The 72,089-nt window shown below is 39.5% G+C and overlaps 1 protein-coding gene across 2 annotated transcripts; it reads left to right on the top strand.

The window, feature by feature from the left end:
* The first annotated feature begins 16,014 nt into the window (after nucleotides 1-16,014).
* PHF6 (PHD finger protein 6) lies at nucleotides 16,015-63,749 on the top strand. Of its 2 annotated transcripts, XM_044911586.1 has the most exons (11): nucleotides 16,015-16,201; nucleotides 20,148-20,331; nucleotides 20,554-20,655; nucleotides 34,269-34,402; nucleotides 34,677-34,720; nucleotides 47,583-47,749; nucleotides 47,905-48,048; nucleotides 49,911-50,015; nucleotides 52,597-52,730; nucleotides 60,105-60,234; nucleotides 60,567-63,749. In XM_044911586.1, exons 2-10 carry the CDS (start codon nucleotides 20,194-20,196, stop codon nucleotides 60,232-60,234), a joined length of 1,098 nt encoding a protein of 365 aa, XP_044767521.1. In that variant the 5' UTR covers nucleotides 16,015-16,201; nucleotides 20,148-20,193; the 3' UTR covers nucleotides 60,567-63,749. The 2 variants fall into 2 exon arrangements, with proteins under 2 accessions (XP_044767521.1, XP_044767522.1); XM_044911587.1 differs by lacking the exons at nucleotides 16,015-16,201; nucleotides 52,597-52,730; nucleotides 60,105-60,234; nucleotides 60,567-63,749 and having other exon boundaries at nucleotides 20,188-20,331; nucleotides 47,580-47,749; nucleotides 49,911-50,371.
* The last annotated feature ends 8,340 nt before the right edge of the window (nucleotides 63,750-72,089 follow it).

Genomic DNA, 72,089 nt, shown 5'->3' with positions numbered 1-72,089 from the left:
TGTATGTTTGAATTTGTAACATAATAAATGTAACGTGTATAACAATAACAGCACAAAATGGGGAAGAAGGAATAGAGCTATATAGGAGTACTTTTATATGTTGCTAAAACTAAGTTAGTATCCATGTGAAGTGGATTCTGATAAGTTCAGATGTATATGAGAAGCTCTAGAGCAACCATAAAGAAAATCACTAAAAAAAACAGAATAAAAAATCATTATATAAGCATTAAATTGTTATACTTGAAAACAGTCATTTAATGCAAAAGGAAGTAGTAAAGGAGGAATAGAGGAATATAAAAGACATGAGATTTTATAGAAAACAAAAAAGGAAATAGCCATGTAAATCCAACTATACCAATAATAAAATTAAAGAGAATGGATTAGGGGCACCTGACTGGCTCAGTTGGTAGAGCATGCGATTCTTGATCTCGGGGTCATGAGTTTGAGCCCCACATTGGGGGTAGAGTTTACTTAAAAAAAATAAAGTGAATGGATTAAGCAATCTAATCAAGAGGCAGAGACTGTCAGACTGAACAAGAGAAAACAAGACCCAACTATATGTTGTCTATGGGAAGAGTCATACTGTAGATTCAAAGATACAAATAGGTTAGAAGTCAAGGGATGGAAAAGTACATATCATGCAATTAGCAACCATAAGAAAGCTGGAGTAACTCTACTAATATCAGACAAAATAGACGCCAAGACAAAAATTACTACTAGACACTGAGAAGGACATTATATATTGATAAAAAGTCAATACACCAAGAACATATACCAAGTATTAACATACACATACTTAGAGCAGAGCCCCAAATACATGAAGCAAAAACTGACGTAAGTGGGGGCACCTGGGTGGCTCAGTCGGTTAGGCATCTGCCTTCAGCTCAGGTCATGATCTTGGATCCCGGGATCGAGCCCCACATTGGGCTCCCTGCTCAGCAGGGAGTCTGCTTCTCCTCCTGCCCCTCACCCCATTCGGGTTCTCTCTCTCTCACTCTCTCTGTCTCTCTCTCTCAAATAAATAAATAAAATTTTTTTAAAAAACTGACATAAGTGAAAGGAGAAATTAGACAATTCAACAATAATAGTTGAAGACTTCAATACCCTAATTGTAATAATAGAAAGAAGAACTAGGCAGAAGATCAAAAGGAAATAGAAGTCTTGAATAGCACTATAAACCAACTGGAGCTAACAGATTTGTATATATAAAACACTTGCACAAAACAAAAGCAAAATATACATTCTTCTCAAGTGTACACAGAACATTCTCTAGGATAGACCATATATTAGGCAATAAAATAAACCTCAGTACACTTAAAATGATTGAAACCATACAAAGTATGTTCTCTGATCACAATAAAGCGAACTTAGAAATGAATAAAAGAAAAAAATTAGGAAATTCACAAATGTGTGTAAATTAAACAACATATTCTTTTTTATTTTATTTTAATTTTTTAAAAGATTTTACCTATTTATTTGACAGAGAGAGAGAGCACAAGCAGGGGGAGTGGGAGAGGGAGAAGCAGGCTCTCTGCTGAGCAGGGAGCCCGATGCGGGACTCAGATCCCAGGACCCTGGGATCATGACCCAAGCCGAAGGCAGACGCCCAACTGATTGAGCCACCCAGGTGCCCCACAACACATTCCTTTTTTTAAAAAAAATATTTATTTATTTGAAGTTTATTTATTTAAGTAATCTCTACGCCCATTGTGGGGCTCAAACTCATGACCCCAAGATCAAGAGCTACATACTCCTCCAACTGAGCCAGCCAGGTGCCCCTAAACAACGCGTACTTAAACAATGGGCCAAAGAAAATGCCAGAAGAGAAATTACAGAAGATTTCAAGATGAATATGAATGAACATGTCAACACAACATACCACATTAAAAAAGAAGATTAAAACCAATAACCTAACTTTCCACCTTTAGAAACTAGAAAAGCAGAACGAACTAAACCCAAAGCAATTAAAAGGAAATAATAAAGATTAGAGTGAAAGTTAATGAATTAGAGAATAGAAAAGGAATAGAGAAAAAGCAATGAAACCAAAAGTTAGCTCTTTGAAAAGATAAACAAACAAACAAACAAACAAAAACCCCACCAAACTGAAAAACATTTAGCTAGACTGACCAAGAAAAAAGAGAGAAGACTCAATTTCCTGAAAACAGAAATGAAAGAGAGAACATCACTACCAAACTTGCAGAAATAAAAGGGATTCTGAGTGTGTACTATGAACGACTATGTGCTAAAAAGTTAGGTAACTTACACAAAATAGACAAATTATCAGAAAGACACAAACTACCATAACCGGGGTGCTTGGCTGGCTCAGTGCAAGGAACACACAAATCTTGATGAGTTCGAGCTCCACTTTGGGCATGGAGTCCTACTTTTAAAAATATAAATAAATAAATAAATAATTTTAAAAAACCAAACTACCATAACTGACACAAGAGGAAATAGACAAATCTGAACAGACCTGTATTAAGAAGAGTTTGAATCAGTAATTTAAAAATTACTCACGGGGCGCCTGGGTGGCTCAGTCATTAAGCGTCTGCCTTCGGCTCAGGTCATGATCCCAGGGTCCTGGGATCGAGCCCTGCATCGGCTCCCTGCTCTGCAGGAAGCCTGCTTCTCCCTCTCCCACTCCCCCTGCTTGTGTTCCCTCTCTCTGTGTGTCTCTCTCTGTCAAATAAATAAATAAAATCTTAAAAAAAAAAGAAATAAATAAAAATTACTCACAAAGGCTCGGGATCAAAAGGCTTCACTGGTGAGTTCTACAAAAATATTTTTAAAAAATAATAGCAATTTTTCACAAACTTTTCCAAAAAATAGAAGAGGGAACACTTCCTCACTCATGTTATGAGGCCAGTATTACTCTGACACCAAAATCAGACAAAAACATAGCAAGTACAGAAAACTAAAGACCAATAACTCTCATAAAACTAGAAACAAGGGGTGCCTGGGTGGCTCAGTCAGTTGAGTGTCTGACTCTTGGTTTTGACTCAGTCATGATCTCAGGGTTCTGGGATCAAGCCCTGCGTTGGGCTACCTACTCAGCAGGGAGTCAGCTTGAGGATTTCTCTCCCTCGCCCACTGCCCCTCCCCCTAAACTCTTTCTTCTTTCTCTCTCAAATGGCTGAAAAAAAATCTTAAAAAAAACCCACTAGAAACAAAAATCCTCAACAAAATACTGGCAAACCAAATCCAGCAACATATAAAAGGGATTATACACCATGACCAAGTGGGATTCATCCCAGGGTTACAAGGTTGTTTTAACATCCAAAATTCAATTAATGTAACAGACCATATCAATAGAATAAAAAACAAAGCTTGCCTAGTGATCTCAATAGATGCAGAAAAAATACTTGACAAAATTCATTGTCCCTGAATGATAAAAACACTCAACAAACTAAGAATTGAAGGAATCTTTCTCAACCTGATGAAGGACATCTGTGAAAAACCTACAACTAATGTCATATTTAATGGTGAAAGATGGAAAGCTTTCCCCCTAAGATCAGGAATGAAACATGGATGTCTGCTCTTGTCACGCCTAGGCAACATTTTTAAAAATTGAAACATGTTTGACATATAACATTGTATAAATTTAAGATGTATAACATGTTGATTTGATACATTCATATACTGTAATATGAGTAGCCATGGTTGGCTCTTCTGTCACCTCACATTATTATCATTTCTGTTTTGTGCTGGGAATAATTAAGATCTGGTCTCCTAGCAAACTTGACGGTTACAATATAATATTGTTGTCTGTATTGACTATGCTGTGCATTAGATCTCAAAGGACTTATTTAGCTACTAGTTGCAAGTTTTCACCCTCAGACCACATCTCTTTTATTCAACATTGTACGCACGGTTCTAACCACGGCTTTGGCAAGAAAAAAATAAAAGGCTTCTAGACTGGAAATGAAGAAGTAAATAAAACTATCTCTATTTGCAGATAACATGATCTTGTATATATCAAATCTTAAGGAATACACTAAAAATCTACTAGCACTAATAAATGAGTTCAGCGAGGTTGTGGACAGACACAGGATCAATGTACAAAAATCATCTGTATTTCCATACGCTAACAATGAACACATCAAAAAACAAAATTAAGAAAATGATTCCACTTACAATAGCATCAAGAATAACATACTTTGGAATAAACTTAACAATAGAAGTGCTGACTTATACACCAAAAACTACCAAACATTGTTGAAAGAAATTAAAAATCTAAAAGATTAAAAATCATCCCTTATTCATAGATCAGAAGACTTAGGATTTTTAAGATGGCAATACTCCTCAAATCGATGTACAAATTCAGCAAGGATTTGACAATCCTCTATCAAAACTCCAGCTGGCTTTGTTGAAGAATTTTATAAGCTGATCCTAAATTCATCCGTAAATTCAGAGGACCCAGAATAGCCAAAACAACCCTGAAAAAGAGGATCAGAGTTGGAGGATTTATGTTTCCTAATTTCAAGATTTATTCCAAAGCTGTAATAATCAAGAGAATGGGGTGCCAGCATAAGAATAGACACACAGAGCGATGGAAGAGCATCAGAAATAAACTCTCACACTCGTGGTCAATTGATTTGCAACAAGGGTGCCAAGACAATTCAGTGGGGGAAAGAAAGCTGTTTTCAACAAATGGTGCTCGGACAACTGGATACCTACATGCAAAATGATACATTTGGACCCCTACTTCCCACCATATACAAAAATTAATTCAAAATTGATTAAAGACTTAATTGTAAGAGCTAAAATACCCTCTGAACAAAAGTGTTGAGCATGGAATACATAGGTTTTACTAAGTAAAAACATCAGGTTTTTAGATTTGTAGGAATTAGTTTCCAATTCCCCAAAAATGTACATTCACTTTGTATCTTCAAGCTACTTTTGGTAGACCAGCTGTTTGCCAAACAGGTCCTTTGCATCTATGAACTCGTCATATAGGCTATTCATGTCTAAAACGTCCATAATTTTTAAAGTAGGCTCCACACCCACCGTGGGGCTTGAACTTATGACCCTGAGATTGAGAGTCAAATGCTCTACCTGACTGAGCCAGTCAGGTACCCTCAAAATGTCCATAAGTTTTGAACACCATGAAGCATATTGGATGTCATCATAAGTTAACCCTCTTTTTCTCAGGGAAAATGGTTTTAAAGCGCAGCAGTAACTTGAAATTGTGAAATCAAAATTGGATTCCAAATAAGTTAGAGTTTTCGTAAGAAATTGAGAAAGTCCTGTTTAATTTGACTGCCCTTTTCTGGTGACATTTTATTTTGAGTTCTAAAGCCTTCTGATTTCTAAAATTTACATTGGCACTGTCGGCTGAATATGTAGATAGATGAGCAAAATTATACAAGATATCAACAATCTTTTGTTTTATGTTTTCTGCAGTTTCATTATGATCTTCATAGAAATCAAGAAAATGATTTAAAATTGCTTTTCAAATCAAAGTATCTAAAAGCTAGGAGGAACATTTTTAGTTGCTGTGATTTCCACATCAGTTGATACACTGTAGAAAGCATAATCCTTGGTAAGGTCTGACAGAATCAGCTCCACACTGTTAGAGACCAACGCATCTCGGAGCAAAATTTCCTCTTTTGTTCATCTACAGGACATTTTAGCTGTGACCTCCGAATCAGGAAATCTAACTTTATTCAAAGAGCAATCAAGACAGTGGCGCAATAATGGGTGTTTGTTGCTGAGGTATGCCAAGCAAAATCAGTGGCCGCCAACGTTGACTGAACTTTCCTGTCTTTTTGGAAGACTAAAAACTTTGGATTGATGTGTAAGGCTTGTCTGTCTCATCCAGATCTTCTGAGATTCAGTCTCTGTATGGGCTTTCATATCCCCTTCTCTGGCATGCCCAGTCCCAAATTCTTTTCAGCTTATTTTTCAGAAAGCTGTGTTTTGGTTGTTTACCTCCCTAATCTAGTTGTATGTGTTCTTCCATCTGTCATCAAAATAACATAGTCGATTAGCTTTCTCTTTTGAAGCTTTCTGGGTCAAGCTGGGGTTGGTATTGTGATTGTTTTCAGTTTCTTTATCTGAACACTTAGAATACAGGTACAATATTCATAATATTAAAAGTTAAAGTAGCACTGTCTCCATACAGATCACAAGAGCTAATCCACAGGCAGTCCAAGACAGAATGTCACAACTCATGCTTGCAATGCTCTTAAGTTGCAAACTTAGGTTGCATCCCTCCAAGTGAGCAACAGTGGATGATCCGCTATTGGGAACCGGAAATCATGGTCGCCAACATCAGTGGTCAGGATTGACGGTGGCTGTGGATAGATAATCTATGCCATATCTATTTGACACTAAAAAGAATGTTGCTTTCAGCTCCTGTTTTTTGGAACCATGGTTTGGGTTTGGTCCCTTTCCCCCCAAACATGAGCAATCATGGCTGAAAATGGATTTTTCACATCCTGGGGTGGAGTTTCCTGGGATGCAGGCTCTCAGTGCTAAAACTAGGACAGTACCAAGGAAATCAGGATGACTGGTCCCTCTGCTATACCTTTGGTCACTTTCCAGAGTATTGAGAGAGTTGTTTTTGATAGTTTTGTTCAGCTTTATAGTTGTTTTGGGGAGAAGATTTGTTGCCTTCCTTCATTCATCCTGCCGGAAGTAAATCGCCCACACTGTGTATTTCACATACTATTTTTAGTTTGTCTTTCTCTTACTAAAATGTAAACTCCATGGCAATAGGGATCTTTGTCTGTTTTGTTTACTGCTATATCCCCTGTGCTTGGCACATTGTGGGTAAATATTTCTACAGTAAACATCTTGATGAACAAACGAATTAATGACACTTGCAGGAGTGTGGAAACTACATTGGAGGAGGGAACATTGAATCAGATAGGCAAGTCAGTAAGTTAGCGGAGTGGTCCCCGGTTAGAGTTGGTAGAGATGGTGGAGGAGATAAGGAAAAGTGGACTGATTTTAGAGATGATTAGGAGACAAAATTGCCATGATTAATGATAGAGTGCAGATGAGAGGGGGTGGTGGGGTAGGGAGCAGAATGGAGGGTGGTATCAAGGATGACTCCTTCATCTCTGGCCTGCAGAACTGGGTGAATAGAGGTGCCGTGCAGTGAGTTGGCTAGCCAACAGTGGACCAGTACCAGGTTTATGGGGAGAAGGTCATGAGTTCTCTTTAGGACATACCAAGTTTGAGATGCCTTTGAGATGACCAAGCAATTTCAAATAGGCAATTGGTTATACGGTCCTAGAATTCAGAGGAGTGATGTTGGCTAGAGACATAAATGAGTGTGTTACCACGTCAGTGGGTGGTAAATAAAGTGATGAGTGTGGGTGATTACAAGGGAGCATGAGGATAGGGCCTAAGATCAAGCTGCAGTTGTATTCCCATTGCATTCAAGTTTTCATTGGAATTAAGGAAATTCCTTGATTGGCAACTGGCACCTAAGTTAGGATTTCAAATCATACATGTTTTGAAGATTTTGAAATGCAACAAAGAGAAGAGATTTCCAGGCTTTCTCCTACTTTTCCTTTAGGTCCTATTTTTAGAGATGATGTATGTTTCATGGCAGTGTTTGGTGTCCATTGGTCATGCTTTTTTTTTTTTTTTAAATTCTGGGTAAGGGTGACTATGGAGAATTCCAGTTCTAACTTTAAAAGTATTTATTAAGCCCTGTGTGCTTAGCCCCATGCTAGGTGCTATGGAGAAGATAAAGGATATCAACTGTGCCTACTCTTGAGGGATTTTCAAACTATTGGTGGGAAGAATTGCATATTAAAATTGGAAGAGAGCTTAAAGGTCATCTAGTCTGATTCCGTCATGTTTTTCAGAATGTAAAAGCATGTCCCAGAAAGATGAAGTGACTGTTCAAGTTAAAAATGAAGTGACAGAGGTCTGACTACAAGCCAGGCCTCCTGATTTCTCACCTAACCAAGCACGCTACTCTTTTTCAATAAAGCATTCATTTAGATAACAAATATTAATTGAGTGCCTACTACGTGAAGGTACTGCTCTAGGCCCTTATGGTAAATCATGCTCCCTTTTCATGTGCATTTGCCTCTGGTGATGAACAGTGGGATTCACAGCGCCCCGGGCATTCAATAAGGAGAGTTGACTGATAACTGGGGGTGGCTTACAGCTGTATCACCCAGTTTCTTTTTTTTTTTTTTTTAAAGATTTTATTTACTTATTTGACAGAGAGAGAGAGAGAGAGCGAGAGAGGGAACACAAGCGGGGTGAGGGGCAGAAGGAGAAGCAGACTCCCCGCTGAGCAGGGAGCCCGACGAGGGGCTCGATCCCAGGACCCCGGGATCATGACCTGAGCCGAAGGCAGATGCCTAACGATTGAGCCACCCAGGCGCCCCATGTATCATCCACTTTCGATTCATAATCTTTTCTTCTCAATGCTTGAGGGAAGAGGAAAGAAGTGATGCATTAACATATGATGCAATGAGAGAATAATATACGGTATACAGTATATAATTAACTGCTGAAATGCATTGTGTGACTCTCGGTGAAAAGAGGCACAGGAGCCAGTGCCCAGAGCACAAGACAACAGTCTCAAACAGGAAACTGTCCTCCAACAGCATACCATTGGCTCCCCGACAAGTTCCTTTGAGAAAGTTCAGCAAATATTTATTGGACGAGCACTGTGCTAGGTGCCGGGGGTATAAAAAAGAATAAGACACGGTCTCTTCGCCCAAAGAGCTCACTCTCTCATGGGAGAGTCAGAAGTACATATAATTTCAATATGATGTGCTAAGTGATGAGCTAGAGGTCTGGCCGGGGTGCTATGGAAGCGCTGGAGGAGAGCTTTACTCAATCAAAGGGTGAGTGAAACTTCTGGAAAGCTAAGGGCTGATACCTGAATGGCATCCTGAAGGCTTCTACCTAGTCCAAAAGGAGTTGTAAAGGAGTTTTAGGAGGCAAGAACAGCACGAATAAAGAAACAGAGGGTGGGGTGCCTGGGTGGCTCAGTCGTTAAGCGTCTGCCTTCGGGTCAGGTCATGATCCCAGGGTCCTGGGATCGAGCCCCACGTCGGGCTCCCTGCTCTGCGGGAAGCCTGCTTCTCCCTCTCCCACTCCCCCTGCTTGTGTTCCTGCTCTCACTATGTCTCTCTCTGTCAAATAAATAAATAAAATCTTTAAAAAAAAAAAAAAGAAAGAAAGAAACAGAGGGTGGACCTAGATGGTATTATGCTGAGTGATATAAGTCAGACAGAGAAAGACAAATATCATATGATTTCACTTATATATATATCTAAAGAACAGACCAAATAGACAAAGCAAAAACAGACCCATAAATACAGCGAATAAATTGGTGATTGCCAGGGGGAACAGAGGTGGGGATTGGGCAACATGGGTGAAGGGGAGTGGGAGGTACAGGCTTCCAGTTATGAAATGAATAAGTCATGGGGATGGAAGGCACAGCATAGGGAATATAGTTGGTGGTATTGTAATAGCGCTGTTTGGGGACAGATGGCAGCTACATTTGTGGTGAGCACAGCATAATGTATAGACTTGTCAAATCACTATGTCATACACCTGAATCTAATGGAACACTGTGTGTCAACTAGACTTCAAAAAAGAAAGAAAGAAAGAAAAGCTTATTGAAATAATAAAAAAGAAACAAAGGCTTTTGTCTCTCTATTCCACTTCTCAGAAAAACTGGAGGGGCACCTGGGTGGCTCAGTCGGTTAAGCGTCTGCCTTCAGCTCGGGTCATGATCCCAGAGTCCTGGGATCGAGCCCCGCATCGGGCTCCCTGCTCTGTGGGAAGCCTACTTCTCCCTCTCCCACTCCCCCTACTTGTGTTCCCTCTCTCGCTGTGTCTCTCTCTGTCAAATAAATAAAATCTTTAAAAAAAAAGAAAAACTGGAGATCATTATTAGCTCCTCGTAAGTGGTATAAGATAAAAAATACTCCATATTACCTCCTGTAAAGCTAGCTCTTATAGTTAATATTTATTGAGCTCTGTGGGCCAGGAACTGTGCTAAATGCAGTATGTGGATTATCTCATGCAATCCTCAAAAAAAAAAAAAAATCCTTCAGAAAGGTACTTCCATCATTCTCAGTTTACAGATGAAGAAATCAAGGCACTAAGAGGTTAATCTGAAATCAGGATTTGTGCCCAGGCCATTCGGGGTTTTGCCTCCTGATATAGTTACATCTCACTGTGAATATTAGCTCTCTCAAATCTTAGTCATGTATCATCCTTTGAGTTTTTAGACTGATTATTATACTATTTGAAATTAGTGTAGCCCTTTCTGGTTTTGTTATTTAACCAACAGCCAAAGTAGGACCAAAAGGAACAAAGATGCTCAGGATCACCCAGGACCCAGTGGCAAGTGTCTTCACTAAGATACATGCCTAAGAATGATATTGATCAGAAGGAAGTCTCTCAGGCACTCAGATGTAACTGACAAAATGCCCAAGAGGGAAGTGTTTGTTTTCATTTTCCGCCTGAAGGCTGTAGGTTAGTGGTTCTCAAACTTTTGCAGGTACTGCAGTCTTACCTGGGGAGCTCGTGAAAAATAAAGTTGCTGGACTCCAGAATCACTGTAGCTGGGCTTGGGCTGCTGCATTACTAACCAATTCCTGAGATGTTTCCATTCCATTCCAAATGTACTTGTCCCCATTCTTCATGATATTCCCTTCCCCATTCTCCGTTTCTCCTCTTTTCCGTTCCCCATTCTCCATGGTCTTTCCCTCATTAAGTATTTATTGAATATCTACTCAAGGCACAGAGTTCTCCGGGCTGGGGATGGAGCAGTGAACGTGGCAAAACAGAGCCCTGCCCTGTTGGAGACAGATAAAAAAAACACATAAACAAATAAATAAGAGGCAGGGGCGCCTGGGTGGCTCAGTTGGTTGGGCGACTGCCTTCGGCTCAGGTCATGATCCTGGAGTCCAGGGATCGAGTCCCGCATCGGGCTCCCTGCTCGGCGGGGAGTCTGCTTCTCCCTCTGACCCTCCTCCCTCTCATTCTCTCTGTCTCAAATAAATAAATAAATAAAATCTTTAAAAAAAAATAAAAAAATAATAAATAAATAAATAAATAAATAAATAAGAGGCAGTGCTTCATAGTGATTAAGAGTTTGACTTCTGGAGTCAAAACAAATGTAGGCTTGACCCATGGTTCTTCTTCTTCCTAGCTGTATCACCTTGGGCAAGTTACTTAATTGCTCAACAGTCTCTTCCTCTGTAAAATGGACTACTTACTCCCGGCCCCTCAGGGCTGTTGTAAGGATTGAATAAGATAACACGCATAAAGTACTTAGCAGAGTGCCCAGTACACTGTCCTCAGAAGTCGGTTAACTCTTATAATTTCGCAAGCATCAGCACTATAAAGCTTATTACTTCCCCAATATTGCCATCGATATAGTACATTCAGCTTCTGTGTTTATTTAACATCCAATAAACAACGTCTTCGAGATGTCCATGTGCCTCTAAAGCATTTCCCTTTGCCACAGTCGCAAGTTTCCTGGGCAGAGTCTGTACCGTACCCAGCGTCAAACTGCTTAACGAGAGGAAACATCAAAGTCCGCCAAGGTTCCTGGCTCCTCCGTTAGGTACCTGAGTAGCTCCATAGCCTGGACAAAGTAAACCTCACCAATACACTAAGAGGAAGTTAAATAAACAAACAACAAAAACTAAGTAGAATAGCATAGGGGCCAAATTCTGGCAGCCAACATTAGCAGGTTGATCAATCAGATGATATGGCAGTTAAGGAACACTTAAAAAAGAAAAAACAGGGGCGCCTGGGTGGCTCAGTTGGTTAAGCGACTGCCTTCGGCTCAGGTCATGATCCTGGAGTCCCTGGATCGAGTCCCGCATCGGGCTCCCTGCTCGGCGAGGAGCCTGCTTCTCTCTCTGACCCTCCCCCCTCTCATGTACTCTCTCTCATTCTCGCTCTCTCAAATAAATAAATAAAATCTTTAAAAAAAAAAAAAGAAAAAACAAAAAACCTGTCCTTCTTACGTGTTGGGGCGAGAATATTCACATACATCATTATCTGTCTTTGTGCTCCATAACAGCTTTGCGAGTAATATCAATCTCATCTGACTGATGTGTAAACTAAGGCTCAGAGAAATCAAATGAATCGTCCAAGGTCACTCCGCTACTTAGTGGCAGGCCCGCAACTCAAACACAGGTCTTCTGACTCTTATGCAGCATCTCACGCAAATAAACAGCACTTTTTTTCCCCCACAGAAACATGTATCTTTTTTTTTAAGATTTCATTTTAAGTAATCTCTATGCCCAAAGTGGGGCTCGAACTTACATCCCTGAGATCGAGAGTCGCACGCTCCACTGACTGAGCCAGCCAGGTGCCCCTTCACAGAACTATTTAAAATGCAGAGTACTTCCACTTTTAAAAATAAGAAATAAGAAATGTAAAATGTATCCAATATACAAAATGCAAATAGACTTCAGTTCCATATAGGTGATATTTACTTCTTTTTGCACAAGACGAGGTTGTAATTTTACATTTGTTTATATTACTTGATTAAGGTCTGTCTGCCCCTACACCAAAACGGACTGTGTCCACTTTCATCTAACATGTCGTAGGTGATCAATATGAACTTGATGAATGAATGAATGATCCACTGGTGTTGATTATAGCTAGAAGGGAGGTCACAGGCATGTAGTTGAATTTAGCCTTTGTTTTAGGCAGGAGCAGAAATACTAGAGGTATCTTACACAGAAACACTGAAGATGGGAAAAAGGAATTACTTTTTAGTTGCCGGAAAGGATGAATTTGCTTGTACTGGACTTAGTGAGTGAGCTCAAGGACAGGAGCAGATGGAGTTGCTAAGCAGTTGTTTACAGGGTAAAATCTAGAGACTGTTTCAATTCTACAAAAAAGAATGGCAGGCAGTTTCTAATGTGTGGTCCTCAACAGATCTGCATCAGAATATCTGGGCAGTTTAAGAAGGCATTTTCCTGAGCCTACTACAGCATCCCCAGAGTGGGGTGCGGGGTGGGGGGAGCGTGGGGGGTGGCACCAAAAATTTTTGCATTTTTCACAAGCTCCCAGGTAATTAATTCTCACTTCCAAATTTTGAGAATTGCTGGGTTGGAATCACAAGAGACCTGCAGCAGGTCTAAGACTCTGACTAGGGAAAAGTCTGCATTATAAGGTAAGAAGAAGGGAAATCTTCCACGAACAGACAAAGAGAAGCCAGAGAGCCAGAGTCAAGAGTCCCCATTAAGAGCCAAAGAAGGTGAAAGTTTAAGAATAAGTAAACTGCCCAAAGTGTCAAATGTCACAGAGATGTCAAGAATGAAGATGGAGAAAAGTTGTGAAGATGGAATCCAGATTTTTCTGGGCCTGGACTTGTCCTTCAAGATCCAACTCAAAACATTTCCTCCCCAAGGATGTATTTCCTGCTCCGTTGGACAGAGCCCATCAATCTTTGTGGTATGTAATTCCATTAGAATATTTCGTCTCTTGTACTGAAATTGTTTTTCTTCATTAGAAATACCGGGTTTTCGGGGCGCCTGGTTGGCTCAGTCGTTGGGCGTCTGCCTTCGGCTCGGGTCATGATCCCAGGGTCCTGGGATCGAGCCCCACATCGGGCTCCATGCTCCGCGGGAGGCCTGCTTCTCCCTCTCTCACTCCCACTGCTTGTGTTCCCTCTCTCACTGTGTCTCTCTCTGTCAAATAAATAAATAAAATCTTAAAAAAAAAAAAAGAAATACCGGGTTTTCATCCTCATTAGACCGAGAATTCCTTGAAGGCAGGAGCTGTTTCTTACTTCTTTTCAAATCTCCAGGGTCTGCCATAGTACCTGGCATACAGAGAATATGTATGCCTGCTGAATGTGTGATTGGGAAGGAATCGGAGGCTGAGAACACAGTCTGGGAGTGAAGGTAGAAGAATCCTAAGTGTTTGAAGGCAAACGACAGCAGGGAATAAGTAGAGAAGCAGTTCGTCTAGAGCATGGAAGAGACGTGATTAAAACTACAGCCTTAGCTTTAAAAAGCTGGAAGGACAGTTCTTTCTGAGTCTTGAAGGAAGCAAGAAAGGATGGGTGTACAAGATAAAGTCACTTAGCTCAGATGGCCCAACTCTAAATAAGTCAGGAAGTTACGGCCTTTGCTGAAATGAGGTACAGAAAGCGGGATCTAGAGCCTGAAGAAGGACTGGAAGAGTGTTGGTGGGAGTGTGCTCGTGGATCAATAAGAGATTAAGAGATCCTGTGCTATATCCTCAGGCATTGTTAATAGCGTGTTATCGCAATCTGACTCCTTTCTGTAGTCCTTGAAATAACAGGCTGCATGTATCAGTCATGCTAATTGAAACTGGCTAGCAGACCTGGGGCTTGAAACTCACTAGGGTTGCTGAGCTCTTCCTCTCTGGAACATTTCCTGCACTTCCTTTCCACCTCTTAAGGCAAGTGCTGCAGTCCATCTCCTATCATAGCTATTTGTTTTTTCCTTGTTAGACAGTAAATAGTTGAGGGCAAAGGCTGTGTCTTATTCACTGTTGTGTTCTACCTTCGCATAGGGCCTTGTACGTAATAGGTGGAGGATGGCTGTACCGGGCACACTACCTTTCTATAGCATTTATCACACCATACCTTATCTGTTGGCTTCTTTGTCTCCCTTTTTAGACCATGAACTTGAGGTTAGGGATTGAGTTGATCTGTATCTCTTTTGTGTTTTGGAACTTAGTAGTTTCGCTGATGTTTATTGAATCAAATCGTTGAAATGAGTGCATAGATGAGTAAAAGGGCTGAGGGTCCCGTGCGGCTAAATGACTGCTTTGTCCAACCTTTTTTGATACCTGTTTGTATGGGATACAATGTTACAAGAACACGATCACTGTTTTCTCTAGGATTACAATTTAAGGTTGACATTGCAGGGAAAAATTAAAAGGATGAAACAGTGTAGTAACAGCATTGGATCGCAACAATGGAAATCCACCACGCCCCCGCCCCCGCCCCCCCCGTTTACAGGAAAAATAGCTACGTAGCGGGCATCTTTAAATTTTCATTGGTTTGTTAGGGCTTTTATTTATTTTTTTAAACCACTGGCTTTTAGTCTGTGAGCGTAGGAGAAAATAACAAAGGCTGACCCTTACACAGGGCATACTATGTGCCCAAGTGTTATTCTGTGATTTACATGTATTAACTCATTTCTCTTAGCAGCTCTATGAGATGGATACCATTGTGATCTCCATTTTGGACGTGCTGGAACTGAGGGACGGAGAGGTAATGCAACGTGCTCAAGGTCACAGAGCTAGAAGTGGGGGAGCTGGGATTCAAACCCAAGCAGTCAGGCTCCATACATCAAAGAGGAAAGCGCTCGATTAGCTGTCGCGTTTACCTGTGTTGAGTTACAAAGAAAAGCACTTATCTTTTTCTGATTATGATAATCTCCGCATTTATAGAGGGCCTGTTATATGCCAGGGACGCTCATACACGCTTAACTTGCATTATCTCATTTCTTCTTCACAATAAACCCGTGAGATCCTATTTTTAATCCCCATCTTAAAGACAAAAAAATTTTTTCAGGTACGGGGATGAAAATGATTTGCCCGAGGATTGAAATCCAGGCCGACTGACTCCACTACGAGCTTCTCAGTCTTTCCTGGCAGTAAAATGAGAGAACGGAGGACCTCAAAGGGATGCCACGAGAGTACAATGAAATAATGGATGTGAAAAGGCCTCGGTGAACAAGTGCAAGGGATCAGGCCTACCCACTTGAATCACTATTGAAAACTGGCTACCCAGAGCCCCTGTCCAGTGGTTTCTAGTCCCAACCCTGCCCCTTCTCCGCCCGACCCACAGCGATATCTTTGAATCTCTTTCTCTATCTCCTCGGATCCGGCCCCCAAACACTTGGCTGAGCGGCGGACCGGAGAATAGAAGGTACGCGCGCGAGCAGGAGGCGGAGCCTGCCGCCCCGATCCGTACTGGGGGCGGCCTTCGCACATGCGCCATGGCTCTGCGGCTTCAGTTGCCCGGCCGTGCAGCCAATCGGGGCCCGCGGCGCGCTCGAGACGTATTAACGCTGTGTTGAGTCGTTGCGTGCGAGGGGGGCGACGTAAGGGCGCTCCGCGAGCCCGTCTCTCCTCGAATGAAAGGAAACAACCTCCGGCGACAGAGCCCCGCTCCCAGGCGCTGCCGGAGAACCGACACCGACTTCTTTCTCTTTCCCCGCATTGGCGCTTCTCCGCTGCCGTTCGCCTCTGGGCCCCGCCGGTGAGTCCCCACGGTAGCTTGGGGCCCCCCATTCTCTGCCCGGCGGGAGAAGACAAGGAGGATGGCGATGGCCAGGCCGCCGCCCCTGCCCGTTGTTAAGGGGGACTCTTGGTGGTCTCGCTTTATTGTCAAGGACCCCAGAAGCGCCGCTCGTTGAAGGCGCTTGGCAGAGAGGCTGCTGAGAAAAGTGCTTTGGAGGAGCTAAGGGAGAGGCTAGGCTTAAGCCTAGACTTCGGGGGAGGGGGCGCAGCATTTAGGGAGGAAAAAATACTGGGGATTTTTAGTCTTTGCCATCGCTTAGGACATATTTGGGAAGGAGGGAGACTCCCAGTTTGGGAAGCGTAAGAGGAAGAATGGTTAGGATGGCAAGAGGGTTAGCTTTACGGAACTCTGGGGTGGGGGGAATTAGGGGCGAAACTGAGATCTGAAACGAAGACTGTTTGAGGGCGAACTCCTGGGGAAGGAGGGTTAAAGAAAGTGGTGGGATAGCTTCCTGGATTCGGGAGGATTGGAAAAGGACGATTAGGGGACCCTGACTTGCCGACCGAAAGGACCTGCTAAAGTGTTTTAGAGGAAGATAGTTTTGCGAGTTTATCCAGCGCTTGATTAGAGGGAGGTCTTGGAGTCTAGTGTGTATTGAGGAATAAATAACGGGGAGAGGATCCGGTACGTTATGTGTACCATCCTTTATTATATGGACGAACAGCACGGCATTCTTTTGAAATTTGTTCGTTTCGATATCCTGCGTGGAAGTTGAAAAATCCTTTCTTTTTGAAAAACCTTTTGTTTTCATCGGCTTAGTACGTAATATCAGGTCTTATTCATACAGTTCAAATTCTTTCTTACCCTTGGGTTTGAAGCAACTGGAAAATTCCTTCAGTTTCCTTTTGAATAACCGCAAAAAGCAGTGCGAAACATGTAATAATATCGTGCAACCAAATTCAGGTGCCCTTCCGGTTCATCTCTTACTCGTTTATTTCTCTCCGCTGTAACTTTCCTGACAGAAATACTGCTTCTTTGGGGATCACGTTTATATATTCTGAACTGTATATTTCAGCTTGATTGCGTGCGGAATTGTTTGATCTTCCGGAACTGCAGTTTTTGTTTTGTTTTGTTTTGTTTTTCTGTGAAAATGGTCTTTCAGATACCAGACATTGAATGAGCTCTCGACTGGGTTCTTGAATGCTCTCCTTGATGTTTCAGGTTATTTCTACCTTGGTGCTTTACAGCATCTTGTAAAATCAGGAACGCATTGATTGTTTCAGCCTAACTAATCGAGCTTTTATATTTTGCCAGACATTTAAATGATGTTTTTCACACCGATGCCTTTGCTTTTTTATGTCTGCTTTATAACATTATCCATAATGTTCTGTTTCTTTTAAGGAAAAGGTTTCATTGTTGGGCGAAAGCATCAAAGTTTGATCTCTGCATGCGCTGAAAAACCTTTTATACTGAAATTAAAAGGCCATAGAGCTGTGTGGATCATTATGAATCCCTTAATATTGGTCCTTGGAATGCCCTTATTTTCCCTAACTAGAGACCACAAATGAGACAGCATTAGATAAAAATCTGTATTTTTATGATAAAGACATTTTTGTTAGGAGTCATTGTTTCCATGATGTTCCCCACTTCATGTTTTACTAGAAGGCTGTAAAAAATTAGCAAGATATGCACAGATGCATTATTTGAATTTTAGTGGAAAAATCCATTTAGTCATTGTACATTGGGGAAAGTTTTTAATTGGTTTGGTGCACTTTTTTTGTGTTTCTGTTTGCTTTACCAATTTAAACTGATTAAGACACTAGAATATTTCTGAATGCAAAATAAAGCGTACCATTTTTCCTCTCTTAGATTTTTGGGTCTTTGATATCTGGAAAAGGAAATTCTCAAAATTAGGAGGAGAAATGTACCTGTTTATAAATTCAAAGAGGCAGAATTCAATACGGATAGAATTTGAGGGACACCATTTTCAGAATTAATTTCAAGAATAAAAAGTGCTTTTCTACTCTAGGACCTTTTTAAGATCTTAAACCGGTTTTATAGCGTAGGCTAGGATTGTACAGAAATTACACATTAAAGATGTCTGTACAGATAAGATTCGTAATGTGCCATCCTTTGAACTGGCCAAGGATGACCGGGAGAAATGCTGAATACATTACAGTGGTTTCAGAGTGCCTACTATTCATTGCATAGTAGTAAAGAAAGCTAATTTAGAACTCACATAGCAAATTTTGGCGCTATTTGTGAATTTTGGTGTTTTGCATGGTTGATTTTAAAGATTTTGGCAGCTATATTCTTGATAAAGCAACTGAACACATATTTGCCTGTACAAATGCAAACACACTTCCCCTTTTGTTTCTTTTGTTTCTCTGTTATGTCCTTTTTTTCTTTAATCCTAAAAGTATTTGCTGCCTGTTTTCAATCAGTTTCATGGTTTATAGCCAGTGCTATGAATACGGTACTGTTGTAAAGTATCGGATGCCATTTGGAAGACTGAGGTATTTAAAATTGTAGATAGCATTAAGAGTTTGTTAAACCCATCAACGCAGAGACTGCCAAGGCCTTTGAAGTTTTGTTTTTAAAAAACAAGATAAAGCAAAACAAAAACAACCCTAGGTCTAAATTGATAAAAAGACCTGTTTCTTTGTGGCTTCACCTTAAATTTTAATTCCATGTCTGTATTTTTATATTGTAAAACCCTGAATGGTTTGCAGCTACCACCTTGCTGGCATCCAGCTGCTACTGTTCTTGTTGGGGAGCAAGTGCTTCTCAGAAAGCTACGATGTAGTGTTAGTGAGTCCAATTTTCAACACAGTATCATGAAAATATTCAAGTATGTAGAAAAACAGGAAGAATTTCAGTAAATTTTAAGACAAAAATTGGAGATGTTATTGATTGTGATGTGTGTTGTAGCAACCTGGATCCTGAACTGCTTAGTTTGGTTGATTTGGGAAAACCACACAAGACACATCACCGATTTTACACTTGTTCAGATTCTTAAGAATCCATGTTGAGATTGATGATCTAAATCTGAAACCTTCTGTGTTAGAGCTTTTCTTCCCTTTTTTTGTTTGACTCCGCTACCTATAATTTGACTAGATTTAAGGGCCATTCAGAAAAATTTTCCTTCCTTTTATATAATATTGCTAATTTAATGTGGAAGTTACTACATTTAGAACTCCACTGTCCATTTGTAACTTTAATTTGATAAGCAGGCTTCTGGAGTAAGCCTCAGAGTCAGATGATATAGTTTTTTAAAATAAATAATTGGTTCCTAAAGCATGCTTTTTTGAATAGACTGTTATAAGTTTAAGTTTTCTTTACTCTAAAAAGGAATACAATGGCAAAAATTTGTTAAAGAGGTATACATGATTTTTTTTAAAACTTAAAAATAATTCAAATTTAAAAAAAATAAATGTTCCAGAGTCATGGTTAAGTGCATTCATTTGTCTTTTGTTGGTTTATCAATATGTGAACTTTAAGGAATTGTGCAATTTTAGAATTCTGTTCACTCTGGATATTGTGTCCTTCTCTTAGAAGTTTCTGCTCTGCTCTTAGATACATAATTCTTGGTCTCCTTGAAGAGGCATCTAGCTGTACATGAAAAATATTTTATATTAATTATGTCAGCAGATGGTTGTTTTAGTATCACACATTGTACATTTTTTATCGATCCACACAGAAATCGTTTTAATTATTTCACATATCCCCTAATTTGGGAGCAGTTTGATTTTCCTGAATTATTTCATTACCTTGTCTTTATGCATATGTTCATTTTTTTCATTACAGAGGCATCATAGGTTTTAATATTAATTTGTCTATATTAAATAGCCATTTTAAAATGCATACGTTAAAACTTAGGTTAAATATTAAACAACTTACATGACTGTGCAAACGGGTATTAAAGTGAAATTAACCATTTTGTTGCCCTTCTTATTCTCTGTAGCATTTCTTGAGGCTTAAAGTGGCATTCTAAAAGCAATTTAAAAATCATGTCAAGCTCAGTTGAACAGAAAAAGGGGCCTACAAGACAGCGCAAATGTGGCTTTTGTAAGTCAAATAGAGACAAGGAATGTGGACAGTTGCTTATATCTGAAAACCAGAAGGTGGCAGCACACCATAAGTGCATGGTAAGTATAGGCTGGCAACCGAGACACCTGAAACCCTGAGAATCCTGACAATGAATATTCCCAAATACGAAAAAACTCAGTTAAAATTTTAAACAGATGGTTTCTCACTAATGCTATGCCATTTTTACTAGAAAATTTCCTTGTAAAGTTAACATCTTATTCACTGTTTCACTGCAATTTCTTTAAATGTGAACCTTAATTTCTTTTAAATGTAATTTATAGCTCTTTTCATCTGCTTTGGTATCATCACACTCTGATAACGAAAGTCTTGGTGGATTTTCTATTGAAGATGTCCAAAAGGAAATTAAAAGAGGCACGAAGCTGGTAAGTTGGTATTTCTGCCTCTTGAGAATAAAACTTATTTTAAGCTCATTAAGGAGGAAATTGCTTAGTTTACAGTGTTATTGCATTATTAACATTATGATTTTTAAATTGCAGTCTTCCCCCCCCCCCCCCCGCCCCCAAACCAGAAATTCCAAGGTTGGGCTTAACTTATTTACCACTCAACAAAAAAGGAGTGAATCAATATTTATATTATTCACTTTGTTTTCCTTTTCAAAAAGAATCAGAATCTTCTTGGAGGCTGTGTTGACTGAGAAAACAAGCAGTTTGCTTAATTTGAATGTATCATGTGTTGAAGTCTTCATTCAGGTGAATTTTCATAATTCAGATGTCTTTTCATCTTCCATCATAAAGTCATTGTGGTCATCATAAATGAAGATGACCGTACCCTTTCAGCAGGAAAATGTTAGCACTTGCAGTGTATGACTGTGGTTCAGCTATATAACCCAGCATTTATAACTTAGTATCACTTTTGATGGCTTTTACTGTTTGTGTGAAACTCTGCTACATTGAATGATCCTGTAATTGTCTTCTTCTAGCAACCAGGTTGGCAGGATACTATGTTGCTCTTTTGGAAAAGTAACATCATCTCAGTTGGTATTTATGATCCATTATGGTTTACATTGAAACAACGTCTCTTCATTTGGTTATTATTTTTCTCCTTTGAACCCTTTACTGAAATTATATCTGCAAACGTGCCGTCAGTAGCTTCACTATTAAGTGCTCCATTATTTTAAAGATGGGTTGGGCAGAACATAAGTCTATGTTCTTAGGCACTGGATAATCTCATATTTCACAAAGAATCTGAGGAGCAGAACTAGGAACTATCATTTCGATGACCAGGAATAAACGATTTCTTAGAAGTTGTCAGTCTTGTAGCAGTAGGGGGAAAAATGCAATATGAAGAAGTTCAAGGATTTGAGACTTGCTTTAGGATAGTCTAAAACCCTAGGATCAGTATTGGCGCAAATGGGAATTCAGAGGTCAGACAGTTTTTGTGGCAGTGAGACCTTAACTGAAAGTATTTATCTTCCCCCACCCCCAAAACTGTAGTAGTAATAGAATGCTTCATTTTTTTTTTAGTGTGATTTTTTATTTGGTGGTTTCAGATTTCCTCATGTTTTTAAGGCTTGCTGATTTTTGAGAAACAGAGCAGTATGTTTTTATTTCTTAGTCCTTAAAAACAAATTCAGATGTAAAGAAAGAATACTATTTACCTGAAAGTGGTTGTACTGTAAACCTTATTACCCCATTATTTATTCCTTGGCATTATGAATATGCCTGGAAAATGCTTCTACGTCCTGACTTGTTAGCATTTTTGTCACTTGGCATGACAGCTCTGGTCCGAACGGGAGCCGTTTTGGTCTCTAATGTTACTTACTATTAACAAATCCAAGGCCTAGTTTTACATGAAGCAGCAGTGTACATCTGGCAGCATTGCTAAATCCAGTGGAGATTTCATTTATTTGGACTTGTTTGTGAAGAGAGCACCAGAACTTTGTACAGGTTTCACTAATATAAATTGTTTTGATTAATTTTTAATGGTATGGTGCAGGGAGTTAATTTTTTCCCAAGTGTAGTGAGTTATAAAGAATTAAATTTGTCCCTTGATCTAGGGAGTGGAAGAACATTGGAGGTTCAGACCACAAGCTATAGTAAGTAACAGACTTGGATGTGAATCCTAGCTCTGTCACTAACTAGCTGGATGACCCTGGGCAAGTTATCTACTTCTCTGCGCCATGTTTCCCTCACCTGCTAAAAGGAGATAGTGACAGGACTTGTCTCACAGGGATATTGTGAGAATTAAAAGAGAGACTATACAGGACTTAGCATGGTGCCTAGCACGTGGTTAGGACTTGATAAATGATAGCACCCATTGTAGTTAGTGTTTATAAATAATAATATCCTGCTAATGGCATTGTAGGCTAGTGAAAAGCATGCTGGCTGGGAAAGTCATGAGGCTTGTTTTTTGTTTTTTGTTTTTTTCCAATAACTCCACCACTGACACATTATGTAACTTTAGACAGGTTGTTAACTTATTTGTCTTTTCGCCAATGGTAAACAGATAATGCTGTATCACTGCTTACTAAACAGCAATGTTCCCGTGGCTAAACAGTTCTATGAAAGATAGAGTTACCTTAGGAAAGATGTTTAAAAAGCTATTTTGAGGCTGTGGGCATCTAGTAGTAAGGAATAGGGTCACAAGGAGGGAACTCTTGAGCCTAGTACATAGTTTTGCTTCTTCTCCTTCTCCCAACTGTCAGAATTTAAATAAGTTACATAGGGGATAGGGCTAGAGTAGCATTCATATATTTAACTTTGATTTCTAGGTGAAAAATAGGTCATGAATACCTGTTGAAAATAAATAGGAGTGCTGGTTCCTGGGTGCTTCCAAGTCAGGTTCCAGCCTATACCTGGTGTTGGCTTAAGATAGGTGCTCACTTGCCCGACAGAAAAGTAAAGAGAAAAGAGTCTGGGGCTTGCAGTGAAAGTGTTTAGGTGACCAGATGGGTCAGAGTCTTGAGAGAGTGGGAGATCACAGAACAGGAGGTACAGGTATGTGGTTTCTGTGTTCTTACTGCCACCAGCAGTTTTCCAAGGTTTTCATGTCAGTCACAAAGATCAGGGGAGGAAAGCAATTCTGTATGAGCACATTCATCTCTTTTGCATTACTTTTCGGCACCAAGATGGACCAGGAAGAATGTGCCAGAGTACTAAGGATTTTATCATTTGAGTCTTTGTTTTTGCAGTTAAGACAGATATATATTTTTCCAGAATGGTTTCCAGTTCCTTTTGCAGCCATATGGAGACACCACATCTGTACCATCTACTCTTAATTCTCCAGCCATCGAGCCAAGAAATGCAAATTTCCAAGTAAAATTATATGAATCATCGTCCCCGTTTTCATTTTCTTTAAGGAGATACTTGGGAGGAGTACATTTGAAGAACATACTCTTTCTGGTTGAAGCTAGGTGGTGAAATCATTTAGAGTATCTACATCGGATAGTTACCGTTGGAATTGGTAACTGTGTCCGATGTATCACTCTGAGAACAGGAGTTCAGAAGGCCATTTAGTTCACCTTCCTCAACCCCTATGCAAGATTGCCTCCAAGCCATCCAACAAAACATTTTCATCTCTGCTATTCTTAAATATATCCCGAGGTTGTGATTCTACCCAAGCAACTTGAATCATGACCATAATTATATGACACTCTTCAGAATTGAGAAATTCATCCTTCTTTATAACTTAATTATCTCACTTAATTTAAGCTGTTTATTCTAGGTCTCTCTCCTTCCATTAAAGGAAGTATTTGGGTTTTTTCTTTATTAAAACTGGAAAATCTTTCATATACTTGATGAGTATCCACAGGTCACTCCTAAACTTTCCCCTTTTCTTTCTTTCTTTTTTTTTTTTTTTAAGATTTTATTTATTTATTTGAGAGAGAGAGAGAATGAGAGACAGAGAGCATAAGAGGGAGGAGGGTCAGAGGGAGAAGCAGACTCCCTGCCGAGCAGGGAGCCCCATGCGGGACTCGATCCTGCGACTCCAGGATCATGACCTGAGCTGAAGGCAGTCGCTTAACCAACTGAGCCACCCAGGCGCCCCAAACTTTCCCCTTTTCAAACTAAATTTTACACGTTTAAAGAAAGCCTCTGAACATTTTTCCTGTTTTTTTTTTTTTTCCCGATAGTAGAAATAGCTAACATTTATTGCACACTTAATATGTGGGCAAAGTACTTTAAATACATGATTCTTTATAATCCTGACAATCATAATGTGAGATGGGAGGTATTAATTCTCCCTTTATGGACGAGGAAGCTGAGGCCTGGAGAAGTAACCTGCCTAAGGTCCTATTACTACTAAGTGGCAGAGCTGCCATTTGACTTTAGGGCCAGTGAACTCCACAGCTAGAACTCTTGATCACCCCAGCTTATACTAGACTGCCTTTTAAGCTACCCAACCCAAAATCAGATTTTAAAAAATATAATTATTAGAGCTTAGTAGTTTTTTGAAAAATATGGAAATACTACTGGATTTCGGACATAATCAGACTCCTTTTAACATGTATTAATAGCACTGTTAGTTTTTAGGACAAAAATCTTATATACGTACTAGGTGAGAGTATTCTGATTCTTTGTTACCCTCAAGATATTTTTTGTGGCCTCTAAAAATGGAAAGACCAGTTTAACATGGTTCTAATGGAGTGTTTGGCACCCTAGAGAAATGGGGTATCTGATTTTGAGAGTTTATGATCTAAATATTGGGTATGCCATGAATCTGCATATATGACAATTCATAGGTACACCTTTTTCTGTGTGGGAGGAGCCTTGCCTATTTAGGTAAGTAAGACTGCTTCCTAGAAATGGCAACATTTAAAAAAGGGAGGGGGGGAATGAGTCCAGGAAATAGGTTAACTACCAGAATGGGTCATTGAGACCGGCAGTAATGGATTCGAGTTAAGGTGGGATAATGGTAAGGTCTTTAAACCTTAGGCAGGAATTTCATCTTGGATAGGAGGGGATGGGGACAGGCAAAGCAGTTTTCAGGAGAAAAGGGATATACAGTAGTCATTGTGGAGAATGAAATATAATCATGGCAGCATATTTGTCTGCTGTACGTAAATGTCCTGCAAGGGCATCTTAAAACTCAACCTGTCTAAGCCATTATTCATCATCTTCCCTGCCCGGAACCCCGATTCTCTTTCTGAATCCGTTACCTTCAACTCTTCTTACACATCTGTCACATTGGTTCTCCTTTGGGATGTCTCTGCTGACTTTTCTTTCGTAATGTTACCCTGTACGCAGTCTTCCTTTCCCATCCTTCCAACATACTGCTGCTAATTGCTGGATCTCTACTTCCCTGACTTCGAACTTGCACTGACGCCTTCGTGATACAAAATCATACCCAGAGGCCTCAGCCTGTCCTTCAGAAGTCATAACTCCCCTTGTCCATTCTTGATCTCATTCTCTGTCCTCTTGGCTTCCCAAACATCTGTTTGTCCCCACTGCTGTGCACATACTGATATTATTCATCCTAGCTGTTTCCTAGCTGCCTCTCAGTTCTGTTTTTAAGTTCAGCTCAAACTTCACCTCTGTCATAGAGTTTAACATGATATGCATGGTATTTGTTACATGTGTGCAAGCCTTTCTTCCCCACTATATTCTGGTCTCTGGGAGGGTGGAGACTCTTCTCTTGGCCTAGCATAGGATTAAGTGGGGATAATGCATGGAAGACACTTAGCACAGTACTTGATGTCTCATTTGTGCTCAATAGCGTTCTAATCAATAGGTGGGCACTCATTAATTGTTGGATTGTTGGAGAAGAGCTTCAGTTGGATAATAGTGTGAAACCTTAATAATGGGCTAGGTGTAGATTGGCCAGGGAAGTAATGGTAGAGCATAAAATTCCTCTTTTTTGGTTAATCAGTGCTCTAGTGTGGTTTGCAGCTCTAGCGGTTTGAAAAGGAGAGAAATCTAGTGGGAAAAAATCCAGTTGGTTATTTGTTCAGGATGGTGGAGAGCTGTGTATGCCTCACCCAGGAGGGTTTGCATGTTTCTTCAACATTCCCTGGCCCAGTGTGGTGTTATTTTTGTTGTTTCCCTGGGCATGGTATTTGTCAAGCCCTCGCCCTAGAATCTAGAGTTCATCTCTCTGTCCATTTATCGGTTATTTAATTTAGTGCCTACTTTGTCCCAAGCACAAGGCGAGACACCTCGGTGGCAGTGCCACTGTGAATACATACAGTTTAGCCTTAGGAGTATGTAGAGAATGCCACCGGAGAGCTGGGATGGAGGAGCATCAGTAATTCTATTGGGGAAGTCAGAAGGCTTCATAGAAAGTGACGTTTGAAATGTGTTCCAGTGGGAAAGTGATGTCGTAGAAGTCAGAGGGGGGAGAGTTTCAAGGAGGAGGAAGTGGGCAAAAATACTAGGTAAGTATTAAATGCCAGTTCTATTTTAAAGTAGAGTGAATGGCTCATTTAGCATTCAGTAAGGACAAAACGGAGTGCCCACAGTGCATAGAATGCTACGGCTGTTCACTGCATACAGAGAAGCAGAAGATACCAGGTGATCGGTCAGTGGTGCTACTAAATCCTTAGAGCAGTGGTCCTTACCCAACTATGAAATCTGAAGGGGAGTGAGCAGGGGATTGCAGGCGTGTATCTTTTGAAAAAGGTTCCCAAATAATTTTTTTAAAAGATTTTATTTGAGAGAGAGAGAGAGAGAGAGAGCGCGTGCACCAGTGTGGAGGGAGGGGCAGAGGGAGAGGGAGAAGCACATCTCTGCTGCGCAGGGAGCCTGACAACACAGGGGCTCAATCCCAGGACCCTGGGATCATGACCTGAGCTGAAGGCAGATGCTTAACCAAGAGCCACCCAGGTGCCCGTGCTCCCCCCCCCCCCCCCCCCGCCAATTGTTTTTGAATAACACTCTTGGTTATGGACCATTGCCTTAGGAGAGGGGTCGGCAAACTTTGTGTCCAGGGCCAGATTATAAATATTTAAGGATTTGCCAGCTATATTGTCTCAGTTGCAGTCACAGACAATACACAAAGAAATGAGAATGTCTGTGTTCCAATAAAACTTTATTTTCAGAAATGGCTGGTGGGCTGGATTGGACTTGCAGGACCCTGCCTTAGGGTATTTTTGTGGAAAAACAGGTAAATTCTTCCTGCAGATTTGTTCACTGGCCTCATTGTCGTCTGTGTAACTAAGTGTAAATCCATCATGAGTGTATTCATCTATATGTGTATTTTTTTATAAAGCTCAGATTATGGCATGCAGATTAATTTTAATGTGTGCAAATATTTTACCTGTCATTTATATTAAAATGAATTTTGCTTTACTTTGGAGGTGATTAAGGAGAATGAATGTAAGGCGAAAGAGAAACTTCAAGTCCAGTGATGGAGAAAATCAGGTCTTTGACTATTACTGAATAAGTTAATTTTTTTTCCTTTGCCTTCATTAAATACTTCTTTGTAATTGGGAATAATGTAAATTTATGTCATTATATAACTAGTTCTCATTTATTTGTGCTAATGGAGGAGAACCCAAACCAGTAATGTAAAATAATCTATGTCTGGTTTGGGGGTATATCTTGGTACTTACTTGAGCATGGATGTGTATTTGACGTTCTTCACTGATTAAGAATAGCAGGCAGCATGTTTAGAGTTTAGAGTACCCTCAGCCTGAGAGACCTACACCTGAGAACAGCCTGAACCTATCGATCTGAGCTCAGAAAAACTCTGAATGTTTTCAGGTGAAAAAAAAAACCCTTGAAAAGCTACAAGAGAATTTAAATTGCTCATCAGTGATGACTCATAAAGTATGAGTATGGAGTATGTGGTATTCAGAGCAAGGTCAGGGGACTAGGTTAAGGACGGACTTGATAGGCTTACTTAGTTCATGGCCCTCCAGTTCTAAAAAGATTTCTGAACTGATTTGTTCAGTAACTGCTTAGATTTAGTCTGTTACTCTAGTAAAAACAAGTACTTTTCAGTGGCCCTGTTTTTTAGAAACACTTGGAATTTAAGGTCCTAACCTATCAGGTGTGTGCTTTTCTGATGACTTTGATGGCTTTCAGATGTCATTTTTGCTTACTAGCTTTCCATTTAGACCTAATTATTATATAAAGTTTATTATTATTAATAATGTGAAATTTGTGCTTTTATAAGACGCTCTTCAAAATGCTGAACTGTTTTTTTTTAATTGTAGCCCTAGCATAAACCAGAAACAGTCCTGAGTTCATGTTCCACCCTACCATGCAGTGCTATTTTTAGGATTTTTTTTTGAAGATTTTATTTATTTATTTGAGAGAGAGAGAGAGTGTGCGTGCGCACAGAGGGAGAGGGAGAAGCAGACTCCTCCTGGATCAGGGAGCCCGACGTGGGGTTTGATCCCAGGACCCTGAGATCATGACCTGAGCCAAAGGCAGACGCTTAACCACCTGAGCCACCCAGGCACCCCATAGGAGTTTTTTAAAAAGATTTATTTATTTTTAGAGACAGTGAGTGAGAGCAGGAGGAGGGGCAGAAGGAGAGGGAGAGAATCTCAAGCAGACTCTGCACTGAGCATGGAGCCTGATGTGGGGCTCGATCCCAGGACCCTGAGATCATGACCTGGGCTGAAATGAAGGGTTGGTCGCTCAACTATCTGAGCTACCCAGGCACCTCTCTTCTTAGGAATTTTTAACCTGTAAATCAGACAGCTGTCACTTAACCAGATAATTCAGAGGTCACTCTGAGCTTTCTAACCATGTTGGATAGGTGTCACTTATTCCTGTAAGGAAAGCAATGAACCTGGAGTTTAGGAGCATTTTTTTAGGCAGCTCTGAAAACTTACCCCAACTGCCTTGTCCCGCATTCTGGTTTTTACTGGAGGCAGTGTTATCTGTTATTGAAAACAACAGACACCAGTGTAAGGTGGACTGCCCTCACTTTATTTTTGTCTCATGTCTCCTGTGCAGATACCCTAGGTACCCTGTTCCCAACTCAAGTGCTTTTGGCATGTTTTCTTTGCCTACAGACTTAAGAATATGGCCTCATTTTGGAGCCTCTCTTGCATTGTCGTACGTTTATAGCTCTTTTCTTGGAGCAGATGTCTTGAGAGTAGTAACTACTTGGCTGTGAGGATTTATATCTATACAGTGGTGGTCAGTCACTGATACACATGGTCCATACACAGCAGTTAAGCTGTGCAAAGCTAAGTCTTAGCAAGCCCTTTGTCCCTTGGTTCCCTATGACTCTGTCTAGCCATCAGACTCTAGCTTTTCCCCCAAAAGCCATCCCTTTCTGCCTATCCTAGAAGTTGGGAATCTCATTTTAGTTTTACTTTGTGTCTATCTGTGCCCTTGGCTGAGTTTTCCCTGAGCTTTACCCATAGCTACTGAGAAAGCAGTATTTCTCCTTTTATTCCTTAGGACTTCTTCCTTTTACAAACTGAATTTCAGCCCTGGCCTGGTTCAGTTGACTGAGGAGCAGGTACGTGCCAGCCTCTGGCTCCCACAGGACTTTAGCTAAGTCATAGTCCTTTCGGTTCCCTTTGTCGGCTCTTACGTGTGACTTAGTTCCTCTTTAATCTGTGGGTCAGTCCCTTGAGACTCAGTTTGTCAGGTACAGCTTAAAGTTAACATAGGATAGCTTCACAGATTTTAGAATGGTGGTTACCGCAGACAGGCAGGGAGGGTGCGGAGATGTTGGTTAAAGGACACAAAGTTGCATTTCACTAACGTTAAAATATTGTGCCATACATCCTAAATATATATAACTCGTAGCAAAAAAGAAAAAATTTAAAGTTAGTATAGCTTCTAACCATACTATAAAGATGACGTGCAAACATCTGTCCTAGGATGGGGCCTTTTTTTCCCAGTCTCCCCATTTCAGAAGAGGTGATTGAGTTTTGAGGCTTACTAGGTCTACTAGGTAGCAAACTGAAGAGAGGAGGAAAAGTGAAAGAAAAATCAGTATCATCAAATTTTCACCTCTACTTAAAGAACTTGAAATCAGGGTATGAACAGGATAAGCTGACAGTTGACATTTACACTTCTTTTGGGGGCAGGAAATTAGCCCTCAACAGAATATTTGCTGTGTGGGATAGACATTTTTGCAGGGGGAAGAGGTCCGCAGTTAGTTCACCATGTTCCTGTCAGGTTAACTTTCATTTTCCCACATTTGAAAGAGTCACGGGTAGTGCCAACTTGATGTTAAATGACAGCTGACAGTCCTTCTGCTAGGAGCCCAGTAGGGACTGTGACAAATTTGAGGGCAAATGTTTTATGTAAAGAGAAATACAGGACAACATTATTTGGGTCCAACCAACTGCAGCCTTGCTGTGTTGGGGATCCCATTTTCCTAGGACTCTACTTTTTTCAAGAGAGGTCGTCTTTGTTTTATTTCCCATAACTTTTTTTTTTTTAAGGAAAGTGTACAGCCACCTATCTGGTTTTCCAACTTCTCTAATTTTTCTTTTTCTGTCTTGATTCTCAACCTTGTATCTCACAGGGCTAATCTTTTCCTCCCAAATATTCTCACCTCTCTTCATTCTGTGCCCCTTCAGCTGGATTGTTCTTCTCAATTTTACCTTTCCAAATTCTAGATCAGACTCTTCAAATTTGTAGACACGCTTGAAGATTATTATGTTAAATCTGTAGGTATTAGAACATGAATGAGAAAAAATATACCGGAAGATATTAAAATCTTCAATAACAGTAAGCTTAAAGTGAACACATTTATCAAGCACTGCTTTGTAAAGCACAGTGTCAGTCTTCCAAAAAACTCAAGTCTAGAAACAACTGATGGATAAAATCTGTACATTTATGAGCATAATTAGCCATACAAGGAAGTAAAATGGTAAGAACCAAAATGAATACTGTATCTTAAGTCCCACAGGAGTTCAGGGATAAAAGAATTATTTAGGGGTTGGGGTGTATAGTATAGCAGACTTCAAGATAACAGTTACGGGGCGCCTGGGTGGCTCAGTTGGTTAGGCGACTGCCTTCGGCTCAGGTCATGATCCTGGAGTCCCGGGATCGAGTCCCGCATCGGGCTCCCTGCTCGGCAGAGAGCCTGCTTCTCCCTCTGACCCTCCCCCCTCTCATGTGCTCTCTCTCTCTCTCTCTCTCATTCTGTCTCAAATAAATAAAATCTTTAAAAAAAAAAAAAAAGATAACAGTTACGTTTCCATTTTGTGTTCATAGGTACATAAGCATGTTTAAATTGTATATTTAGTTTTATTATGGGTACTTTTTGCTATTAGCGTCTTGCCAGAATTTCATATACAAGTGGGTATTTCGGCTTTTATATGAATGCTGCTTAAAATAGATCCAGTAAATTCTAATTGAGAAAAATTCCTACTGCTAACCTTAAAAAGAATTTTCCACTCTTTGAAACCATTTTTATTGGAATATCTTCTTCCTTTCTTCCTTGAGGAACTGACAAAAGTGAGAATGAGCTTTTTCTCACTTAAAAATTTTTATCTGTCCTAAATTGCTGTGTAGTTAACTCATGGGCAGATTTAAATTAAGAACCAGCAAAGACAAATTTTGATATATTTTGGACATTTGGTTTCCTTCTTATTCTCAATAAACTGATAGATGGATATTAAAAGCATTTGCTAGTGTATTCCCCCCAAAATAATTTTTTGTATGTGAAAGTATTTTTGCCCATTGTAGAAAAATCAGAAAATACAGGAAATTGTAAAGAAAACCAACCACCTAGTGACAGCCCCTCAGCATCTTGCTGTACCTACTTCCTCCCATTTTCAAAGAACTTATAAACATAATTGTGATCATAATTAACATAGTTTTATATCCTGCTTTATTCTTCATTTAGTATTATACATAAACATTTTCCCATGCCATTAAGTTTTCTTTGGAGAGTGGCTATAGAATATTTCTAAATATGGGTGTGCTATAATTCAAAGATTTTTCAGTTGTTTTCCATGAGTGGTTTTACATTTTGGACTATTGTAAACAATTCTGCAATGAAGATGATATGTATATAAATCATTTGAATCTCATTTTTTTAGACTAGATTAATAGTAAAGTTAGCGGATCAGGAAATAAGAACTTTTTAATTTATTTTATTTATTTATTTTAAAGATTTTATTTATTTGACAGAGAGAGACACAGCGAGAGAGGGAACACAAGCAGGGGGAGTGGGAGAGGGAGAAGCAGGCTTCCCACCCAGCAGAGAGCCCGATGTGGGGCTTGATCCCAGGACCCTGGGATCATGACCTGAGCCGAAGGCAGACGCTTAACGACTGAGCCACCCAGGCGCCCCAATAAGAACTTTTTTAAAAGCTCTTTGATAAATAAGGCAAGCTGCTATCCAGAGTACAGTGATTTCCAGCAGGATATGAGAGGACCCATCTCACTGTATTTTTGCCAGTGTTGAGCCAAGTACAGTATTTTTAATAGTCCCTCCCCTCTCATTTTTGCTTGCTAATTGAATTCAAAATTTTTTTTTCAAAATATACCTGTGCAAATCCATTTTTGATGAAATTTCAAGATGAACTACTTGCAGTAGAGTTCTTCAAGAGGTGGGGTAATGTTCAACTTGTTAAGATAAAAAAAACAGGTTGTAAAATAGTATGTACAGAATTACATAGAAAAATACTTGCATGTAAACATTGTGACATACTGTAAGTGCATTTCTGCTTGGTAAGCATGAGTTGTTTTTTTAATTTCCTTTTTGCCCTTGTGTTTTCCAAAATTTCTATAGTAAGTGTGTGTTTTGATGAAAGATATAATTTGCTAAAATGATAAAACTTCATAATTAAGCTGTAGTATGAATGCTCACCTTCTCAAGAATTTACAAGCCACCCAAAGGTATTTAACAGCTTTTCCTGCTTGATAATTTGGCACAATATTTCTTTTTACAGTAATACTTTGAGGTTTCTGTATTTAAGGAAATGGAGTATTTCCCTAGTATTAATAATGGGCACTGGCCCTCATGTTTTCTGGGATGTACCTGTATTGAGAATGTTTCTGACTTAGACAGGAGTATTTCTTAAATGACAGTTTGAATGAGAGGTTGAGTGTTTGACTTGCTTAGAGAAGTGTAAGGAATTTTATTGGAATTTATATTAGCTTCTCAGTATACCCAAATTGCTCAGGGGCCAAGTAATCCAAAAGTTAGGATGGTAAGTGTTCTTTATGTTAAAATTAATAGAGGAATGAGAAGAGTTCCGAATGAGGTATCTAGCAACCAAGAAACAGTTTTTAAGATTTACCTTACAGTGAATTTATTTTGGCATGGCATCTATAGCTTAGGAGGATAGCCTCCTTAAAAGTCCACTCAGTACTGTATACTATGATACGTTAATCAAAACCACTAACAGTCATTGTTATGTGCTTTTTTGTTTGAAGAGCTTTTTCCTACATTGAGAGCATAAGCTAGTTAAACAATAGGAATTATCTAATAAAGTCAGAAGGTAAATTGCATTAAGATCTGTTTAGAGTCCATTCTTCTATTTGCCTGAATTCATAATACAAGAGGTAAGTAACATAGATTAAATTAAAATAGATGAGCATATTTTCACAAATTGACATCACAAAATATTTTTAGAGCTTGAGATATTTAAAAATCTACTCAGTTTTTTATCCTTCTTCCCTCACTTGAAGTTGATTTTACCAAGTTCCCCAATAGTATGTGAGGTTTTGTTTTGTTTTTTTGTTTTGTTTTTTTTCCGATTTTCATTAAGTGGAAGTGTGAAGGAAAAATTTTTTCTGGTATGAGACATTTTCCACAGTTACCCATTTCCAGGAAAATCTGGATTGTGAAAAGGTCTAAGTTATATACAGCTTACATTCCTGATTTGTAACATTTCAGATTTTCTCTTGACCACAGTGAAACAATAGACATTAATAATATTCCATTAATTTTGTCAATGTTTAATCTGGGGGAAAAAAATACCCCCTAGTAGAATTTTATTCACATTATTTCTAGGCGAGAAAACAAAAGTAGCATTATTAGTTACAAAACTTTTCAATAACCAATTTGTTTTCCTTGACAGAGATTGATATGCCTCTAACCTGACATCACGGCCTTAGCAAAATCGCACACTAATAATAATTATTTTATTGTTTTGCTGTAGATGTGTTCTTTGTGCCATTGTCCTGGAGCAACAATTGGTTGTGATGTGAAAACATGTCACAGGACATACCACTACCACTGTGCATTGCATGATAAAGCTCAAATACGAGAGAAACCTTCACAAGGAATTTACATGTAATTATTTAACTTGTCTTTTAAGTTTTTTTTAGCAGTCATATTTTCTTTAGGCTTTTGTAAAAGTTTTTCCCATTTCAGAGCATTTCATCATCATTGTAAAGGGGGTTTTTGGTAAGGAATTTAATGGTTAGAGAAATGGCATAGGACGTTTAATAAGATTTTTGGAATCCAGCTTGTGAATGGGGTGAAGTGTATTGCTCATTTTCTTAATTTGAAAAACGAGTTTAGTTTGTTTACTTGATAATTTTTGATGTCTTCATTTTTTTTATAGGGTTTATTGCCGAAAACACAAGAAAACTGCACATAACTCTGAAGGTACGTCATGTAGCCACTTTTCAACATCAAGAAGAAATTTGAGTGAATTCTACTACACTAATTTTTGCCATAAGGTGTATCTCAATATTGAATACATTTCAAAGAATTAAGAAAAGTGTTAGGATAAACTACATAGTGAAAAAGATCTGGATTTTTGAGAAAATTTTTACCCCTGAAGTTTTTGTAAGGAGTACGTTGAGAATATATTTTATCTTTAGGAAAAAAGGATGCTAGTGATTTTGGATTTCTGTGTTCATGTAAGTGTTAGTAGATTGTAAAATTAATAATTGGGATCTTTTTTACTGTCAGATCAGCTAGAGATACTGGTACCTTTTGTGATCACCAGGCTTCCTGTTAAATTTTCACATTGTACTTTTTTGAAAATATAGACATGTTCATAAGAAGTGATCAATTTTAAAATATATTAACTTTTAAAATTACTTTATAGTTTGTTTCCCCTTAAATTTATATAAAACAAGGTTAGGGGTGTTTATATGTAGTTAGCCAAGTTGTCTTTGCTCTTTAAAAGGGATGGGAAAGTTCTTAAATTGAATTCTGACTTGTTTCACACCTTTGCAAACAGATGGTTTTGATACTTTTACTAGCAATATACAAAGGCTTAGATTTAATCTGAGATTGTTCTATCCTTCCATTTAAATTAGATATCTTTAGTTTTTGTTAGCCTTTGAGAACGTGTTGCTTAGAATTAGAATGGTTTGAGGGGCGCCTGGGTGGCTCAGTCAGTTAAGCGTCTGCCTTCGGCTCAGGTCATGATCCTGGGTCCTGGGATCGAGCCCCACGTCGGGCTCCCTGCTCAGCAGGAAGCCTGCTTCTCCCTTCTCCCACTCCCCCTGCTTGTGTTCCTGCTCTCGCTATCTCTCTTTCTCTCTCTGTCAAATAAATAAATAAAATCTAAAATAAAAAAAAAAGAATTAGAATGGTTTGAACCTGTTGATTTAGGAAGTGGTTTCCTGTGTCAAGATTTACGTAATTATCAGTGTTAGCATATTAAAGTTTGTGACCCTTTTTGATATCTTAGATTGTGGCTATATCCTCTACTTTGGGACTCTACATTAGTTCCAATACTTCAGTGTAGTGCTGGTTTAAATATATAATCTTCAGCAAAAATTTGCCTTTAAATAATAAGAACAAAACATTTTAGAGGTGATAAAGTGCAACTGAGAAACCTGTAGTGTTTTCCTTTTTTTTTCCTCATTTAGTTCTAGAATTCAATTAAAAAACCTTGTTCAAACGTTAAGAGGAAGCTTGCCCACCTTTCGTTACTTCAGATTTTAACAAGTGTGTTTGATTCTCTTTAAGATTGTAGTGACCAGATGTGTATGGTAAACCAAGGGTTAAGAGTTAGGCTTTGTTGAGTACAAGTATAAGGATACACTGGGGCAGGATAGTTGAGCTTGGCAACAGTGATTATTGGAGCCGGCTTCCCTTTCTTTTATTTCCTCCATTTCTGAAGCTCATAGTACCATCTAGTGGTAGAGAAAAGTCACTGCAGACTGCGTAAAGTAAAATAATTTTGACCACCTTTTTGTTTTGAGAACCTTATTGAGAAAGATCTAAATTAACACTTTTATTTTTTTTTAAGATTTTATTTATTTACTTGACAAAGAGAGAGAGAGCGCACAAGTAGGCAGAGCGGTAGGCAGAGGGAGAAGCCGCCCCCCCCACCACTGAGCAGGGAGCCCATGCGGGACTCAGATCCCAGGACCCTGGGATCATGACCTGAGCCAAAGGCAGACGCTTAACCGACTGAGCCTCCCAGGCGCCCTAAGTTAACACTTTTCAAGATGACTGTTTTTTAATGATAACTGGCAGGATTCCTACAATTCAAATTCGTGATACAGTTGTTTCGAATTTTGGGTTCAGTGTATACTTTTGTAGCACTTTGGGACCCCTTGTATTATCGATGTATATGCAGTGTGCTTATACTCATATTGTAGAACTTGAAGCATAATCTTACAATTTAAAGGCATCTCAGAGTTTGTATTTCTTGAATTTTGGCTTTTATCAGTTTTTTTTTTTTTTTAAGATTTTATTTATTTGACAGAGACAGACACAGTGAGAGAGGGAGTATAAGCAGGAGGGGTGGGAGAGGGAGAGGCAGGCCTCCCACCGAGCAGGGAGCCCGATGTGGGACTCGATCCCAGGACTCTGAGATCATGACCTGAGTCGAAGGCAGACGCTTAACGACTGAGCCACCCAGGCGCCCGGCTTTTATCAGTTTTATCTAAGGTTTAATTTACTTGATATTGAGGGCTTTGTCAGAAACAGAACTTGCGGTTATTTCATTGTTCTAATGGGAAAGCTGTGTTCTACTTTACGATTATAATCTGTGGTTGGGGTTTATAGGGTTATATTTCAAGGACTCCCTTTGAGAACTACAGCAAAGAGGAATTGATAGCTGTGGCAGTCTCGATCATCTGCCATGTGGCTCAGTAACCTCGTTTGCTAATACTTAAAATGCTAAATACTCCATAATGCAGTCTGTTCATATTAGTTTGATGTAATATGAACTGTGTTTTGAAACACTAAATTTGAGGATCTCTTTACCATCTCCATAGTTTTGCCTTTTCCAGAATGTCATCTAGTGAGAATCATACCATATGTAGCCTTTTCAGGTTGGCTTCTTTCACCTAGTTGGCCTTTTTTGGGAGGGCAGCGGATTAGTTGATATGTAAATGATTACAAGAAAGGATCTGATAGGCAAGAAGAGATTGAAGGTCCCGGAAAGGAGGGAGATTCAGTGCACAAACAGAAGAATCGCCCTGTGATGGGAGAACATTTCCGTTGTAATAGGAGAGAAGGAAGAGGAGGGGTGGTTCCTAACTGGTCTGTTTTCTCTGTGAGGGAGAATGTAGGGTGAGGCATGAGGGTTGGAAATTGAAGGAGAGAGGAGAAAGTTTGAAAGAATAGTTGTGAAGACTGGGAGAGGAAGTTTGCTTAGAGAAATGTGAGGTTTCCAGACTGGATAGAGGGCTCAGTTAAGGTTGTTAACCGTTAATTTATATATAGTGATACCCTCAGGTTGTGTGACTTCCTCCAGCAATTCAGGATCCTGTGTGTAGCACAGAGAAAGGGGTTAGTTGGTTAGTTCAGAATTGGGATTTTGCCAAGTGGGTTCAACAAAGTAGTAAAGGTAAAAGGGAGTTTAGGATATTTGCAAGGCAAAAATCCAAGATAGGGAAGTGAAGGCAGGAAAAAAAGAAACAGAAGGAATTAGTAGACTGGGGGTCCTGATAAGGTTGAAGATCAATGAGAATGAAAGTACATGGGAAAGCAATCATTTTGTGGTCCCAAAGTGTGTGTGATTTATAGTGATTTCAGAGGTTAGAACCATTTTTAGGTGATTCTAAAGGTGTCTGGGTGTGATTATAGGAATTGGGTAGTTGATGGAGGACACCATTGAAGGTCAAGGAACTTGCTTGGATTGTCCCGTGGGCTGTTGAAATCACCCAGGATGCAGCAGGGACTGGGAAGGAGAAAAGAGCTGTGAGCTGTGTGCTAAAGAAAATCTGATGCATGGGGTAGAATGATTGGGAGTTGGTAATTGTTAGCAACACGGAAGGGAGGAAGCTGGTGTAGTCAGTGTACCAGCAAAACTGGCAACATCTGGGAGTTGGTTAGAAACGCCTAACTCAAGCGCCCCTCCCCCGACCTACTAAATCGGCATCGCCACTTTAACAGATCCCAGGTGGTTTGTTTGCATGTTAAAGTTTGAGAAGCCGTGGTTTAGCTGAATGACGTGGACCTCAGGCGCAGGGCTTTTTACAAGGGGATACAGAACTAACGGTTCAACAAGGCTGTCTAGTAGAACTGACCGTGACAGTGGAGGTGTTCTATATTTGCACCATCCGGTATGGTAGCCACTAGCCACCTGCGGTTGTTGAGCACTTAAAATGGTTTAGTACCGTCCTAGTCTTAATAGGAATTTATACATTAAAAATGGACAGGAAAAGCCAGAATTAAATTCTGCATCTTATGTGTTTCCCCCCCTTTGGCCTATGTGTTTAGATAATAGGTATATTCTTTACCTTTTTTTTTAAGGCAATATTTTTAAAATGTCAAACATTGGCAATAGCATGTAGGTCTAGCTTTGTAACTGCTGCTAGTTTCTGAATTGTAGAAGTACTTGAACATGACAGCTTGTCATCAGTAAACATTTGAGTACCTACAAGGAACTGTGATTACGTCTTGTGGTTCTTCTAAAATCCTTTTCATTAAGGGGTTAAAGCTTTTCTGTTTAATAGTTTACATGGAGCAAAGCATCTGTGATGAGACAGAAAGCAGTAGAATAGCTGCTGAGTGTTAGCTGTTCGTGGCAAGAATGTGTAGATTCTAAAGTTGTGATCACAAACATAACCTCAGCTCAGTTTGGGTTCTTGACATTGTAAGTAGCCCAATTTGTGGCTTATTACTTTTGTGAAACTACCCAATATAGAATGTTGTGCATGGAATGGGCGGGCGCTCAAGAGATGTTTGTAATCTCTTTCCTTTGGCTTAAAACAAAGCATGGTATTTAATGCATCACTTATTTTTGGGTGATCTTTCTGTCTCCTGTGACTTCTCTTGTACCGGGCGTTAGTAGAGCGAGATGAATGAATAAAACAGGGTTTTGGGTTTTGGGGGGTGGGGGAAGACACCATTTAGTGACGGATTTGTGACCAGCTGATTAAAATACAGTGGTGACACATGGAAGTACTTAGAGAGAAAGGGGCATCATGTTTGCATCTTAAACCCTTCAGAAAACAGTATATGAATGAATGAAGGGAGAATGAATGATAAAGCAGATGTGGTAAGTTGTTAACATTTGGGTGAAGGGTGTACAGGAATTGTTTCTGTCAATTTTTAGAAGTCTGAAATTACTTAAAAATAGCTTAGTGATAAGTGCCACAATTACTTGGAGCGACCATAAAAGACCGTGTAAAGGAATCTTTGGTGCTGAACCTCGGAAGAGCTCGCCTTTAACGGACAGTTTGGAAACTTTTATATTGTCAAATCATATAACTCAATTTGTGTTTCAAGAACTAGAGTCATCATGGTTCTATTAGAAGTATGTTGTGTGTTTTCATCTATGTAGATTCAAAGCCTTTGCCTGCTTGGATATTCCCTTAGTATATTCTTCCCCTTTGTTTTCTCTGGAATGTGCTGCACCTTCCAATCTTCATTACGTATATCAAATGGAAGTTTAGGGAGATTTTACTATATCAGTGTCTTTAAAAACCTTTTAGGGGGCGCCTGGGTGGCTCAGTTGTTAAGCGTCTGCCTTCGGCTCAGGTCATGATCCCGGGGTCCTGGGATCGAGCCCCGCATCGGGCTCCCTGCTCGGCGGGGAGCCTGCTTCTCCCTCTCCCACTCCCCCTGCTTGTGTTCCCTCTCTCGCTGTGTCTCTCTCTGTCAGATAAATAAAGAAAATCTTTAAAAAAATAAATTAATTAATTAAATAAAAACCTTTTAGGTTTTGTAGCATTGAATGGATTTATGAAGTCCTGGAGAGGCAGTTTTGTACACTGGTTGAATATGGGCTCTGAAATCAGATCTATATTTGAATCTTAGCTCTGCCACTTACTAGTCACATGGTCTTGGGCAAGTGATTTAGTATCTCTTGGAGCCTTAGACACTGCATTTGTAAAATGGGGATTTAAAAAAAACCCTACCTCATAGAATTATTGTAAGGATTAAATGAAATAATGTATGTAAGGGCCTTAGCAATGTTCCTGGCACATAGTTAAGTGCTCAGTAAATACTACGTGTGCTCTTCCTTGGAAGATAATAGAATTTAAATTGTATTTGGGATTTAACCTGGAAAATTTTAGTAACGTACTCCATTGTGCCCTCTGCTAGGATTGACTCCCTATTTTTTTCTTTGATTCACCAGATTTATTGACTACCCATGTGCAAAGTGCTGTGCTAGGTACTGTTTACGCTCATCTTTTATTTAGCACACTTTACAAACTCATTATCGGAAGTTTCAGACATACACAAAAGTATGTTTGAAAAAAAGCCCCATCTCCTGGCTTTAGCAGTCATCAGCTTGTGGCCAGTCTTGTTTCATCTGCACCCCTCCCCTCCTTCCTCCGTCTAGATTATTGTGAATGAAATTCCAGACCTATTTCATTTTAGCACACTTAATTAAGAATTAATATTTTTGATGTATGTTATGTGTTTATATATGCATCTGTATATGAATATGCATAAAATCATTTATTTCCTACCTTTACCGAAAAAGCAGAAAGCAGAGTTTATGCAGAGCAAAAGCACATCGCGTTTCCATTGGAGAAGGCAGGGCAAGTGACCCCCAGTCCTCCTTTTGTCACAGCCGTAAAGATGTAAAGCAGAGGTGGTGATGCTTACCCCCAACCTTAATGCTCATCATTTTGCTTTTGTTTTCAAAATAACTTCAGCACACATTTATTGAGTGCCTCCTGGGTGTGGGCACATTGGGCGATTTAGAAAATAAGCCCCTTGACGAAGAGCTTACAGTCTATACAAGGTATGACAAGAGTAATAACTAACAGTTGAACAGAATTTTCTAGTTTACAAAGCATTTTTCACATTTTCTTAAGGCATCCTTTTCAGGAAGGTGTTATCATTAGTTCCATTTGATACACCAGGAGACCTTGCCTTGTGAGTGTTAACTAACTTTACCAAGTTTTAAGACCTGGTAGGTGGCAGTCTTCAGACTTTCTGTGCAGGGGTCCTTTCTACTTCATACAGTTAACTGATGTGAGATTGTGGGGAGGAAAGGCAATGGAGCTAAAACCACAAGGTAGAAGATGAGACAAATATTGATTAGGAAGAAGAGAATTGGTAAAGGAACAGATCAGGCTTGACAGTACTAGGAGGAGGAGAGCTGGGGTCCTGGTCGGTTGGTCACTGCTTTGCCTCCTAGTGGCAATCAGAAGGGTAACCAGAGAGGAGCCTGGCCTTTCTGAGGTGACATAGACCTTTAGGCGCTGTGCTCACAAAGGGTGGCAGTGCTTGGTGGCCCAGGAAGGAGCACAGCCTTGTTTTGTCACCTACCTTATCAGCCTGGATTTGTAGGAATTGCAGCTGTGAATACAAGGGTAACGTTTTGGTTTTTTATTGCATTCATTTGTTTGAATAGGTATATGAACATTGTACAAAAAGCAGCAATATGGCAGTTTCTTGAGTATCCTTCCAGAGCATTTCTCTGCAGACATAAGCATGTGTAAAACTATCCTTTTTCTAACGTCCAGGAGCACTTGAAATGGTGTATTTCCGTGATAGTGGGTATTACCACTTTAAAAGCATGTCGGAACTCACGGGCATAGATTTGTCCCAGCTCTGCCACTTCCTAGCTTTGTGACCTTGGCTAAAATTATCTAACCTTTCTGAACTTTTTCTTATCTGTAAAATGAGGGATAGGGATGGTGACAGATGCAACCTCGCAGGGTAGGTCGTGAGGCTCCAGTGAGATTGTGTGTATAAATCACAGAGCACATTTATGGCACAGTCAGAACTCCAAAAGCTCAAATGTGAGCTCTTAGATTTGGACTATTTCCAATTTATAAATTACGCAGAAAAGGGCAAGATGCAGAATAGTATGCTGAGGATGCCATTTGTTTGTGTATCCTTTAAAAAAAAAAAAATCCATTTGCATACCCAGGGAAAATAGTAGCGGACAGATACGGAGAGTGTCTCATGGGCCAGGCGCTGTGCTATAAATTCACTTCTTTACACGAACTAACTCATTCAGTTCATTCATGGACCCTGAGGTGGCTCTGAGGCAAGAGGACACACAGTCTGGCAGTTCCAGGATTCTAAACCAGCCTCTCAACCCTTGAGGTTGAGAAGAAAAGCAGTTAAGGGTGGTTGCTTGAGAGAGGGAGGGAGGGAGAAAGTAGGAGGGGAGGCAAGAAAGCTAGGTAGGGCACCAGCTGGGAGTGCAGAGCAGGTGGAATTAGAAAGTGGAAAGGAAGATTATTACTTCTTTTATGCAGAGTTCTTTTATAATTATTATTGAAGAAGGAAACAAAATTTAATGTTAAAACATTTTCACACTTTTGAACTGGGGGGAAAAACCTATTGTAACCATGAAAAATTTAAACAAAGGCGCTGTGACTAGCCTCATACTCATTTTTTCATGTGCATTTTCAATGATTTTTTAGGGTAAATTCCCCAAAGCCCAATCACTGGATCAAAGGGTTCAGTCTTTTTAAGGTTCCTGATACATGTCGCCATGTTACTTCCTGGAAGGATTGTGCTAGATTGTATTCCCATCGGTGGTGGATGAGTTTACCCTCCTTTCACCACATTGGATGGTATAAGTTCTTCTGATTACAAAAGTAGTGCTGTTTCAAAATTAAAATAGTACAATAATATTAAATTAAAGCAGTTCAGAAAGCCCTCCCCTCACCCCAAAGTCACATTCTCTGGGAGTAGCTGGTAATAAGTTTGGTGGTATCTTCCCAGAGCCTCGTTTACCTCCATACAAACCTATGTAGATAGTGTCTGTGCACACTTACCAGTAAATACAGTGGCATCATTGTCTGTGTACATACTGTTATGCTACTTGCTTTTTTTATGCTGTGATTTATCACAGATCTCCTTCCCTGTCGGTGTTTACAGATTGACCTCATTCTTTTTATTTTCCTCCACTGAAGCAATTTTGTCTTTTTTCCCATCGATTGACCTCATTCTTTTTAACCGTTACATCTCGTAGAACATATAGAACCATAGTTTAAGAGTTTCTCTATCAAATGAAAATCATTTACATCTATTTGTTTCACTAATACAAATAAGATCTCATTGATCTTCTTTGTACATATATGCTTGCTTACTTATACGAGTGATTCTGTAGGATAAATTTTTAAAAAGGGGTTTGCATTTAACATTGGGGAAAGGACGGTTAACACACATGCAGGTTATGCTCCCACCAACAGTGTATTTCCTGCCTCTGCGCTGGACGTTATCAGTCTTTAATTTTTGCAAATCCAATGATCTCATTTAATTTCCCATTTCTCTTATCACTAGTAAGATTGGGCTTCTGTTCATGTTTTTTTCAGTCATTTATATTTTTTCTGTAAGAAATTGCCAGTTTCTATCCTTTGTGCATTTTTCTTTTGATGTTTGTCCTTTTTTTTTTTTTTTTTTTAAAGATTTTATTTATTCATTTGAGACACAGAGATACAGAGAGAGAGCATGAGCAGGGAGAGAGGCAGAGGGAGAAGGAGAAGCAGGCTCCTTGCTGAGCCAGGAGCCCGATGTGGGGCTCGATCCCAGGACCCTGGAAACATGACCTGAGCCGAAGGTGGCAGATGCTTAACCATCTGAGCCACCCAGGCGCCCCGATGTTTGTCCTTTTGAAATAAATTTGTAGTGAGTGATTTCTGTAATGGGGGTATTAATTCTCTGTCACTAAATGTGAATGATTTCCCAGTTTATCATTTGTCTTCTAACTCTGTTTATGGTGACTTGTGTCATGCAAAGGTTTCTCTCTTTTTTTTTTTAAAGATCTATTTGTTTGAGAGAGGGAGGGGGGTAAGGCCCGGGGGGCGCGGGGGGGGGGGGGGGGGGGGGGGGGGGGGGGGAAAGGGAGAGAATCCTCAAGCAGGACTCCCTGCTGAGTGCGGAGCCCCATCCCAGGACCCTGAAATCATGGCTTGACCCGAGATAAGAGTCAGCCACCCAACCAACTGAGCCACCCAGGTGCCCCCATGCAAAGGTTTCTAATGTTTAGTCAGATCTCAGTCCTTTCCTTTATGACTTCTTAGGTGTCTTGATCCAAGATTATAAAAAATCTCCTCCATTTTCTTCTCTGTTACATTTATAGTTTGTTATTTTATGATGAGATTTTTTTTCAGATGGTATGAGGAAAGGAATCTCAGTGTTTAAAAAGTAGATAGCCAGTTATGCCATCGTGTCTTTTCCCCACTCATTTGAAATGCTACCATTATACTCTGAATTTCCATATGCTTATGGGTCTATTTTCAACCTTGCTTTCTCTCCTGCTGATATAGGTCTCTTCCTGTGCCAGGATTTTAACTGCTGTTTCTTTACAGTATATTCTGATATCTTTTTTTAAAAAATATTCTTGTGTATTATATATTTACTCTTTCAGGAAACTGTGGGATCAACCATTTTATCAGCGTTGCATTAATTAGGTTAGTGAGAACTGACATTCTAATGTTGATCCTGTTCATCCAGAAGCATGGTGTAGCTCAGTGTTTTTGTGGGGCTTCTTTTAGATTTTTATTTCTAACTCATTTTTTGTTCGGTTATTCTTTTTATAAGTAAAGTCTGCTATTTTGATAGGTGAAAATGATATATCACTTAATTTACACTTTGATCCCAGAGAAGTCAGATTTTCTATAGAAGTATGTTTAACTACTTATATTCTGTGAATTATTTGATCATATGCTTGGTCCATTTTTCAGTTGGGGTCTTAATCTCTTACGAGCTTATAGCATAAGGATACTGATTCTCTTTCACAAATACAGCAGGTTTTTCTAGTTTATTGTTTGCCTTTTAATTTTAGCACTTTTTTTGCTATGTAAGTTTGAAAATTTAATATAGTTAAATTTGTCAGTCTTTTATGATTTTTACTATTGCTGTTAAAGTCCTCTAAAATTTTACACTGAATGGTTCCATATTTAGAACCCCAAAAAAAGCCACGTGGAAAACTAGTCATGTTGGCCTGATAATGGAATCAGTTAAGTAATTTCTCTAAAGGTGTTTAAGAATGTAGTGTTACAGTGTTAGTGATTGTTTTCATTGTAACAGAATATTATGTATACCACACGTATGGTATAACATGTATCAGAATGATTGAAACATTTGCTTATGATTTTTCATTTTAAAGAATTTTTAATTTGGGGCAAGTAATTCTAACAGCCCTAATGAAATTCTGTATCTTAAAAACTGTCGGGGGGCGCCTGGGTGGCTCAGTTGGTTAAGCGACTGCCTTCGGCTCAGGTCATGATCCTCGAGTCCCAGGATCGAGTCCCGCATCGGGTTCCCTGCTCAGCGGGGAGTCCGCTTCTCCCTCTGACCCTCCCCCCTCTTGTGCTCTCTTCATTCTCTCTCTCAAATAAATAAATAAAATCTTTAAAAAAACAAAAAACAAAAAACTGTCGGTTTGAATGTTTTAAGTCGGTGTTGTGCTCTGATAGGAAATTTGCTATAATGTTAAGATCAGAAGGTATCTTTGACTTCTCTGTCTTCACAGGGAGTTAGCCACATAAATTTGTCTTGTTGCCCATAAAACGCTATCCACTTCTACCTTTTCCCCTTTTTTTCCTCTCTCAAATCCTACTGTAGTTATATGAAGTTGCATTGATATAAATTTTTATTAACTGTTTTGCAAACAGTCTGATGCTTTCAGTTCCTTGAGTTTATGTATTCAGATACACTAATTGAATTACCCTTTTCTTGTCATAATGACTATGCTTTTATTTCTAAAACAAAAAATTAAAAACCGTTGAAGTATTTATTAGGAAACATATTAGCATCTATGATTCAAAGTTGATGTGCTTTCTCATTGAGAAATTAGTCCCTGGAATTGAAAACTTATGTTAAAAGAAAAAAACAATGGAGGTGTTAGAACTGTACCTAAAACTTTCTTTAGTTTGGGGCGCCTGGGTGGCTCAGTCGTTAAGCGTCTGTCTTCGGCTCAGGTCATGGTCTCAGGGTCCTGGGATTGAGCCCCGCATCAGGCTCTCTGCTCCGCGGGAAGCCTGCTTCTCCCTCTCCCGCTCCCCCTGCTTGTGTTTCCTCTCTCGCTGTGTCTCTCTCTCTCTCTGTCAAATAAATAAAATCTTTAAAAACACAAAAAGCAAAAACAAAACTTTCTTTAGTTTGACCCTAAAAGACAAGTGAACATTTGGTTTTTATACCTTTTTACACTAAATACATTTTCTTGTGTACAGTAGGCCCTCAATAAATAAAATATTTGTAGTGAATAACTGAATGAAACACCCTTCCGTTAATGGTAGAAATTCTTTTCAAATTGCTCGGAAATGCAGTTCTAAAATTTCTACACACGTTTTGTTTAAAGTATACAACTAACTTGCAACGTAGCTTTTTTTACCATTTATGTTAGAAATTCCTTTTATACTTAACATTTATTTAATTACTTGATCAGTAGTTAGTTCATTTGTAGATGACTTCTTTGTTGAATATGATCATTTGATTTTCATGATGGTTTAAGGAGCTATCCTAGAACAGTGATGTCTAATGAAGCTTTTTTGTGATGATAGAAACGTTCTGTATCTGTGATATCCAGTACAGATGCAGCTTGCCTCATGTGACCAGTAATAAGCACTTGAAATGTGGTCAGTGTGAGTGAGAAACTGAAGGTTTGATTTTGTTTAATTATAAGTAAAATTGTAAAAAAGCCACCGATTGCTCGTGACTGCTGTACTGGACAGCACAGATACACCTCCTTTATTTTCATTTAGTTTTCCAAGTTATAGTAAGTTTATTTTCTAGCTAAGTGTTCTGATTGCACCAACAGTGTGAGGGAAAACTCTTTGAAACCTATGGTAAAAAAATAATACAAGAGCTAATTCAAAATATTGACTTCTTAGAGTTTGAAAATGTTTACTGACTTATGTGCACAGTCAAGATCCCAAAACTCGTTTTTATAGAATCATAAATTCAAAAGAAATAATTACAGTGATTATAATAAAACTATTTTTTTATATTTGATTTTTGTTACATTTATATAAAACCTTAAGGTTGCTGTGTTGAGCATACCACAGACCATTTCCCCTCATTTCTGGAGGGGATTTCATTCTAAGGAGAAATGCATATTCTAAGGACCCATGAACTAATGCCCATTTTAAGATTGGTCCATGTAAAGCTTTTGTTCATTTTTAAGCAGCTGACTTAGAAGAAAGCTTTAATGAACATGAATTGGAGCCCTCATCACCTAAAAGTAAAAAGAAAAGTCGCAAAGGAAGGCCACGAAAAACGAATTTTAAGGGGCTGTCGGAAGATACCAGGTCCACATCCTCCCATGGAACAGATGAAATGGAAAGTAGTTCCTATGTAAGTAGAAAAATGTGGGATTCTTACTTTTTGTTGTACCACGAATCATTTCAACTGGGTTTGTGGGTAAAGCTCATCATTTGAAATGTTAACTAAGCTTGAGGGTACTGATAACATATGTTTAAATGTCTTTTTTTTTTCTTTCAAATTTGCAGAGAGAGAGGTCTCCCCATAGAAGCAGCCCTAGTGACACCAGGCCTAAATGTGGATTTTGTCACGTAGGGGAGGAAGAAAACGAAGCAAGAGGAAAACTGCATGTATTTAATGCCAAGAAGGCGGCTGCACATTATAAGTGCATGGTAAGCATGGTTCTTGTTATGCGCTTTTAAACCCAAGTTTTGTTGAAAGGCACTTAGCTAGTAACCACACAGGGCACTTTTCTCTTGCAGCATAAGTGGTGTAGAGTTAGGAATAGTATATCCTATAGTCCCAAATCTTCATAGACCTTAGGATTTTAAAATACAGCCTTTGTGATTCAGTAGGAGTTAAAGGGATCCTAATTATAGCTACCGTATTCTAGGTAATTGATAGTTAACTGTTTCATAACTAAAAATTCCAACTTTATAAACTTACCGTGGAAGATACATGTTCAGCCTCCACTCTAACCCAGTGCATGCCTGTGTCACTGTCCTTTACACACTGTACTGCAGTTCCTCATTTATGAGCCTCTCTCCTGATAGACTTTTAATTCCTTGAAGAGAAGAACTATGCTTTATTTTTGCATCCTTAGATCCAGGTCTGACATACAGGATACATAAACATTTTTAAATTTGATTGTATTGAATTATTCATCCCATTTATGGTTAGGTTTTAAAAATTATGTTTTTAATATCCGAGGTTCTTGACTGGAGGGGTGTATCAGATATAACCTGGGGGGCTTTTTCCAAAATACACACCCCTGGAATATATCCCAAACATGTCTAGCTTAAAAAAAAAAATCCCAGGCAATTCTGATCTGCGTCTATGGTTGAAATTTGCCAGTTTAAACTATTTTTTAAAACTTTGTGGAAACATAAAACAATGGAGATGACAGGGTAACACTGTTGAAATCTTCATTGTTGAATGAAACAGTTAAAAGATTTTATTTATTTGAGAGAGCGAGCGAGCACAAGCAGGGGGAGCAGCAGGCAGAGGGAGAAGCAGGCTCCCCGCTGAGCAGGGAACCCGATGTGGGACTAAATCCCAAGACCCTGCGATCATGACCTGAGCCGAAGGCAGACGCTTCACCAACTGAGCCACCCAGGCGCCCTGAATGAAATATTTAATCTTGGCTCCACACTGGAGTGTGGCTCCACACATTAGTTTTGTTTTATTGTCCTTTTTTAATTATTTTTTTAAAAGATTTTATTTATTTATTTGACAGAGAGAGACACAGCGAGAGAGGGACCACAAGCGGGGGGAGTGGGAGAGGGAGAAGCAGGCTTCCCACTGAGCAGGGAGCCCGATGGGGGGCTCGATCCCAGGACCCTGGGATCATGACCTGAGCCGAAGGCAGACGCTTAACGACTGAGCCACCCAGGCGCCCCTTATTGTCCTTTTTTTAAATTAAAGATTATTTATTTGAGAGAGAGAAAGAGAGAACACACGCACGCAGAGGGGCAGAGGGAGAGGGAGAGAAGCAGACTCCCTACCAAGTGCGGAGCCTGACCCATGGCTCGATCCCTCGACCCTGAGATCATGGCCTGAGCCGAAACCAAGAGCCGGAGGCTCAACACACTGAGCCACCCAGGCGCACCTATTGTCCTTATTTTGGGTTATATTTTATTTTATTTATTTATTTATTTATTTATTTTAAAGATTTTATTTATTTATTTGAGACAGAGAATGAGAGAGAGAGAGAGCACATGAGAGGGGGGAGGGTCAGAGGGAGACGCAGGCTCCCCGCCGAGCAGGGAGCCCGATGCGGGACTCGATCCAGGGACTCCAGGATCATGACCCGAGCCGAAAGCAGTCGCTTAACCAACTGAGCCACCCAGGCGCCCTTGGGTTATATTTTAATGAGACATGTGAATATATTAAAACTACTTGAGTCAGGACTTGACTTTTAAGGAAAAGTTCTCTTTCTCAGGATATTGAAGTAATAGAACACATTTGTTATTCTGTTGTTTAATCTCTCACAAGGATTCTGAACATTAAATGTTCCTGCATTTTTCTTTTCTAGTTATTTTCTTCTGGCACAGTCCAGCTCACAACAACATCAAGAGCAGAATTTGGAGATTTTGATATTAAAACTGTACTTCAGGAGATTAAGCGAGGAAAAAGAATGGTCTGTGGTTTTATATTTATGCTATGCAACGTTACTCCTCTGACTTTCTGCTTTAAATTTAGAACACATCTCAAATTTATCCAGTCATTAAAACATTTAATATAAAGTAGTTCATATGTTAAAGCAAGTATATATTTGACTTATTTGTAATATAATAAAGGATGCTGATGTTTCTGGAACTTACTCCTCTTTCTATGTAACTTCATTACTTAAGAGAATTACACTGAGATTTATATTTCAGGGTATCTGAGGGTCTTTTAATAAAATAAATGAAGATGTGAATGTGACACACCTTACTAAGTTCAAAATGTTAATATTATTTAAGCTTGCTTAAAGAATAGTTCCATAATCCTAATAGAGCATCGGGAACTTCCCCATGTTGTTATTCATTCTTTTTCTTCTTTTTTCTTTTTTTTTTTCAAATAAAAGGAAAAGATTTTTTTCAGAGCCTTCTGTTTAAAGTTCACATACACAGTTATGTCTCTTAAAATGTTTATCATAGCTTTAAAGTTTTCTTTATAAAATGTGCCTAAGTCTCATGTTTTTCAACATGCTGAACTACTAATAAATAGCTTTAAGAAATATTGGCATCTTTATTGATCACTTACTCCTTTACAGTTGATGAATATTATAAAATGTCAATGGAATGCAAAATCTTTTAAGACCTCAATTGTCTCTAGAGATGACTTGAATTAAAAAAAATTTTTTATTGTGAAAATTTTCAACCATCTCAAAATTAGAAAGACTAGTAACACACGTCTGTCCATCACCTTGACCCATCAGTTATCAAGAATTTGCGGCACTCGCTTCATCTATGCCTTTTATTCTTGTTGCTTGAAGTGTTTTAAAGCAGAGCTGAGACTTCATATCATTTCACCTCTACATTATTTCAGTATGTATCTCTTAAAAGTTGGACATTTTCTTACCTAACCACAATGTCATTACACCTTATGAATTAACAATGAGTTCTCAGTGTCATTTAATACCCAGTTCGTATTTGTATTTCCCCAGTTGTCTCAAAAGTATCTTTTAAAAGTTGATTTGTGTGAATCAGAATCCAAAGGAGGATCACACATTGCATTTGGTTGTTCTATATCCTTGATGTAACCTAGGGCACTTCCCCCTCTCCTTGTCTTTGTTGTTTCTGTTTTTGTTTTGTCGTATGCCATTGGCTTGTTGAAGAAAATGAATTAATTGTCCTGTAGAATATCCCATATGTTTTATCTGTCTGTTTGCTTATTCATGATGCCATTTAACTTGTCCCTCTATCCGCCAGATTTTCTTTTAAAGTGGAAGTTAGATGTAAAGGCTTGATTAGATTCAGTTTCAAGATTTTTGGGGGTAAGAATACTTCACAGGTGGGACTGTATCATCCATATTTTATCACATCAGACTAGTCATAATGTCTGATCCTTGGATTCAGGTGGTGAGTCTAATCCCTCCCCCCCTCTGTTGTGAAGTTCCCCTTCAGTCTTTCATCTAGTGGTTTCAGACGTTGGTGAGCTTTATCTGAATCCATTAGAGATGACCCTTTCTTTGGAGCTGCATTTTTGAAGGTGTGAAGATTATTGATGTTATCTGTTCCATTTAAATCCAGTTCAGTTTTGATACTTTGATTACTCTTTTAAAAATGAAACTCCTTTAAATCAGAATGTATAGTACTAAAAAAATGTAAGGGAAAAATCTCTTCAACTTACCATACCAAGCAGTGTTGTTGTGTCGTACAGCTGAAGTCCAAATAGGTGACTAGGATAACAATTCAATTCTCCTGGTGAACTTAATTCACCTCTGCGCAGTTGAATGTTCATGTAAACACCAACCTAGCACTTTACCAAGTGTGCTCTAAAGGAAAGTAGTCCGTCAAAATGCTCCCCCACCCCTCCGAAAATACAAGGGCATCTGGAGTTCAATAATTTGGGAACTATTTACCATACCCTCCTTCTTGCAGAAGGCCTGTGAGAAGTTCTGCAATCAAGCAATCTGTTTAAAACTAGCATTCCTCAAACTTATTTGACTATGAAACCCTTTCGTCAACAACCACCTTTTAATCTCAGAACATTCTTGAGGCAAGGCTGATCGAGGCCAAGTTGTGATGTCTTAAAAAGATTTCAAGCCCCTCTAGTCTCCCTCTGCCCTTTTACCTACTTGGTAGCAATCCCTCTTGGTGGGGAATTGCTTTCCTGTCTTCTCATTCTTTAGTCATCGTAGGAAAGCAACTAGTTCCACGGAGGAGAAGAAGCCAACCACTAAAATATAGAATATAATTCTTTTGTGTTTGGCAGTAATGAGGAGTGTCTTATTTATGTTTAGATGTCAGATCTTCGAAGGTTAATATAGGTAAATAATGGAAACATCAGGGAGTGACTTAATATCAGAAAGTCTATCAAAGTATGGTTTAAATTGCAGCATGATTTAACAGATATGCTAAACAGTAAGTTCAGTGTACTCGTTTTCCATAGAAAACTGGCTGTTTTCTTTGTAAACTAGAATGTTTGGCTGAAATATGGCTAAAATAGAATAAATAAGGTTGCAAAAACTTTGAAATACTGCTTATGATTATTCTTTCTCTTCCCTTAAACAGAAATGTACACTTTGCAGTCAGCCCGGTGCTACTATTGGATGTGAAATAAAAGCCTGTGTTAAGACTTACCATTACCACTGTGGAGTACAAGACAAAGCTAAATACATTGAAAATATGTCACGAGGAATTTACAAGTAAGAGAACAACAATTGTCCATTTTCTTAAACTTGTCAGTAAGTAACTGCCCTTGAATAGATGGCATTAGTTTACTTGGTCACTATTCCTAGGTGGTATTTAGCCAAGTGTAGAATACTTAGGACTCTATATAACGCAACAAGTACGACGATTGGCATTTTCCTCTGACAACACATCGCTGGATTCGCATTCATTCAGCCAATATGCATCATGCTTACTAAGTGCGAGGTTTTGTGCTAGGAGCTGGGCATACAAGAGTGATCAGTAGAGGCACAGACTGTGTCCTCGTGAAGCCTGTAGTCTAGTGGGAGAGACATATTAAATGGCCACATAAATAAATCTACAATTACAATCTACTCAAGTGCTAGAAAGGATACGTTACAAAGCACTAAGAGAGCATGTAACAAGGAGGACCTGACTTAGTCTGTACTGGGAGAGTGTTTAGGAATGTCCTTAAGGAAATAGAGCGTGAGCTGAAGAGCTTGATCTTCTTGGGCGAAGATCAAGGTGGGCATTGGGACAGTGTTCTAGGCAGAAGGAGCAGCCTGTGCAAGTCCCTAAGGTGGGACAGAAGAAGCAAGGGTGCAAATGGGAAGGTGAGTTAGGAGGCTCCCGCTCAGGGTCCAGGTGAGGATTCGTGGTAGCTTAGACTAGGATGTATTTGTGAAGATAGAAGGCCAAAGACACTCTTGGAAGGATGATGAAGGCATAAGGTTTGGAGATTTGGGATTTCATGTTACCCTCTGTTTTCTGGGTCTTCCATATCAGTGTGCATCTATAATGGTTCCATTTGTTTGATTGAATGGAGAATAAGTTGGTGGGGATCCGTGGATTTTTCGACTTGCCTTTGTGAGTTGTAAAGCACTTCCTTACATTCCCAGGATGCAATAAACCAATGAGTAAACACCCTACTATTCTGTGTACAAAGCAGTTTATATAAACAGTCACCATGTATTTGGGTGACTGGATGAGGTGCTAGTGCTATATTATAAAATTTGCCAAACTCTGTTTAATAATAAACGCAGAGCTGTTTTTCAAGTGAGTTCTATCAAGCCTTTAATGAACAGAGAATTCCAGTACTATTTAGAGAGGTCCAGCACATAGCGAAAGATGAAAAACTTGGTTCATTCTATAAAACTTTACATAACTGTGAGACCAAACCTGGTAAAGATAGCATTTAAAACAAAAACAAATAAGAAAACTATAGGCCAATCTTACTTTTATAAATAACATACCAAAGTCCTAAATAAAATGTTAGAAAATCAAATCCCGTGCTGTTTCTAAAAATTTAAAGACTGTTCAAAATTAGGAAATATATTGATGTGATCCACTGTCATTCATAGAGAAAGAAAAATCCTATCACCTTCCTGGTGATGGTAAAAAGGCATTTCATAGCATTCAACATCCATTTCTGAATTTTAAAGTGCAGTACCAAGAGTGCCCTTGGGAAGCAAGGAGTCCTAATGGAGCATTTATGAGAAGACAACAGCAAAGAGCTTTATTTAGTGTTAAAGTAAAGGGACAGTGGTTCTTAACCAGGGCTGAGCCTCAGAACCACCCGAGGGTGAATAGGGCCCTCTTTAAAAATATTCATGTCTGGGCCCCACCCTCAGAGATTTTAAATTCAGTGGACTGAGGCCCAAACCATGTTTTTTGATGACTCCCCAGGTTATTCTCATGTTCATCCATAATTGAGAACCACTATACCAATACACTTTCATTCAGATCCAGGAACGAGACAAGGGTACCAACTACCAATGTTACTTTTCAGCGTTCTTCTGGAGGGTTAAGCCGGTGCAACAAGAAAAGGAAGAAAAATGTATAATAAATACCATGAAGGAGCAAAATAAAATTGTCAGTATTTGTTATTGATGTCATTGTCTACCAAGAAAATCCAAAGGGACCAACTCCATTTACTAAAATTAATAAAAGCTCAGGTTGCTGAATATGAGATGAAGTTTTAAAAACTAGTTTTTTCCAGTAACAGAAAATGGAAAGGAAAAACGTCACCCTCCACCCCTTTCCCACACACATATGCACACCAAAGTTGAAACTTTAAAAAAAAAAAAAGTTTTACACAGGACCCAAATGGATAGTAAAATATATTATGTTCCTTGATGAAAAGTTACTCAACACTGGAAGATACCCATTCTCCTCAAATTAATCTATACATCAAATACAATTTTAATGAAATACAAAACGTTGATGGTTTTATCTAGAAGAGTGAATGGGATATTATTTTCTACTGGTAATGATTAAGTTACCTCATGAACAGGGAAGAACTAGAAGCTTAAACAAGACAGAAATTTGTTTTTCCCTGCAAGAGGTCCCATGGAGAGCAGTGCAGATGTGTTAGGCTCTTCTCTGTGTCATCAGAGACCCAGATTACCATCTTTCTGCTCTCTCATCCTTGGGGTGTCCTTCCATAGGCAGTAGGAGAAAGTGGGAGCAAAGGAAAGTGGAAGGACAAAGTGGCAGTTCCTCCAGCTGACGGGTTTTTAATCCTCCTTCCTGGAAGTTCCACACACACTTCTGCTCAGCATCTCATTAGCCAGGATTTAGTCACCTATCCAAAGGGGGCTGGGAAATGCACCCCCGGCAGGCACGTTGCTACCCAAATCTGGTTCAATGCTATGAAGGGAAGGGGGGAAAATAGGTACTGGGGTAGTCAACTAGTCTTTATCACGTGCAGCCAAGAACAATTTTAATGAGATCAAGAGAAGAAATCCCTCATTAGATATCAAACCCCGTCACCTAGTAATTAAAACTGGTACTAGCTCAGTGACAAAGGTCACAGGAAACAGATCCAGGTCTTCGTTGGGTAATTTCGGTGGTACTAGATCTGGATTATTCAGTATCTGATCTCTACACAGTTTATATAGTTGGCTCAATTTAGAAAACAGTTTGAATCCTTACCTCAGACTGTACCCCGGAATATATCCTCGATGGGCTAAAAACCTAACCCTAAGTAAAACAGAAAATGTAGGAGAAATTTTCTAGAATCTGTTGAGTACAGATGACCTTTCTAAGCATGATAGGAAACTTGGAATTTTTGACTACATTAAAACTAGGCTAAAGAGAACTCCAAATCCTTAAGAAAAACAGCCCAGTTTAGGGGGGAAAAATGGGCAAAGAACATGAAAAGGCAGTTAGTTCATAGGAGAACTAGCCATGGGCTATAGGTATGTGAAAAGCCGCTCACCCTTAGTAATGAAAGAAATGCAAATTAAAACAAGATCTTACCAGTTTTTGCCTATCTGATGGGCAAAGATTAGTAGGATTCCCATTACCAGCCAGGTTCCGGAGACCTGGGCATTCGCATTTGATGGTGAGTTGGAATGTACCTCGGTGCGATTTAGGAGAGCAGTTGAGCATTGGAGACCACAACCTTTAGCCCAATAACGTATGTATTTTGCTACTAGTCTGCTTTGTAGGGATTTCTGCGGGGCAAGTGAGCAGAAAACAGCACAAAGATGTATGTGCGAGCAGTTCCATTGGCCCGTTAAATGAGCGCTCACTACCCACTAGGGCATCCTATTTACTCACCTGTGCTTGAGGTTGGTGAGGTTAGCACAGATGGCGTCAGCGGGAGAGAGCACAGGCCCAGTACGTTTGGATTCACACCGGGTGGGTCCACAGGGGACCCACCGACCCCATTGGAGCGAGCACCTGTTACAGGATAGTTACATAGGCATAGGTCATTTTCAGGTTACACCACACAGGGCCAGAGATAGGCTCATCAGAACATCATTCTCCCAGTCCAGCTTCCGTCTACCAGCTGGGCGGGTAGCAGCTTAGTAAAGAAGCGGGCGCACCATGCCAATTTTTGCTCAGTTGCCAAGGGAATATAGCTAGAGTTAACCAAAGGTGAAATGGGAAAAGAATTTTAGCCTTTCACCCACAATAGCAAAAATCAAGCCCCAAACAGAATGTCCATCAAGAGACTCAAGTTTTAGTACGTGCATTTAATGGAATACTATGCAGCAATTAAAGATTGAAGTAGATCCGTGTGGAGAGTCATGCAGAGGTATTCCATGGTCGAGTAAGGTGAAACAACCAAGTTGTGGGATCTATGCTGGCATATAAAAATACATGTGTACAAGTTGCGTCTATATACATAAAATTTTGAGCCACTTAACAGTTGTTACCTCATTCATTGCATGGGGATGGAAGAGTAGCGATTTTATATTCCTTATACAACTTACTGTTTAGCAGTTTTGTATTCTTTATATAGTTCAGTGGTTGAATATTTTTGTAAGCAATCCATTATTTAAAGTAGCATTAATAACTTAAAAATGGCAGGCCCATGCTAAACATCTAAAATCAGATGTGTGGAAAATTACTGTATTTAAATTCCAGCTCTATTAAGATATTATAATAGTTATCCATTTTCACTTTGGGAAAAAAATGAAAAATAAAGATAAGGGGGAAAAAGCTTAATGTGAACTTTAATTCTACCAGCAGAGAGAATTTTAAATCTTTCAGAATATTTTCTAGACATTTATGTGATTGTGTGTGTGCATTTAAGATTTTCTTATATACTTTTATAATCTGTTCTCTACTTGCTGTACCTGAGACATATTTTTCTGTGACATTAAACAGTTTTTGGTTGCATAGTATTCCACTGTATGGGTCTGTCAGTTTAATCAGTTCCTTTTTTAGACATTCAGATGGTTTTTATTCTTTAGCTATTAGAAAACCACATTGCAGTGACCATCTCTAAAGAAAATATTTACACTGGGATCCACAATGATTTGAATTACTCTTTTTATTTTTTCACATTGAAATTTGTTTCTAAAATCTGCTTATGGTGCAGATTCCAGATTTTTTCATAGGCTATTGAGTTCAAATGAGAGTCCACATGCAAGTAGTTTGGGGATAGAAGAATGCACAAATAGGAGGAAATGCAAGGAGAAATACTTCTGAATGAAGCGGCTTCCCTCTCCTACATGTGGCTTTCCTTCTTTACTGGCTCCTTCTGGATCCTGAATATATTCATTAAATTATTACATTAATCTATTCATTAGATTAAATGTATTTGTTCCTTAAAAAGGCGAGGGAAGATTACACAGTGATTCTGCTTATCCTGTTTTATTGTCTCTATTGTATTACTAAACTTTAAAAAATACGTATGTTTCTAAAAAGTCAGTCCCCCACCATAAAAAAGTAAATTACGTGACAGGGATCTTGTTTGGTTGACAGCTGTGGTCTTGGTGTCTAGATTGGTGAAGGATACATAATGGGCCTATGGAAGTGAAAAATGATCCCATAAAAAAGATTAAAATCTGTTTTAACAACAAAGGGCTCTCATCCTTTTAGAAAAACCTCTTATTGAAAGTTTTCAAAAGTATACAAAAATAGGATAGCGTAGCAGCTCCCCATCTCAGCAGCTCCCGAGTTACTGTCACACGTGCTTTCATCTGTTGTTTTTCTTTCTGACATCTGCTAAAGCAGAACCCCACACCTCTTGTCGTTGTATCCCTACGTACATCCGTATCTGTGTGCCATTATCACACTTTGTAAAATTAAGAGGAAGTTCTTAGTGTCATCTCCAAGTCCACGTTCACATTTCCCCAGTTGTCTTGGAAATGCCTTTTCAGACCTGATTTGTTCAAATCTCAGTATGTACAAGATCCCTACATTGCATTTAATGGATATGTCTCATAAGTCTCTCAATATAGAGCAATCCCACTCCACCCCGCCTTTTCCCCCTACTTGTTGCAGAACCCTGATAAGTCGTCCTGTGAAAGTCCCACATTCTAGATTTATCTTTTTGCTTTTTCATGATGCCATTCACCTTGTTTCTCTACCCCGTAATTTAGAAGTTGGCTCAAAGGCTTAATTCGGGTTGTATTTTGGAGGAAGACACTTTATAGGTGTACTAGAAAGGAATTCCACTCTTGATATTTGAACTCAGGTTGTTGGTTTGTTTTTAAGTGATTCCCAATATGTAGCGTTTGAAGAAGAGTACAAATTCTCCATAGTTCTTTGGAAATAATTGAAAATGTTTTAAGAATAAAAAAATAAGCAAAACTAGGTCGGAAGTCAGTTGCTATTGTTGCTCCCTACCCCCCTCCCTGCCTTTTAGTCCACTCACACGTTAGAAACTCTTCATGTTAAACCTAGTTTTAGGTCCTGTGTGTCAGAATTCGTATATGTCTTACCTACTGCTGACCACAAGAGGGCACCCACTGAACATTTTTAAAGCATTGTTCCATCTTGTCATCTTGTATATCGTTGACCTAAAACTGAGCTGAGATCAGCTCACCCATTGATTACGGTGGGGTGGCTAACTATAAAACACATATTGGTACATACACATTAATTGGCCCACCTAAACCCTTGTCCTAATAATGCGCATTGCTTTTTTATTAAAAACAATCAATGTCAAGTAAACAGTGTGCATACCCACATAAAAGGTTGTCAGAACAGCCTGATGTCAAAGTTTCACTGCAGAGGTTATTTGCTGATTTTAAAGGGGAAAACCTACCTGTACAATGGAGAAATCTGGCTATCACCACCACTTTAACCAAATGATCCAACGGCATCACTAATAGTAATAGTAGGGCATTCTGAAATTAACATGCCTCCTGAAGTATGCAGGGTCCCCTATCAAATATCCTGGACTAACAAGGAAAAGTTGAACCTAGAGCTAACCAAGCCCTTAGACCTTATTTCCAGTTTATAGGAAATCCGGGGTAAGAGAGAACCAAATAAAACAGTACCACAGTTAGACAAATTCCAGAATGGTATAGTTGAAAAGGTAGCTGGTCTAACTTTTCCCAAGAAGTGTCATGGGAAGAAAAGAAGTTGGGAGGAGCCAGCCTAGATCAAGAGAGAACAAGCCAAATGCAGGGCCTGGAAAACTGTTAGGGGGCTCATGAAGGGCCAGGACACTAATGATGAAAAGATATTTTGAGGAGTTTGAATAAAAATGTTTCATGAAATGTGAGCAGAAAGCAGCAGTATCTATAGCATTTACATTACTTCCTAAAATGTGCTTTTGAATTCTGTATCTGAAACCTAGAATTTGACTGTTTTGTCTAGATGCCTGCAAGTTTATATTTTCAAGTTGGCTGGAAGCTTTATTTTTAATCTCAAGGGGCAAAATGAGGAATTGCCTCATCTTTGGGCATACGTTAACAACTTTTATCCTAATTTTATGTCAGATGAACTTTTTACGATCTCATTAATAGAGTGCTTTCCTATCATTTAGATAGAAATGGACCTGTAACTAATTGTAGCGTTTTTCAAAAGCATGGATGAGGAAACCCTTATTTTAAATGGGCACCAACCTCATCTACTAATGGCATAAATATATTCCCATCAAGAGCGACAAAACATTTTGAGATTTTTATCTTTCGTCATTGTAGACTATATTGTAAAAATCATAGTGGAAATGATGAGAGAGATGAAGAAGATGAGGAACGAGAGAGTAAAAGCCGGGGAAAAGTAGAAATTGACCAGCAACAACTAACTCAGCAGCAACTTAATGGAAACTAGGTATGAACGTTACTTATGTCGGATCTGTTGTCAGGATACAGTACTCGCTGATAAATACATGTTGGAGTAATGGTATATGCAGTATGATTTTTTAATGCTATTATGTTTAGTTAAGCATGTTACTAGAATGCTAAAGGATTGTGTAGGCTTGCATAGTTTTTTTTCTTTTTTAACTAGCTGATTTTGTAACAGTAAAAACAAGCTATCCACTTTATCAATAAGTGTAGTTGTAATGTCGAACCAGTAAGATGTTCTCGCTCCTCAGTAACATTATATTTATTGTGTTCCCCTCAAGCATCATATTTTACAATTTTTTATCATCTTTTAAACAGGTTCATGGGACAGAGTTAGAAAACTGGGAATGAATAAGACATCCATAACTACTATTCTTTTTTCACTGTTTTCTAAAATCAAAAAGGGTTTGTAACTTTTTACTGCCCAACTCTTAGATCCTTCATTGAACTGCCTAAAAACGTCTTGTTTGTTTTATGAGCCTTCACTAGATGGCAGAATTTGACATGTTGATATTACGTAGCTGTAGTTTGCAGTTTCTGGGAAGCAGTCGAAACACTATTAACCCTGTGTATAGTGTCAACAGTTAAAGCAGACATTGAAATGAAGTAAGCTATATTTCTGGAATGAACAAAGTTCTACTGTTTAGAGTGTCTAAGTTTGTTTAGTGGATTCATACTCAAGGGAAAGCATAAGCAGATTTCACTTTACAGTGCAACCACGTCTCTGGTGGCAACACATGGGAATTTGTGGTCTTTTTTTTCACACTCAAGTAACGGAGGCTAGAAATGAAGAGAACCTTCTTTTTCTCTTGGCTTTGACAGCACATGCTAAAAATCTCTTCCAAGAAGTGTGCTAAAGCTTTTCATTTCGTTCCTGTTAAAGTTGTTCTCACTGACCAGCATGCACTTGGGCGACTGGTGATTTTAAGTTGTGAGCTCCAGTGCTTATGCCAAAATTCTCTTGACAGTAAACCTCTTCTCTTATCATGTCCTACAAAGAGCTTCTAGCAAAATGATTGGATCCTTTCAAGTTTAAACTAAGATTTGGCAACAGCAAATTAAACCTCTTTAAGATGTAAAGGGTTACCACTCACTAAGGACTTCAGCCACCATGTCTGAAACTGGTTCCTCTCAAGTGCCGTGTTGTGTGGAGTACTTCATATACTGGCCCAAAGTACATAAGGAGGTCTCATGCGCTGTTGGAATAAAAAAAAAAAACAAAAAAACAACAAAAAAAAAACAGTCTGCCTAAAACAGTATTTATTTTTCATTTTGTGACCACTATTTTTAAAAAAAAAATTATTTAATATTTTTAATGTTTTCATGCATTGCTTTGCTTATCTATTGACTAGGCTTTCGTGCCCTCCGTTTTTTTCTGGTAGGGCTTGGTGGTGTTTTCTTGATCATCAGAGTTGTTTTTCGAAGCCTAAGAACCCAGCTGTTTAGAAAGGATTTTCACACTGGCATTTCTAGCTAGGGATATTTTCTTCCACTTACCTGCTGAAGCACATTTATATATTTCTTTATGGCAAAACCAAAAAACTTCAGTTGTGGTCTGCCCAATATTACCATAGCACCTCAATACCAAGGGTAGGGATCCTGATTTCCGAATTCTTCGTTAACCTACCACATAAAAGCAAATTAGCAAGTAAGAAATCACATGTTAACTTGACTGTACATCAAGATATTCTGCAGCTTATGGAGAAGCATTTTTAAAATGTAACAGGTGGAAAATTACACTGTGCTTAATGACGGATTTCTTTTTTTAACTGCTAGTCCCTTAAGGTCACATTTGTCAAGTGTGTATTCACACATTCACTTAAATCAAGGGACGCAATGATTGCTTTATTTTAACCATCTTTTATTATTTTTAGAAGGAAACTAGCTTTAGTGGGGTTGCCCTATATGTTTTTCTTTTTGCTCTAAATATGCCATTGGGTTTGTGTGTGTGTGTGTGTGCGTGTATGTGATGAATTTTCAAAATTCACCATGACTTGAAGTGCAACGACAGATCTAGATGTTTGTTTACCAAGCTATGTGACTTTTCCCAAAGGATCTGTACTTTATTTCCTTACAACAGCTTGAAACCTGTTATTTTAAAATCTTTGAATCACTGTGTCTTGATCATTTTTATATTGTGTGCCATAGATTTACCCATGGAACAATAGAGCACCTTCATTTTTGGACAACTACTGTAATGATGTTTTTAGGAAAAATGGAAGGTGCCGGGGTAATAGTGGCCAGCCAATGATCATATCTTAGACTTCAAATACTATAGCTGTCAGTCGATGGATTTGTTCTGTAATCAAGTGTGTAACTTTGTATGGGTGTCTTCACCCCTTTCTCTGCCACTAGCAACCAGAATAGCACTTTACCTTTTGGTTGGCTAGAATAAGTGGCTGGCTACCTGTTTTTCTCACTGTGGTGTGATTGGCTAAACAGTCTTTCATTAAAAGTTGAAATGTAAATTGAAGTCACATGAAAAATCACCTTTGGTTGTAAACCTCCAATACTTTGATTCTCCATCCATGTTTTCGTCACATGCTGAGTAAAAAGTGCCTTACAATGTAAAAATTGTACAGTACTTATGTTCCCAAGTAGCATCATCATCTTCTGGGTAGTAATTACATTGTGGTATGAATATTTAGAAAAATGGACCTCAGCAGTGTATTTACTGTTCATCTCTTAAGTCCTTAACTGTAGTTTTAATAAGCATGACATTATTTGATAAGTATATAACATGTACATCATTTCGAAAAATACTGCCATGACTGTCTTTTACGCATATTTTAGCTTGAAATTTTGAAGTGTCTTTTCTTTCTTTCCTTTTTTCCCCTTTTGTTTTGTTTTGTTTTCGTTATTGATACTCAACAGTGTAATCTTTGCAAGCGTATATTGAAGATTATTCTGGAGCATTTATTGCCTTACCAGAACTGTTAGTAAGAAATGTTCTTTAGAGTAGAAAGATAGACTTGAGTTTCTATACTTTAATAAGAGCTCTTTGTTCCTGGGGGGAGGGGGGTGGGGGTGTGAATTTTACTTTCATCTCAATTTATTAAAAACCCACAGTTGAAATACGTTTTATTTCAAAGATCAGCAATTTTAGAATTTCAGATAGTACTTGCTCAGGAGTACATGCTACTCAAGATACTAAGAGAATAACAAGCTATGTAGATCTACTGTTGAATCAGAATCTATGTACTTGAACAAATGTGTGAATCTTAAATATCTCAAAGAAAAAGAAAAGTGTTCTGAATGTTGTTGCTTTTTTGAAAAGCACTAAAGGTTAGACCAAGGTATACAGTTTTGTTCTAACAGGCATTTAGGTTAATTGTAAAGATAAGGAATGCATTATGGGTCAAAATCAAACATTCCTCTCATGTTATGTATATTTTGTTCCTGTTATATTGGCTTTATTTTCAAAATTGTAGTTTGTAGTATTAGTTTCCTTTTATTGGTATTCTTGCATATACTATTCATTCAATAAATGAGTTATGACTTTCATGTTTGTATGTATGTCTTTTTTGTGAAAGGGTATAATGAGGCTCCTTTGTAGCGGCAAAAGGATCGTGGTCCCTTTAGTCTTCATTTCCAGATGAAATGCCTAGTTTGTTTAGTGACTTGTCACTAAACAAGTGTGAGAGAGAACAAAAAGTGAATTTGAGTCCAGTTCAAGGTTTCGCCACATGAAGGTTTCATCACGGAGAGAAACAGCAGTCTTTCAAGTCCACAGCAGAACTGCATTACACCTTGGTTCTTTTATTATTACCTGATTCGGGTACCTTTGGTTGAAATTGGGTCCTCTGGAACCTAGTTAGAAGGTGATTTTGAAAATGAACCAAAACTCCTAGTGTGGTTTATCTGGCTGGTAATAAGGATGGGGATTAATATTCTTGTGAAGGGATTCCACCTTATAGATTTAAATGTCCTCCCTTCATCATGGACAGCTGACTTCCAGTACAGTGCGCATATATGGAGATAGTCGTATCCAGGGCAGAAATCAGTTTTTAATTAGTGGAATGAGCTCATTCCATACAGACAAGTCCTCACCTGCATTCCTACTCGAGAGGAAAAAAATTACGTTAACAGGTTCTGATTAATGCTGGAACTATGGGATGGTGTGCCTGACGGCAAATGTCACCCAGTAGTGCTTGGCATGCATGCATGCATGTGTGAGTGTGTGTGTTTAAAGTCCATTATTTAGTTTCATTTTGGTTTTTTAAAGACTTCTAAAAAAGATTTTATCTAAAAATATATATATATATATTTTTTAAAGATTTTATTTATTTATTTGAGAGAGAGAGAATGAGAGACAGAGAGCACGAGAGGGAAGAGGGCAGAGGGAGAAGCAGACCCCCCGCTCAGCAGGGAGCCCGATGCGGGACTCGATCCCGGGACTCCAGGATCATGACCTGAGCCGAAGGCAGTCGCTTAACCAACTGAGCCACCCAGGCACCCCCCAAAAAATATTTTTAAGTAATCCCTACACCCAAGGTGGGGCTCGAACTCACAACCCTAAGATCAGGAGTCACACACTCTACCCACTGAGCCAGCCAGGCGCCCCTATTACTTAGTTTCATTTTTATAACCACCATAAAAATCCGGAGAAGGGGGTTCTGTGGTTTTCTGTAGCTAATTGAAACTACTGACAGCTGGGGACCTTGGGGGGGTTTGTTGTTTTTTCTCCCCCAGCTGCAGTCATCAGCAGTTGCTGAGGTCATTCTCAAGTATAAAGCTGGTAGAATTTCCTAGGAAAATTCTTTGGCCAGCAAAGGGCCAGTCCATATTTTTAAGGGAAAACCCTCCTTATTTATATACCGGAGTCCTCAGCTGTAGAGACAGTGCTTCTTTATAGATCAACCAATGTCACACAATTTTGCCTTGTTTAGATAATGAGGTATCTGGACATTAAGGACGTAAAGCAAAAATGTATTCTCGATTTCTATTCAGAGGGTGAAAACTCTAAAGTTACTTACGAAAGTTAATGATAGCATTTAAAGTGTTACACTGTAGCAGACATGTTCTGCACATGGTCAGTGTACTGAAATCATTTAGACCTGGATCTTTGTCAAAAGATAGGAGGTCCATAAATATCCACATTATGCCTTTGTCTCTACCTCTCTGTGGCTATAAATGTGTTTTTACGGTGGGGGTGGGGGTGGGGGCAGTGCCAGGGAGATAGGGAAGATGAAGCTGGGCAAAGAACTAACTAGGTCTGCTAGGTGAATGATAATGATCTCAAAAACAGACTTACGTGGAAACAAAAACACTGTTTGAAGGGGCAGACCTTTGAAATGGGACCTGAGAGAGAGTATATTGAAGTGTTAGGAGCAGGAAGATAGAAATAAACTGTGCTTTAATATGGACATTGGATTTAGAGCTGCTGAGTTTCTACAAAGTGATTTGTACAAAAGGGTGAGGTTTTTCTTTTTCTGAGTGTTTTTTTTTAAATCAGAGCTATTTACAGATTTATTTATCTTAAAGATTTTATTTATTTATTTGACAGAGAGAGACACAGCAAGAGAGGGAACACAAGCAGGGGGAGGGGGAGAGGGAGAAGCAGGCTTCCCGCGGAGCAGGGAGCCCGATGTGGGGCTCGATCCCAGGACCCTGGGATCATGACCTGAAGCCCCAGGACCCTGGGATCATGACCTGAGCCGAAGGCAGACGCTTAACGACTGAGCCACCCAGGCGCCCCAGATTGATCTTTATTTATTGAAGTTATACATGGCCGTGTAAAGAACTGGAGTACTGATCCCTGCTTGGAAACTTAATGCTAAGAAGCCAGGCACCAAGGATCACATCTTGTATGGTGCCCCCCCCTTTTTTTTTTTAAAGATTTAATTGATTTATTTATGAGAGAGAGAACATGAGAAGCGAGTGCACGAGATGGGGGTAAGGGCAGAGGGAGAAGGAGACGCAGACTCCCCACCGAGCAGGGTGCCCGAGAAGTGGGGCTCGATCCCAGGACCCCAGGACCAGGACCTGAGCTTCTGAAGGCAGACGCTTAACCGACTGAGCCACCCGGGCGCCCCTGCATGATGCCCTTTATGTGAAATGTCCGGAAGCAGCAAATCCATAGAGCCAGAATGCAGATTAGTGGGTGCCAGGGGCTGCAGAGAGGGGGGGGGCCCCCGGGGAGCGACTCTTAGCAGGTACAGGGTTTCTTTTTGGGGTGATGCAAATGGTTGGAATTAGGTAGTAATGATGGTTGCACAACTTTGTGAATATACTAAAAACCATGAACTATACACTTTGAAAGGGTGAGTTTTATGTGACTAAAACCTCGATTTTATGTTGCTTTTTTTTTATTCTTATGTTAATCCCCATACATTACATCATTAGTTTTAGATGAAGTGTTCCATGATTCATTGTTTGTGCATAACACCCAGTGCTCCATGCAGAACGTGCCCTCCTCAGTACCCACCACCAGGCTAACCCATCCTCCCACCCCCCTCCCCTCTAGAACCCTGTTTGTTTTTCAGAGTCCACCGTCTCTCATGGTTCGTCTACCCCTCCGATTTCCCCCGCTTCATTCTTCCCCTCCCGCTACCTTCTTCTTTTTTTTTTTCTTAACATATATTGCATTATTTATTTCAGAGGTACAGATCTGAGATTCAACAGTCTTGCACAATTCACAGCGCTTACCAGAGCACATACCCTCCCCAGTGTCTATCACCCAGTCACCCCATCCTTCCCACCCCACCCCCCACTCCAGCAACCCTCAGTTTGTTTCCTGAGATTAAGAATTCCTCATATCAGTGAGATCATATGATACATGTCTTTCTCTGTTTGACTTATTTCACTCAACATAATACCCTCCAGTTCCATCCACGTTGTTGCAAATGGCAAGCTCTCATTCCTTTTGATGGCTGCATAATATTCCATTGTATATATATACCACATTTTCTTTATCCATTCATCTGTTGAGGGACATCTTGGCTCTTTCCACAGTTTGGCTATTGTGGACATTGCTGCTATAAACATCGGGGTGCACGTACCCCTTCGGATCCCTACTTTTGTATCTTTGGGGTAAATACCCAGTAGTGCAATTGCTGAGTCCTAGGGTAGCTCTATTTTCAACTTTTTGAGGTACCTCCATACTGTTTTCCAGAGTGGCTGCACCAGCTTGCATTCCCACCAACAGTGTAGGAGGGTTCCCCTTTCTCCGCATCCCCGCCAACATCTGTCATTTCCTGACTTGTTAATTTTAGCCATTCTGACTGGTGTGAGGTGGTATCTCATTGAGGTAAAACCTCGATTTTAAAAAAGTACTCTGTGGTCATCGTACACAATTAAAACATACAAAGATCTGTAGGGCAAAATGCGAAACTCCCCCCGTTCTCCCCAAGCCTGCTCCCCAGTATCTGACGTGTGTCCTTCTAAAGTGCATGTGTACATATATAGCTTCTATAGTTTTTAGCATAAATAGGATCATGCTAGGCATGCAGTTCTGCACCTGTCGTTTTCACCTGAACAACACTACAAAGTGTCAGAACAACCAGATTTCTCGCATTCTGTTTAGCAGCTCCGATCCATGGCAGTGTGTGGAAGAACTGGAATTGTTCTGTCTGGTCTCACGTATGTCTTCATGTTCTTATGCAGGCCATTTCTTAAGCTAAATTTCCAGACGTGGAACTGCTAAGTAAAAGGTATATATATTTAAGGTTATAATAAAAATTGCCATCCAAAATCTGTGCACCAATTGAAAAGTTCACCCAAAGGGATGAGGCTTCCCTGCTTTTCCTCTCCAAAGGAGTGCCTTTTAATGGAAAGAGTTATGGTACCTTCTTTTAAAAAACATGATACATGCTCTATGGAAAACTCTGGGGTTTTCATTTTGTCATAAAGCCCATGTAGACCGTATCTCAAAGTAGAATATGGCTTATTTTGGGGGAAACTGGACACCATATCTCATTTGTGAAACAAGTCAAGGTTTTGTTTCATATGTATTAGTAACAGTAGTAATTGGTGAATCATTTCCCTTCCTCCTGCTTTCTGAAAAGTAACAGATTGTTCAAAGCTGTTCATTGTTGCCAGATGGATCTGCTTCTCTGTGTGGCCAGGGTCATATGTGGCTCTGTTCGGTGCCCTTGAAGGGGTCGTGTACTGTTTTGCTGAAGAATTCCTATGACCTTTATCTGTCGTGATGGTTCTTACTCCCCAAATCATGAATATGTCTAACAACTAGTCAGCTGTGTAAAAACAAGAGGAAGCCACTGGCACTTTTCCCTTTTCAACTAGTTGTTTTGTCCTTGTATGACTAAAATCTAAGACAAACCAGACAAATTGACTTGATGTATATATCATGCTTTTAGCTCATTTGCTAAAAAATGATTGTTTTCATTTAAGAATTTCAAGCAACAGTTACCTGCCTGTCTAAAACTGTTGGTAAAAAGAACACAAGTATTCAGTTATGCTGGTCAGTCAACCTGCCAGTTTCTAAGTAAAGAATAAATTGAATGTAGTCAAGGATGATCGATGCCACCCGAAAAGAAGTTTTTTCTAATTCTCAAAATCAATTTGTGCTAATTAGGTACTTATGACATTAGCCAAACAGCCATTTTATTTAAAAAGATTTAAGTCAGATGTATAACCTTACAAAAATAATTCTTTACTGTTTTACCAATAACCCAACCTTTGATCATGTTTCCCTCCACTCATTTCTCATATGTTTACGAAATAATGAAGTCTGTAAAGAGGGGTAAGAAAACACCCTGACTCCATTCGTTCTTTTTGTAACTCTGAACTTCAGTGGTCAGTGGAGACTGCTGTTGCTTTCATTTCAGAGGTTAGCCAGACAATTTAACACAAGGCTTATTTTCAAATGTCCCTGATCCTTAAGCCCAACTAGGCTTATGTTCTATATTTAGTATTGATTTAGTATTACCAGGAAGCAATCATTCTTGGGACCCTGGTTTCACATGTTCTCGGTTAGAGAGCAAGCACAAAAGATAAGCAGTCTCTGAAAGTTCGCAGATCAGAGAGCTGGAATTTTGGCATTATCCTCAAATACAACAGTCTTTCCGGACCTCCCTTAGAAAAGTCGTTCTTAAGCATTTCAACCTATCCCATGTGCCCAAACCGCTTAGGGCAGCTATCCAGTATGTGGGGGCTGGGGGCGGGGGCACGGGGAGAGGGGTTAAAGAAAACATATGTTGCTTAAGGGAAAGGCTTGACAGACGTGCTTTCTCGCTCCGGAAGAGGCAGGGCAGGAGAGAGAAGTTTTCGGCAGCCTTTACGGCATTTCATAACTGGGGTCACTTCATTCCATGAAATGCAGCCAACTCTAGGCCACTTCCTAGAAAGATCGGCACAAAACTTGGACCATTTCGCATCTTTATTTTTTTCTTCCTTTGATGCCCTCCTGGAAACTCTCTTACCTTAACTGCCATGATCTGGACCACCCCTCCAAGACTACTCCCTTCCCGACCCTTCTCCCCAGCCCTGATGTCAGTGTTCCAGGGCTCTGGTCTCTGCCGTCTTGTATTGTTCTCACTTATACCATCATCCGCTGCTCCAGCTGTCAGCTCGGTGTTCTGCTGAGGAGTCCCTCATCCTTATGCACAGTCGGCTCCACCCACTGAATAGTCTCAACTATTCTCCTGGGCATTTCTACCCAGTCTGCGGGCTACTCAAGCCCGAGTCCCAAACTAAATTGTCCTGACCTGAATTTTATCTCTGTGAATGACACCATCAGTCGATAGGGCTACACTTGGTCTGCTTCCATCTCCACATCCGCTTGCTAAGTTCCTCAGAATCCGTCATTCTGTCTTTTGGAGCCATCCTCTCTATTCTCACTGCTGAGAAACTAGTTTGGATTTTACTTGGTGTTGGTTTTTCTCTTTCACCTTTTGCCCAGAATCCTAACTTCTGCTTCCACTCCGCACCCTTGTTCCTCAGATTCTTCATTCCTTCGTTTTCTTTAGGGAGCAGTTCTTGGCCTCGCTTCCTGTACTACTCAGTCCGCAGGAGATGGTTAATCACCTCCTCTATCTCTAGACATCACTGGCCTCCACTTGCCTCTTCTCAATTCTCATCCACCCTTTTACTTTCCCCTGTGCCTAGAGTTCCTTCTACTGTTCCATCTGGGGAAGGTGACCTGCTAGAGGAGATCGCCACCACAAATACTGGTGTTTAGTCTCAGGTTCTCCACATCAGTCTTCAATCCTTTTTACTTGTCTTTCCTTTTATACTTAGAAACTATTACAAACATAAGCATATGGACTCTAGGTTTGGTGGCCCTGGCTTGGATCCTATGTAACCTTGATTAAGTTACTGAATCTCCACCTCCATGATCTCATCTTTAAAATGCCCATAAAAATAGTACTCCATGCATGGACTTGTGAGGATTAAAGGAGAGACCAGACTCAAGACTCTCCTGTCCCCCTTCTCCCTCTCCCTCTCCCCCTGCTTGGGTTCCCTCTCTCACTGTCAAATAAATTAAAAAAAAAAAAAAAGACTCTCCCATCCCCTGACACGCTTGCCCTTGTTCCTATGTTCCCTTCTAGTTTTACCCTGTTTCTCTTCTCTTCTCATATAATTTTCTTGAAAGTTGAGCCCCCACTTGACACCTCTGCTTCCATATTTTTATTAGTCATTCCTCAGCTTCACTGCGCTCACTTCTGTTCACACCTCTCCACCTTCTCAACTACACAGAAACTGTTCCAGCAAAGTCCACCAGTGGCCGTTGCTAAAGCCCGTGGGTCCTCTTCAGTTCTTATTTCCTTGACTTCTTGGGGTAATGTCCCTGACTGTCACAGCGCTGTCACATGGTTATTTTGCAGATAACCCAAGAACAAGAGTAACACATTAGATGACAGGACCGAGATTGGAAATCCTTCCATCGGCTAGTCCCCTTGCCACATGTGATCCTTTAGATGTAAAAGTAAAGCTATGCTGGGGCGCCTGGGTGGCTCAGTCGTTAAGCGTCTGCCTTCGGCTCAGGTCATGATCCCAGGGTCCTGGGATCGAGTCCCACATCGGGCTCCCTCCTCGGCGGGAAGCCTGCTTCTCCCTCTCCCACTCCCGCTGCTTGTGTTCCTGCTCTCGCTGTCTCTGTCTCTGTCAAATAAATAAAAATCTTAAAAAAAAAAAAAAAAGTAAAGCTATTCTGTCACTTTGAAAAGTTTTTTGTATTTTTTTCACTACTCACACTTGAATTGATGCTCCTTGAACCAAAGTCAGAAAATACAGAGAAGTAAAAAAAACTTCCTATCTCCCCTAATCTTATGAACCATAAGGTCACCATTATAGTTTTTGTAAAATCTTCAAACATATCTGTGCCTATATGTAATTATATAGAACGGGCGCATTTTATACCTAAGTTGTGTTCTGCTTTTTGCACCTAAAAATCGGAAGTATCTTCACAGTTCAGTAAATAAACTCTATCATTCTTATTGGTTGCATAATAGTCCATTTTGTGGATCTGTCTTAGTTCAGCCGTGTCCCTATCATTAGATCATTAAGTTTCCAGGTTTTGTCATTGTTATTACCTTGCTATTGTAAACAGTGCTGATGTAATGGTGAAGAAACAGCAGAGAACCCCAGATTAAAGACTATTCTACCGAACAGCTGGCCTGTACTTGTCTTGAATGTCTTGAAGATCAAAGAAAGACTGAAGAACAGTTCCACGTTAAAGGTGATAAAGAGACGTGATGACTAAAAGTAATGTGTGATCCTGAATTGGGGACTGGCTCAGCAAAAAAAGAATTCTTGGTGTGTAGGACATTTGGGGGCCTACTGACTAAATGTAAATATGGATTGAAGGTTAGATATTATTATGTCAGCGTTAATGTCCTGATTTTGATAATTGTGGCTACAGGAGAATATTCTTATTCT

Source organism: Neomonachus schauinslandi, chromosome X (genome assembly GCF_002201575.2).
Source record: "Neomonachus schauinslandi chromosome X, ASM220157v2, whole genome shotgun sequence".
In the NCBI taxonomy this organism is placed as follows: Eukaryota; Metazoa; Chordata; class Mammalia; order Carnivora; family Phocidae; genus Neomonachus; species Neomonachus schauinslandi.
This window is presented reverse-complemented; position numbering and strand designations above follow the sequence as displayed.

Bases quoted from the DNA above. Each gene is read 5' to 3' on its own strand.
- PHF6 (XM_044911586.1), top strand. From the start codon at position 20,194: ATGTCAAGCTCAGTTGAACAGAAAAAGGGGCCTACAAGACAGCGCAAA. The intron at 20,656-34,268 runs GTAAGTTGGTAT...GTTTTGCTGTAG, and splicing joins TTAAAAGAGGCACGAAGCTG to ATGTGTTCTTTGTGCCATTG. The intron at 50,016-52,596 runs GTCTGTGGTTTT...TCCCTTAAACAG, and splicing joins TTAAGCGAGGAAAAAGAATG to AAATGTACACTTTGCAGTCA.